The sequence below is a fragment of the Trachypithecus francoisi genome, unplaced genomic scaffold (assembly GCF_009764315.1).
Source record: "Trachypithecus francoisi isolate TF-2019V2 unplaced genomic scaffold, Tfra_2.0 Lachesis_group17, whole genome shotgun sequence".
Classification (NCBI taxonomy): domain Eukaryota; kingdom Metazoa; phylum Chordata; class Mammalia; order Primates; family Cercopithecidae; genus Trachypithecus; species Trachypithecus francoisi.
In genome coordinates this window covers 25,364,627-25,436,715 of record NW_022681462.1, presented here as the reverse complement: position 1 = coordinate 25,436,715, position 72,089 = coordinate 25,364,627, and the positions used below count along the sequence as shown (strand labels likewise).

At 44.1% G+C, this 72,089-nt stretch overlaps 1 pseudogene across 1 annotated transcript; it reads left to right on the top strand.

The window, feature by feature from the left end:
• Nucleotides 1-37,498: 37,498 nt before the first annotated feature.
• Nucleotides 37,499-37,996, top strand: LOC117062073 (annotated as a pseudogene). The gene has a single exon (XR_004428203.1). The product of XR_004428203.1 is annotated as a 60S ribosomal protein L23-like (transcript).
• The last annotated feature ends 34,093 nt before the right edge of the window (nt 37,997-72,089 follow it).

The window sequence follows — 72,089 nt, the reverse complement described above, 5'->3', positions numbered from 1 at the left end:
GTAAAACCAACATTGTCATTTATGGCTTTGGTCTTGTGACATTTAGTGCATTCATATTCAACAATTTTATTCGACAGCTTCTATAATTCCATTACACAGTAATTCCCAACCTGGGGCAATTTTCTCCCCCAGAAAACATTTGGCCACATCTAGAGACATAGAGACATTTTTGGTCCAACTCCTGACCTCAGGTGATCCACTAGCCTCGGCCTCCCAAAGTGATGGGATTATAGGCGTGAGTCACCACGCCCAGCCACGTTGCTTAATATTATCTGTTCCTTGGATTCTTTGTTGATGATTTTCTATAGCCCTATTGGTCAATTGGACAAACTCTTTGAAACTTTTCCAGACAAAATATGTTACAGTCATGCTTTTGAGTAGAGAATGCTGAGGCTTCTACCCTCTACTTGCTGGCACTTGTACTGGGGCATACCCAAAACAAGAGCATTTTCAAATGGAAATCTTGGCCTTCTACGTATCCCAGGTGTGTAGCCTGGTTCGTAGCTTTAGTTTTTGTAAAAGAATGTCCTCTCTCCACTTGGCTTGGCTCACAGAACCGCACTCAATCAGCATCCTTATCTACACTCAGGTTATTTCTAAAGAACACTCCCATGACAAGGACAGATAACAACACCACGGACATGAGCTCCCTTCTGCAGGGGAGCATCAGTACCAGAAAGTGGCTTGCCAGACAGGTAATGTCTTTCTCACTCCTTGCATCTAAATATAGCCCAGTTGTACGTGTCACCTCTGGGCTAATGAGGTTGAGAAGCAGGCCCACCACGACCTTGTCTTCCCCCATCTGCTGACTAGGTGTGGAGCCACAGGTGATTGGAGCCCAGGTCCCAAGTCACCTTTCAGAGGAATGCTGCCCACTCATCAGAAATACCTGATCAGACTTTACATGAGCAGAAATAGACTCAGGAAGTCACTGAAATTTTGAGTTTTGTCTGATATAGTGGCTAGTGTTACTCAAACGAATCTCAAACTCCCTGCTGTGGTCGGAATGTTTATGTTCTGCCCCATCCTCAAATTCATATGTAGAAATTCTAACCCCCAAGGTTATGCTATTAAGAGGTAGGGCCTTTGACAGGTGATTAGGTTATGAGGGCAGAGCTCCTTATAAAAGAGGCTCAAGGGAGCTTGTTTGCCCCTTCTGCTACATGAAGATGCAGCGAGAAGAAGCTATCTATGAAGCAGAGTGTGGGCCCTTGCCAGACCCTGAATGCTCCTTGATCTTGACTTCCCAGCCTGTAAAACTGTCAGTTGTAAATTTCTGTTGTTTATAAGGTACCCAGCTTATGGTGTTTTGTTATAGCAGCCCAGATGGACTAAGACACTCTTACCTCCCACTTTCTTAACTCATTTCCATTTGCCCCGAGAATACTCGTCTCTAATCCTAGTGTAACATCATATACATTTCCGTTACATTAGGATTAGAGACAAGTTCTGCTTAGAAATAACTCCAAGTTTTCATATTTTATTTTCACAATGAAAATCAGCCAGCTTTGCTTCGGCATCAAAGACCGTGTTTATGTCAAATTAAATGAGCGCTGGTTGTGAGCTGTACTTTTTCTTCTAAACAGGAAATGGGTTAATCAGTTATGGAGAACCACCTGAAACAGGGGTGAGCAAACCATGGCATATGGGCCAAATCCAGCCTGCTGCCTGTTTTTGTATGGCTACCGTCTACAGCTAAGAATGGTTTTTACAATTTTAAATGGCTGGAAATAACTGTAAAGAAGAATTAATATTTTGCGACACATGGAAATTAGAATTAAGTTTTAGTGTTCCTTAATAAAGTTTTATTGGAACCCAGCCACACTCATTTGTTTACAGACTCTCTATGGCTGCATTTATGCTATAATGACAGTGCTAAGTAGCTGTAACAGAGACCTAGTGACCTGCAAAGCCTAAAATATTTACTGTCTGGCCCTTTACAGAAGAAGGTCATCGGCTGCACACGGTGGCTCACGCCTGTAATCCCAGCATTTTGGGAGGCCAAGGCGGACAGATTTCCTGAGGTCAGGAGTTCATGACCAGCCTGGCCAACATGATGAAACCGTGTCCCTACTAAAAATACAAAAATTAGCCAGGCATGGTGGGGGACACCTGTAATCTCAGCTACTCGGGCAGCAGAATTGCTTGAATCTGGGAGGCAGAGGTTGCAGTGAGCCAAGATCATGCCATTGCACTCCAGCCTGAGCAACAGAGCGAGACTCCATCTCCAAAAAAAAAAGAAAAGAAGAAAAAAAAAAACTCATCAACTCCTAGCTTGAAGAATATACAAACCATCCATTCATGTAGCTGTAATGTTTAGAAATTGTCTCCTGGCCACTTTATGGCAGGATAGGGTCTGGATGAGGCCAGGAAAGCCTGGAGCACATGCCACGTCTTCTTTGTTTTAATTCCTCAGAGCACAGATTTCATTGAATGGTTCCAAGACACCTTATAAAGGGATATTTTTTAAGGACCCGTAGGAGATATTTCCCTTAGTTCACAGGACCAGGAAAATCTTTGCCACTCCCCTTGTGATGATCCTTGTCACAAAATATTTGCTTTGGCTCTGAGGATACTCTGAGCCCAATCCATCACCCCATCTGCAATGAAACAGGCTCTTAAATGGATTTCTTGAATACTGACACCATGTTTGAATTATTTTATTGCCCTATACATTTTTCGCTGCCTCCATCACTTCCTTTTACAATTTCACTCAATTTCTAATGTTTCTCTAAGCTGCTTCAAAAATCCTACTTTGAAATGAGGCAAAATACGAATTAGTAAATATAAAAACAAACCAAAGCAGCTGTCAAGTATATTACATCACTATAATAATGTGCTCAATGGTTCTATCATCAACTTGGCTATGTTGAGAACTCTCTCACAAAACCCCTGAACCTGTATGGTCCTGGGTCAGAGGAAAAGCTGAGTGAGAGGTGGGGGACAGAAGCTACGGTCATCAAGCTCTGCATTTGTCATATGTCAAAGGAAGTGAGAGACACCACAGAGGTGTAGGCAGGCACCCCACTCTGTGGCTAGCTCTCCTTCTAGCTCTTTCCTGATTGCCAACCTTGCTGACCAGTAGTAAGCCCAGGCCCCATCATCAGACAGTTTACTTCAAATCTACAGAGGCCACTCTGAGTCCACCTTCCATGGACTTCTACGTCAATGGTAGAACGTGCCTGGCTTCCAGATTTCCCTGCAAGTTTCAGTTCATTTGCCAGCACAGGGGCCAGTGAGTGACTCTTCCTCTGATTCTTCAACTTCCCTTCACAAACCTGCGTTTTCCCAGATTCTCTCACAATTACATAAGGTCTAGTTCCTCTAACAAACTCCTTAATCCACAATACTCACAATGGTTCGGCTTCCCTGATTGAACCCAGATTGAGACAAGTAGTGCAACACACTTTATTATAGACAGGATTAATGGTGAAGAACACGTCTCTATCCTAACTCCTAACTTCTGTTCTTAGCCATGTATGATCCTCTCATTTAATGAAAATCTGCAGAGGAAGAGTATCTATCTAATTATGCAAGGCTCCATTGCTGTGAAAATTTCTCTCAAGTCTTGGGCCAACAGGAAGGTACAGACTGTGTTCAAGGCAGTTGGATAATCATCACTTTGAGCTACCTTCTCTCTCCTACCCTCCACACGAGACTTGGTGTGGTCATCCCTCAAGCTTCTTCGCTCTAGACGGGCGGATCACGAGGTCAGGAGATCGAGACCATCCTGGCTAACACAGTGAAACTCCGTCTCTACTAAAAATACAAAAACTAGCCGGGTGAGGTGGCGGGCGCCTGTAGTCCCAGCTACTCGGGAGGCTGAGGCAGGAGAATGGTGTAAACCCGGGAGGCGGAGCTTGCAGTGAGCTGAGATCCGGCCACTGCACTCCAGTCCGGGCGACAGAGCGAGACTCCGCCTCAAAAAAAAAAAAAAAAAAAAAGAAAACAGAAGACAATCATTTTGCTAGCTGCTTGGGACCAAGAGCTACTCTGCTCATCCAATTTTTCTAAATCTTCTCTCAGTCCCAGAAACATAGAACCTGAAGTGGGATTTGGGTTGACATTGCATTTTTGGTATATTTTTGAAAGATTGGAATTCAGTCATTAACGATTTCTTGTTTGGGCTAAACCCAGTTATCTCATTTTGAGTCTTTTTTTTTTTTTTTTAGACAGAGTCTCGCTCTGTCTCCAGGCTGGAGTACAGTGGTATAATCTTGGCTCAATGCAACCTCCATATCCTGGATTCAAGTGATTCTCCTGCCTCAGCCTCCTGAGTAGCTGGGACTACAGGCACATGCCACCATGTCCAGCTAATTTTTGTATTTTTAGTAGAGACAGGGTTTCACCATGTTGGCTAGGATGGTCTCGATCTCTTGACCTTGTGAGCCATTTGCCTCGGCCTCCCAAAGTGCTAGGATTACAGGCATGAGCCACAGCGCCTGGCCTTGCATCTCATTTAAAATGCACATATTTCTCTCAAAGAGATAGTAATAATAGCAAACCATTATATGGCTCTTATATGCCAGGGACTATTCTAGGCATATCACAGATATTAACTCATCTAAGCCACACCACAACTTTTTGAGAGAGTTACTTGTATTATCACTTCTGTTTTTCAGACGAAGAAACTGGGGCCCAGAGTGGTTAAGTAGTTTTCCCAAGGTTTCCCAGCTGGTCAATACCAGGCTATAAACACAAGCAGTTCAGCTCCACAGTCTGTGTTTTTAACCAGTTCATTGGGCTGTATCTCTGAAGAGATGAACAGCTTTGGCCTGACTTTATGTATTCATTTATTTAGTCAGTAAATATTTATTAAGCAACTATTATGTGCTAGGTATCTTGCCAGCCCCCAGAGATATGGTGGTGACTGTACCCCCACTGACCCTGCCTTCATGGATATGGTCTCTAACGTTTATTAAGTGCAAAATATGTGTCACACAATGTGCTTTTTTCTATAATGTCCTGCCTGGTTCCTACACAGTAACACCAACTTATTCCACTACCTTATATCTCACCCAGCCTTTTATAGCCCACTAATGGAGCCCTTTAACCATCTTTCTGCCCAGGATCAGCTCAGACCCACCCTAATTTCTGTACTCAGTCTTGTTGGATTAGAGGCGGGAGAGGAATTGGGGCAGGACCTCTAATGGTCCTAGAAGTTAGAAGTTGTCATTATACTAGAATTGGGTTGGGTGATCCTTTCCTTATCTGAAAAAGGACTAGAGTTTTTTTTAAGAGGGATGTTTTCTAAGTATTTCCTGAGTATCTCTACGAAGAGACCTTCCTTTTAGAAAGTGTATTATCTTTGTCATTATTATTTATTTGTTTACTTATTTAGACAGAGTTTCACCCTTGTTGCCCGGGTTGGAGTACAATGGTGTGATCTCAGCTCACTGCAACCTCTGCCTCCATGCTCAAGTGATTCTCCTCCTGCCTCAGCCTCCTGTGTAGCTGGGATTACAGGCACCCGCCACCACGCCCAGCTATTTTTTTTTTTTTTTTTTTTTGTATTTTTAGTAGAAATGGGGTTTCACCATGTTGGCCAGACTGGTCTCCGACTCTTGACCACAAGTGATCCACCCACCTTGGCCTCCCAAAGTGCTGGGATTACAGGCATGAGCCACTGCGCCTGGCCTGTAGTATCAATTCTATTCATCAGTCACAGAATATGCATTCTTATCAGCAGATGGAACATACTCCAAGACTGACCACATGTTTGGCCAGCAAGTCTCAATAAATTCAAAAAAATTGAAATCATGCTAACCATACTCTTGGACCACAGTGGAATGAAAGTAGAAATCAATACCAGGAAGATCTCTCAAAACCACACAATTACATGGAAATTAAACACCTTGCTCTTGAATGGCTTTTGGGTAAACGATGAAATTAAGGCAGAGATTTAAAAATATTTGAAATAAATGAAAACAGAGACACAATATACCAAAATCTCTGGGATGCAATAAAAGCAGTGTTAAGAGGAAAGTTTATAACACCAAATGCCTACCTCAACGGCTTAGAAAGCTCTCTAATTAATGCTCTAACATCACACCTAGAGGAACTAGAAAAACAAGAACAAACTAACCCCAAAGCTAGCAGAAGAAAAGAAATATCTATAATCATAACAAAACTGAGTGAAAGTGAGACCCCAAAATTTATACAAAGAACCAATACAACCAAAAGTTGATTCTCTGAAAGGTTAAGCAATATTGACAGACCATTAGTTAGATTAACAAAGAAAAAAAGAGGGAAGATCCAAATAAGCACAATCAGAAAGAACAAAGGTGACATTACAAACAATCCTACAGGAATACATAATATCCTCAGAAACTATTATGACCACCTCTATGCACACAAACTAGAAAATCTAGAGGAAATGGATAAATTTCTGGAAATATACAACTTCCCAAGATTGAATCAGGAAGAAATTGAAATTCTTAATAAACCAATATATCAAATTCCAAAATTGAATCAATAATGAAAACACCTACCCACACACAAAAATCCCCAGACCAGATGGATTCACAGCCAAATTCTACCAGAGATACAAAGAAGAGCTGGTACCAATTATACTAAAACTATTTCAAAAACTTGATGAGGAGGAATTACTCATTGATTCCAGGAAGCCAGCATTACCCTGATACCAAAACCTGGCAGACACACAACAAAAAAAGAAAACTACAGGCCAATATTCCTAAGGAACATAGACACAAATCCTGAACAAAATACTAGCCAATTGAATCCAGCAGCTATCATATAGTTAATTCACCACAATCAAATAGGCTTCATTCCTGGAATGCAAAGTTAGTTCAACATATGCAAATCAATCAATATGATTCACCACATAAATAGGATTAAAAACAAAAACTATATGACCATTTCAATAGACACAGAAAATTTTTTTAATAAAATCCAACAACACTTCATGACAAAAACCCTCAGCAAATTAGGCATTGAAGGGAACATGTCTCAAAACAGTAAGAGCCATCTATGACAAACCCATATCTAACATCATACTGAATGGGCAAAAGCTGGAAGCATTTCTCTTGAGAATTAGAACAAGACAAAGATGCACACTCTCACCACTTGTATTCAACATAGTACTGGAAGTTTTAGCCAGAACAATTAGGCAAGAGAAAAAAGTAAAAGGAAAAGAAGTCAAACTATTTCTCTTCATAGATAATATGATTCTATACCTAGAAAACTCTGAAGACTCTGCCAAAAGGCTCCTAGAACTGATAAATGACTTCAGTAAAGTTTCAGGATACAAAATCAATGTACAAAACTTAGTAGCATTTCTATACAACAATTAACGTTCAAGCTGAGAGCCAAATCAACAAAAAGAAATACCTAGGAATACATTTAAACAAGGAATTGAAATAATCTATAGTTCTACAAAGAGTACTACAAAACACTGCTGAAAGAAATCAGAGATGATACAAATGGAAAAACATTCCATTCTCATGGATTAGAAGAATCAATATTGTTAAAATGCCCATAGTGCCCAAAGCAATCTACAGATTCAATGCTATTCCTATCAAACTACCAATGTCATTTTTTACAGAATTAGAAAAAAACTATTCTAAAATTCATGTGGAACTAAAAAGGAGCCCAAATAGCCAAAGCAATCCTAAGCAAAAAGAACAAAGCCAGAGGCATCTAATTATTCCACTTCAAACTATACTATAAGGCTATAGTAACCAAAACAACATGGTGCTGGTACGAAAGGAGGACACATAAACCAATGGAACAAAATACAGAACCCAAAAATAAAGCCACACACCTATAGCCATCTGTTCTTCAACAAAGTTAACGAAAATAAGCAATGGAGAAAGCACTCCCCCATTCAATAAATGGTGCTGGGATAACTGGCTAGTCATGCAGAAGAATGAAACTAGACCCCTTTTACCATACACAAAAATTAACGCAAGATGGATTAAAGATTTAAATGTAAAAAATTAAAGATTTAAATGTAAATATTTAAATATAAGAATCCTAGAAAAAAACGTAGGTGACATCATTATGGACATCAGCCTTAAGAAAGAATTTATGACTAAGTCCTCAAAAGCAATTGCAACAAAAACAAAAATTGAAAGGTGGGACCTAATTAAGTGAAAGAGCTTCTGCACAGCAAAAGAAACTATCAACAAAGTAAACAGACAACCTACAGAATGGGAGAAAATATTCGCAAAACTATGCATCCAACAATGGTCTAACATCCAGAATCTGTAAGGAACTTAGACAATTCAACCAGCAAAAAAGAACCCCATTTAAAAAGTGGGCAAAAGACATGAACAGATACTTTTCTTTTTTTTTTTGAGACGGAGTCTCGCTCTAGCCCGGGCTGGAGTGCAGTGGACAGATCTCAGCTCACTGCAAGCTCCGCCTCCCGGGTTTACGCCATTCTCCTGCCTCAGCCTCTGGAGTAGCTGGGACTACAGGCGCCCGCCACCTCGCCCGGCTAGTTTTTTGTATTTTTTAGTAGAGACGGGGTTTCACCGTGTTAGCCAGGATGGTCTCGATCTCCTGACCTCGTGATCCGCCCGTCTCAGCCTCCCAAAGTGCTGGGATTACAGGCTTGAGCCACCGCGCCCGGCCGAACAGATACTTTTCAAAAGAAGACATGTAAGTGGCCAACAAACATATGAAAAAAATGCTCAATATCACTAATCATTAGAGAAATGCAAATCAAAACCAAATTGAGATGCCATCTCACAACAAGCAGAAGACTGTTATTAAACAGTCAAAAAACAGATGCTGACAAGGCTATGGAGAAAGGGATCATGTACACACTGTTGGTGGGAATGTAAATTAGCTCAGCCACGGTGGAAAGCAGTTTGGAGATTTCTCAAAAATCTTATAACTACCATTCAACTCAGAAATCTCATGACTGGGTATATATCCAAAGGAAAATAAACCACTCTACCAAAAGACACATGCAGCCCTATTCACAATAGTAAAGACATAGAATCAGCCTGAGTGTCCATCAGTGGTGGACTGGATAAAGATAATGTGGTACATATACACCATAGAATACTACACAGCCATCAAAAAAAGAACAAAATTATGTTCTTCCAGCAACATAGATGCACCTGGAGGCCATTATCCTAAGTAAATTAATGCAGGAACAGAAAACAAAATAGCGTATGTTCTCACTTATAACAAGGAACTAAATATTGGGTACACATGGACATAATGACAACAATAGACACTGGGGACTACTAGAGGAGGAAAGAGTTGGCGAGAAAAGGGTTGAAAAACTAACTTTTGACTGCTATGCTCACCACCTGGGTAACGGGATCAGTCATACCCACAAACCTCAGCATCATGCAATATACCCATGGAACAAACCTACTCATGTAGCCCCTGAATCTAAAATAAAATTGAAACTATAATTCTTTAAATTATATTACTGGTTACCTGTACAACATCAAAAAATGTTTACAGGATTGGCCAGGTGCGGTGGCTCATGCCTATAATCCCAGCACTTTGGGAGGCCAAGGCAGGCGGATCACGAGGTCAGGAGATCGAGACCATCTGGCTAACACAGTGAAACCCCGTCTCTGCTAAAAATACAAAAAGAAATTAGCTGGGCATCGTCGTGGGCACCTGTAGTCCCAGCTACTCTGGAGGCTGAGGCGAGAATGGCGTGAACCCGGGCGGCGGAGCTTGCAGTAAGCCAAGATCATGCCACTGCCTTCCAGCCCTGGGCAACAGAGCGAGACTCCATCCCAAAAATAAAATATAATAAATAATAAAATTAAATTGAATTAAATTAAATTTAAAAATAAAACAAAATAAACAGGATCAAAGGAAAAGACAGGTTTTATGACAAATGATCCTCTGGCTCCCACCCCTCTTCTCAGCTTTTTCTTTCTTTCATACCTGGTGTTGACCAGCACTGGTGTGGAATTAGGAAGCCCTGGATTTGAATCCTAACTCCTTTACTCTCTAAGCCACAGAAGCTCAGCATTGTGAGGATGAAACATGATGGAAGCAGAGGGCCCTCCTCTGTGACTGGTGCGTTGTAAGTACTCAGCAAGTTGGTAAAAGTACTATTTCCTTCCATTGATCTCAAGGATACCACTCCAAGTTTCTTTCTAAGGCTCTAAGGCCTGATTGCATTCTGTCAAGGTGTCCCATTCCTTCTAACCTACCTCATTTGCAGACCCCTTTAAGATACTGCTATGGACACCTAGGTGCTAGCAGAGGAAGATGACGAAAGCTGACCCCCTCATTTTACAAATGAGAAAATCAAGTCCCAGAGACAAGAAGCTATTTGCTTTGGGTCACACTGTAAGTCAAAACGGAGCTGAAATTAGAACCCATCTATCCTGACTCTCTGCTGGGGGCTTTTTCAATTCTGAAAATTCTGCTTAGAGTGGTTCTCCATCCAGGCTGTTTAGGACAGCATTCTTTAATCCATGGGAAGGACTGGAGCAATTCAACCAAGCATCAGAGACACCACGCCCAACAGTCTATGTCCCAGTTACTCTTTATCCCCACCCTTGAGCTCTCTTCTGAACCCTAACTCATAGATAACATTGACTACTGGGTAGCATCTGGATCTCACAGGCTTCTCCAACCAAACAGTTCAGAACTGAGGTCATGATCTTCTCCAAACACATCATTCCTCCTATATTCTCCATCTTGCTTAATGACCTCTCCATTCATCAAACTGGATGCCAGAAAGCATCTCCAGCTCCTCTTTTCTCCTCCTTATTCTCAGTTAACTCATGCCTTAGTCTTTTAGCTTGGGAGGGGCACCCTAATAAGGGCCCAGAACCTGCTGTGTCCACAGCCAGCTCTACGTTAATGTCACCTGAGACCAGCTCCAAAAAGCTGATGATGAGATTGTAAAAGGGAAAATGGTGCTTAAGGAACGAAAGTCTCCCTTCTGCCTTATCTCCAGCCAATTTGGATCCTGGGAGAAGGTTGTTTAAAATGCTTTGAGGAAGACAGGTATACAATTAAACGTTATCCATCATCTTAGCCAAATGTTTGGAAAGCAGGAAAGGTTGGAAAGCTCAAATTAAAATTCCGGGATGGGAAGTATTTATCTTCTAAACATGGGGAGGTTAGGCTGCTCAACTGGTGTGCTCGTCTCTGTCCTCAGAGCCGAATCCTCTTCTGGGTGGTTAATCCTCAGGAAGCTGAGCCTGTAAATGCCACTTGGCAACCACTGCAACTGCCAGTCTCCCAGAGGCAACAAGGAGCCTGACCTGAGATTGGCAGAGCTGGGGGATGAGGGATAGGGCTGCATTAAAGGCAGACAATTTTTTTAAAGTAATTAATCTCACTTCCTATTTAACCTACGATGACTTCTGTTCTCACCACTGTCACTGCTAACCACCTGCTTGCCTCTAATGGTCTTTTCTTGTCCCTACTCCTCCACTTTAGGCCTCTGAGCTTTCCCCACTCTCCGGGTCTCCTTATTCTTAACAGATTCTCCTATAGATCCCCTTCTACCTTTCCGAGCCTCTTCTAGATTAGTTCCAGAGAAGGTTCTCTCAAAGTTCTACTTTCTTCTTCCATCCTCTAAATAGCAGTATTTGCCCAGGATCAGTCCCCAGGTCTCCACATGGCTCTGTCTACACTCTCCCAAAAAAAAGATCACTACCTCCACCCTAACTGACCTTCAACACTGCCTCCTCCCCATGAACTATTCATCACCTTCACCTGTAAAAACCCTTCCCAATTTCCATGCCTTTCTCAAGAGTTGTGCCCTTCTGTCTTTCAAGATCAAAACCGAGGAGTCATTTCTGTCTCTTCCTTCTCCTTTTTCCTCCTTGTTCAGTGAGACCCAGGTCTTTCGTGTCCAGCTGAACCTTCCTGTACCATCCCTGTTACCATCACCATCCCTCTAAAATGAGCCTTCGGCCGGGGCGGTGGCTCAAGCCTATAATCCCAGCACTTTGGGAGGCCGAGACGGGCGGATCACGAGGTCAGGAGATCGAGACCATCCTGGCTAATACGGTGAAACCCTGTCTCTACTTAAAAATACAAAAAACTAGCCGGGCGACGAGGCGGGCGCCTGTAGTCCCAGCTACTCGGGAGGCTGAGGCAGGAGAATGGCATAAACCCGGGAGACGGAGCTTGCAGTGAGCTGAGATCCGGCCACTGCACTCCAGCCTGGGTGGCAGAGCAAGACTCCGTCTCAAAAAAATAAATAAAATAAAATAAAATAAAATGAGCCTTCAACACACGCCTACACAAAGACCGCAGCCTCCTAACTGCTCTCCATGCTCACTGTCCTGAATGCCAATTTTAGACTCTATGAAAAGGGCGGGTTTGGCTCTTAAACTCCCCTACTATGCAAGTAAGTTGCTTGAGCCGGGCACGGTGGCTCAAGCCTGTAATCCCAGCACTTGGGGAGGCCAACACGGGCGGATCACGAGGTCAGGAAATCGAGACCATCCTGGCTAACACGATGAAACCCCGTCTCTACTAAAAAAAAAAAACACGAAAAACTAGCCGGGCGAGGTGGCGGGCGCCTGTATTCCCAGCTACTGGGGAGGCTGAGGCAGGAAAATGGCATAAACCCGAGAGGCGGAGCTTGCAGTGAGCTGAGATCCCGCCACTGCACTCCAGCCTCGGAGACAGAGCCAGATTCCGTCTCAAAAAAAAAAAAAAAAAAAAGTTGTTTGAGCATTCTTACCACTTTTGCTTTGGAATCAGAGCCTTTTAAGTCAGATACACAGAATTAAATCAACTTCCATGCTATCCCTGTCCCAGTAATTCTATATTGAAGTAATTCTCCTGTTGATCATTTAAACTCCAGACAAAATTAAAAACAAAACAAAACAATTATTTGAAAGCATTGGAGAGAAGTGAAGAACATACAGAAATTTAAGAGAATTTGACCTTTAAAAGAAGAAAAACAAGCTGGGTGTGGTGGCTCATACCTATAATCCCAGCACTTTGGGAGGCCAAGGTGGGCAGATCACCAGGTCAGGAGATCAAGACCATCCTGGCCACATGGTGAAACCCTGTCTCTACTAAAAATACAAAAAATTAGCTGGGCATGGTGGCAGGTGCCTGTAGTCCCAGCTACTCGGGAGGCTGAGGCAGGAGAGGGGTGTGAACACGGGAGGTGGAGCTTGCTGTGAGCCGAGATTGCACCACTATGCTACAGCCTGGGCGACAGAGCAAGACTCTGTCTCCAAAAAAATAAAAATAAAAGAAGACAAACACAGCGGATAAGATCTATATTTATCCCATTTTTCCCCTAAGGATTGTGTGGTGTAGTGTAAGGAAATAGAGCTCAGGCAGAAACCACCAGTCTTACTGGGCTAAGGAATCAGAGGTCAGAGTTTGGGACTGGCAAAACAGCTGGATATTGAGAGAGAAATCCTAGAAAGGAAGGAGTCTCAAAGGAAGAAGCCCAAAATCTGTGTGCAAATTCTCCTCAAATCCTTGGATGACTCTGAACTGTACATGTTCAGGGAAAGGTCCAAGAAATCCAGTAGAAAGCAACAAATGGGAGGCTGAAAGGCTGTGCAGGTATTTCCATTGCTGTCTAGTGCCGGGGAGACTGAGTTTGAAGAAATCTCACTAATTCAGAGGGCCTTAGTTTTACAGTGAAACTCCGGAAGGGCCATAACTTAGGATAAGAGCCACATCTCAAGACTAAGGCCTAAACCTAGGATTCAGAGTAAAATAGACTTGCCATACAGAGTCTAAATGAAATATTCATAGAAACAAGGTGATCCTTCAGTAACTGCCAACTGGAACAAAACTCTATTCTCCTCAGAGTAAGATAGGTCAACCCAGAATCTCTACAATGTAACATGCACAATAATGAATATACAATAAAAAGTATTTACTAAACTTGTGAAGAAGCAGGAAACTGGCACACATAATCAAGTGAAAACAGTCAATAGAAACAGACATCTTGGCAACCCATATACAGGAATCAGCAGACAGGATTTTAAAATAACTATAATAAATGTATTAAAGCACCTATGGATGGGTATGATAGATGAAAGAATGAGATGCCTCTGGAGAGAAATGAAATGCTAATAAAGAACCAAATGGGGCTTACAAAACTGAAAATTCTAATATGTGAAATTTTTAAAAACTCATTGGATGAAATACAGATTAAACAATGTATTATAGAAGTAAGAATTGGTGAAGTTAACAACAGGTCAATAAAAATTATCCAAATTGAATCACAAAGGAAAAAATTTAAAGGAATGAATAGACTCTCAACAATTTGCAAGATGAAGTCTAACATACAAGCAACTGGAATCCCAGAAAGAGATGAGAGAGAAAATTATATAGAAAGAATGCTTAGAGAAACACGGACAAAAATTTTTCCAAATTTTATTTAAAACATAAACTTGCCGGGCGCGGTGGCTCAAGCCTGTAATCCCAGCACTTTGGGAGGCCGAGACGGGTGGATCACGAGGTCAGGAGATCGAGACCATCCTGGCTAACACGGTGAAACCCCGTCTCTACTAAAAATACAAAAACTAGCCGGGCGAGGTGGCGGGCGCCTGTAGTCCCAGCTACTCAGGAGGCTGAGGCAGGAGAATGGCGTAAACCCGGGAGGCGGAGCTTGCAGTGAGCTGAGATCTGGCCACTGCACTCCAGTCCGGGCGACAGAGTGAGACTCCGCCTCAAAAAAAAAAAAAAAAAAAAACATAAACTTACAGACCTAAGAAGTCCATCAAACCTTAAGTGGGATAAATACAAAGAAAATCATATTATCAGTTAAATTTCTGAAAACAAAAGAGAAAGACAAAATCTTAAAAAGTACAAAAGGAAGAAAAACACTACATACAGTGAACTAGTGATAAGAATGACAACTCATTTCTCACCAGAAACAAGAGAGACCAGAGACAACAGAACCACACCTGTAAACTGTTGAAAGAATAACTGTCAAACTAGAATTCTATATCTAGTAAAAATTCCTTTAAAATTGAACGTAAAAAATATTTTAGGCAAATAAAAACTGGATTTATCGTCATCAATAAATCCACCTAAGAGAAATGTTAAAGGAAGTTCTTCAGGTCGAGAGGAAATGATACCATATGAAAATTCATATCTACGGGAAGGAATGAAGAGCATCAAAAATAGTAAAGAGCTGGGAAATGCTTTTAATATCTGTCTTTTCTTAAATTTTTAAAATACTGTTTATTTTTTATTTTATTTTATTTTATTTTTTTGAGATGGAGTCTTGCTTTGTCGCCCAGGCTGGAGTGCCGGGGCGCGACCTCGGCTCACAGCAAGCTCCGCCTCCCAGGTTCATACCATTCTCCTACCTCAGCTTCCGGGCAGTCCTAGCCTGTAGCTGGGACTACAGGCGCCCGCTGCCACACCCGGCTAATTTTTTTGTATTTTTTAGTAGAGACGGGGTTTCACCGTGTTAGCCAGGATGGTCTCAATCTCTTGACCTCGTGATCCACGGTGTTAGCCAGGATAGTCTCAATCTCTTGACCTCGTGATCCATGGTGTTAGCCAGGATGGTCTCGATCTCCTGACCTCGTGGTCCGCCGCCTTGGCCTCCCAGAGTGCTGGGATTACAGGCGCCAGCCACCGCGTCCGGCCTATTTTTTTTTTTTTTTTGAGGCGGAGTCTTGCTCTGCCCAGGCTGGAGTGCAGTTGGGCAATCTCGGCTCACAGCAAGCTCCGCCTCCTGAGTTCACGCCATTCTCCTGCCTCAGCCTCCCGAGTAGCTGGGACTACAGGCGCCTGCCGCCACGCCCGGCTAATTTTTTGCATCTTTAGTAGAGACGGGGTTTCACCGTGTTAGCCAGGATGGTCATCTCCTGACCTCGTGATCCACCCGCCTCTGCCTCCCAAAGTGCTGGGATTACAGGCCTGAGCCACCGCGCCCGACCCCTAAAAGACTGTTTAAAGGAAAAACATTCCATTATGGGGGGATTCCACTTTTACTTTGTGGAAGTAAAATATATAAGAGCCTCTTGTTTTCTTTCCTATCACCTTAGCTATCCCTAAGAGAGAGAAGAGCCTGAAAATTGGCCACCTCACAACCTTCCAGTCAACCATGCAAAGGTCATTAATATTCTCTTTGGGTAGAAAGGAGCCTCACTCCCGGATTCTGTCCCCTTTGCAGACTTCTTGATGTCTGTCAGGGCCTGGCCAAACTCTCCAGGTGTGTAAGGTTTCTGAGCTCTCATTCAATCTCCGTAGAAAGGGAACTCCTTGATTCTGTTCAGATAGCAGGCATTGGTAGCTTCTTCTCTAGAGGTTCACATTCTGCTCCCTCTTCCTGGAATCATTTCCTCCTCTATTTGTCTAGTTACTTCTGAGTCAGCCTTCAGGTTTCAGCTCAGACGTCCTTTCTTCAGGGAATCCTTCACTGACCACCACCCCTCCCCATCATGCCCATGTCTGTGTCTGTGCCTGTATCCCCTGCTTAGTCTCCCAGTCTCTCTGGACAAAGCCCCATCCTAGTTCTGGCCCAGAATGCTGAGGCTGAATCCACGTGACCACTGCTGGATTCGTGGAACACCTGCCTATCAAGCTGTCACCTGCCCACCAGGGTTTTCATCTCTTCCCAGCTGCTAGAACCTTCTTGATACTGACTGACCTACAGTGTGAACTTTTCATCACCAACTCTAAGAGTCTTCCTGCTGGGGCCAACTGCAATCCAGCCAGTCTGCTGGTCATGGCCATCCCTGTCCTGCACCAATATTCTGCCAATAAATGCCATTTTAGGTTTGCACAAAAATAAGTATATTAGTCCATTTTCATGCTGCTGATAAAGACATGAGACTGGGCAATCTACAAAAGAAAGAGGTTTAATGGACTTACGGTTCCACATGGCTAGAGAGGTCTCAAAATCATGGCAGAAGGCGAAAGTCACTTCTTTCATGGAGGCAGCAAGAGAGAGAATGAGAACCAGGTGAAAAGGTTTCCCCTTATAAAACCGTCATATCTTGTGAGACTTATTCACTACCACAAGAACAGTAAGGGGGAAACCGCCCCCATGATTCAAGTATCTCCCACTGAGTGCCTCCCACAACACATGGGAATTATGGGGGTACAATTCAAGATGAGATCTGGGTGGGGACAGAGAGCCAAACCATATCAATGAGTTTTAGAAAGTGACAATACTTAGAGTCAGGAGAAGGGCAAGAAGATATTTGGGGTCCACCTGGGTTGAGATCCCCTCCTAGGCACTCCATGGCACCTTCACAGCACTCATGACATCAACTTGTAGTTGGCCCACAAACCCTGCCCTCCACTGTATCCCCAGTGCCCAGCACAGAGTCTGACTGTACTCATACAATCAGTATTTACTGAATAAATAAATGAAAAGTTGAAGAGTCAAGAAAGACCTAGAGGAAATGGATTTACTAAAGTGAAGGAAGGAAAGTTTCAAGAAAGCTGGGTGTCCTGTTCTTTGCCCCACCTCTTGCAGCATAGGTGTGGCATTTGGTAGGTGACGGTCACCTGGGAGAGGGTGGGTGAGTGCCCATTTATTCCTGATGCTAAAGGACGCTGTGAGGTCATGCGTGCTTGAGTAGTTTTCAATGATGGTCATTTTTTTTGTACTAAAAGACATTTCATAATGAGATAAGTGGCATCGTTGCCATAAAGCCTTGGAATTAATCAGATAACATATTCTTAGTATATTCTGTTCAATTTTTCAAGTGTACTTGACATTTACTTCTAATTCAGTGATTCACACTTCTGGTGTGACTGCTTTCAAGTGTCTCTAATTATCTCAAGCGTGTCAACAGAGTCCCATAATGAAATGAATTTACATTCCCCTTAAGACATATTGCCAGGCCCCACCCAGACATAATTAATAGGAATCTCCGGGGTTGGGCCTAGAAATCTGCATTATGTAATGTAGCTTTCATCTGCTTCTCAGATGATTCGGATGCAGCACTTTGGAATTATTGTCCTATTCCAGCCTTCTCACTTTCCAGGTGAGGAAACTGAGCCAGGAGGATGGAAAAGACTTGCCTAAGGTTATGCTGTGCCATGATTAGAGCCAAAATTCAGGCCTCCTGACTCCAGTTCCAGTGTTTTCTTAACTGTACCTCACTGCCTTGGAGTACCCAAGCCTGATACAGCAAATCCAGCTCTGCCTGGCCGTGCCCCTAAGCACTTCGCAGCCTGTGGGTGCAGGGAGGGGAGAGGGCAGTCACTCTGGTGGAATGTAATTACCGATGAGGGGCTTCTCCCACCACAGCAGCAGAACTGAGAGCTGTGAGCCACTGCCCCACAGGTCGCTGGAAACCCTGGCATCCACCAGCTGTTTTCCCACCCGGGCTGCACTTGACTTCTCCCACCCCATTCACCAGCAACTTCTCCTCTCAACTCTTTCCAGGGATGAGAAAAAGGAGGAGAGACAGCCTTACACGTGTCTCCTAGAAACGGATGACACAAACAAAGGAACCTAAAGGTTGTGAGTGGAAAGGCTGCCTGGGCAGTTTCCACGGCAACGCCTCCATGCCTGCAGTAGCAGCTACGTGCTGCCTGGCATGTGCACTTTGCCAGGTCCCTGGAGGGCACTGCTGTCTCTCACTTGCTCAGGGTTCAGGAGCTGTTAATCCCGGATTCAGATAATAATATCCAAAGGCAATCAGGGGACACTGAACCAGCTGGAGCTGAAGGCTCCTGTCTGTGGGCCGTCGAAGGAGGGGCCCCTGCATTCCTCTGCCTTCCATAGGTCGGGCCTGCAGCAAGTGCTCAACTACAGTGGGAAGAATGACTGAGTGAAGGAGAGACCCTCCCACACTACAGTAAGCTCCTCTGCTGATAGAGGTGAGAGAAAAGCAGAGCCGGGAGTGGAGGAAGGGTAGGCCTTCCCCCAAATTATAGAGGGCACACATTGATCATCAGATTGCTTTTAAGAGCCTCCCCTCTTAACTCCTCCCACATCAAGTGTCCGCTGCTCCCTTTCAACTGCAAACCACCAATACTAGGACATCGGTAACTAAGTATCACCTCTCCCACGGTGCTGTGCTACCCTCCCTCTGCAGAACCCTCCTTCCACATCCCCCTGTCCCACCCCCCACACCCACTTTGAGAGGCATGCAGCCATGGACCACTGAGAGTGGGATTTCAAACACGAGTGATGAAAGTGATGTTAGGAAAGAGGAGGAGCTACAGTGGAGTCCTGCAAAGTATTTGCCCTAGCAGCCTGGGGTATTTTTAAACACATAACCCCAGTGTCTCCTTCCCTTGAGGGTAGCTATCATCTTTGGAAAGAGCAAACAAATCTTGCGAACAAGGTAGGTAAATAAGCTGGATAAGGCCAGATGGGATAAAGACCTTCTCACAGCATTGATGAAGTGGTAAAACTTAGGGTTCGTTTATTCATCTGCTTTTGTATCTGCAGGGTCAATTAAGTAATTTGAGAAACATTCCTTGAACTGTGTCCCATGACCAAGCACCCACTCAGGCCCTGGGGACTATGAAAAGCGCCCTAGGAGGAGGAGGGGGTTCGAGTTCACTGGGGAGACAAACAGGCAACCATAGGATAGAACTGCTTACCCTCTTCCCACATAGTTTCAGACCTTGTTCACTGTCTAACATCCTCAACCCACTGGCTCCTTCCCTTCTTCACTTCCTTCCGGCCCTCTGCTGAGGCTCCCAGTTGGTGAAAACTGCTAGACAAAGTGTCTCAGTCACACAGACTGCCAGCACCCAGGTTTATGGGGCCTTCAACAATAGCTGCTTTACCATTTTAACCACCGTCCTCATGCCCCCTTGGCCACCATCTCCTGCCTCACTAGTAGCAGATAACCTATCTAATATTTTCCATAGATAATAGAGGCCTTGAGGCAGGAGCTCCATCAACCCCACCCAGGGCCCTGGTTTATCTCTTTAGGAAGGAATCCTCCCCTTATCTCGTCCATCTCAGGGAAGGAGGTGTGTCTGCTCCCCCCAAGAGCTAATGCCTGCCTCCTCCTGATCTTGCCTTCCCTCTTCTCCTCCTCCTCAGATAACTGGCTCCATCAGCCTTTTCCTTTCTACTGCTGTTATCCCTCCATCGCTTGAATATATTCAAGTTTTTCCCCCAGGCATTTAGCAAACAGCAGCAGAAACAGCAAATTGTACTTATTTTTTTTAATTTTTTTATTTTTTTGAGGCGGAGTCTCGCTCTGTCGCCCAGGCTGGAGTGCAGTGGCGTGGTCTCCGCTCACTGCAAGCTCCGCCTCCCAGGTTCACGCCATTCTCCTGCCTCAGCCTCCCGAGTAGCTGGGACCATAGGTGCCCGCTACCACGCCCTGCTAATTTGTTGTAATTTTAGTAGAGACGGGTTTTGACTGTCTTAGCCGGGATCGTCTCGGTCTCCTGACCTCGTGATCCGCCTACCTCAGCCTCCCAAAGTGCTGGGATTACAGGCATGAGCCACCGCGCCCTGCCAACAAACGGTACTTCTAGATACCACTTTATATGGTTCTGGCCCTCCCCGGTGAAGCTTTATTTAAAGAAAAAAGAATCATCTTGGAGAGATATATTCATGGGGTTAAAAAAATAATAAGAAGAAGAAAAAAAAGCACACAGCAAAAAACGTCTTTATATCCCAGAGGCAACTTTTCTTGCTAGTTTCTTACATGCATAGAGTTATGTGATTATATATCCCTTCTCTTCTTTTATTTACACTTCCTGTTTTCACATCGTGCCAATCATTCCACATTCGCATATATAGATTTTATTTCTTTAACATCCACAGAGTACCCCAAAGTATGTACTATGGACATACCAACATTTATTTGACAACTCTTCTGTTGGTAGATGTTTGCATCCCCCTTTTGCTATTTCTTTTTATTATTTTTTAAATGGAATCTCACTCTGTTGCCCAGGCTGGACTACAGTGGCACCATCTTGGCTCACTGCAATCTCCGCCTCCCAGGTTCAAGTGATTCTCCTGCCTCAGCCTCCTGAATAGCTGGGATTACAGGCACCCACCACCATGCCCAGCTAACTTTTTATATTTTTAGTAGAGGCGGGGTTTCACCATGTTGGTCAGGTTGGTCTCGATACTCTGACCTCAGGTGATCCGCCTACCTCAGCCTCCCAAAATGCAGGGATTACAGGTGTGAGCCACCTCGCCCGGCCTGCTATTTCAAATAACTGCAATTAATCACCCTGTACATGTGTCATTTTGTATGTGAATATTTTCATATACAAAATTCCTAGATGTGGAATTATGAGACCAAGTTGTGTGTGCATTTGAAGTTTCCACTGATATTCCCAAATATGCCCACCATAGAAAATGCACCAATTTATACTCCTATCAGCAAATAATAAGAATGGCTGTTTCCTCAGGCCCTTACCAACAATTGAGTTATCCAACCTTTTTTTTTTTTTTGAGATGAGTCATCTCTGCTCACTGCAACCTCCACTTCCCTCCCGGATTCAAGCAATTCTCCTGCCTCAGCCTCCCGGGTAGTTGGGGTTATAGGCGAGCACCACCATGCCCAGCTAATTTTTACATTTTTAGTAGAGAACAGGTTTTATCACGTTGGCCAGGTTGGTCTCCAGCTCCTGACCTCTAGTGATCCACTTGCCTTGGCCTCCCAAAGTGTTGGGATTATAGGCATGAGCCCCTGCGCCCGGTCCCAACTCTGTTTTTATACTTCTCAATCTAAGTGACAATGATATTTTAGTGTACTTTTATTTTCTCCTACATTTAGTGAGAATGGGCTTTTTTCATATGTTTAAGAAACATTTATGCTTTCTTTTCTGTAAATTGTTTATATCTGTTACCCATCTTTACATTGGGTTGCTCTTTTATTGATTCATGCAAGCTCTTTATATATAAGCCTTTTTTATAGTGAGTTACCTGTTTTTTCTAATCTGTTATTTATATTGGACTGTGCCAATGATTTTTTTTTTTTTTTTTTTGAGATGGAGTCTCGCTCTGTCACCCAGGCTGGAGTGCAGTCTCACTGCAAGCTCCACCTCCCGGGTTCACACCATTCTCCTGCCTCAGCTTCCTGAGTAGCTGGGACTACAGGCGCCCGCCACCATGCCTGGCTAATTTTTTTGTATTTTTAACAGAGACAGGGTTTCACTGTGTTAGCCGGGATGGTCTCAATCTCCTGACCTTGTGATCCGTCCACCTCGGCCTCCCAAAGTGCTGGGATTACAGGCGTGAGCCACCACGCCCGGTTCTATAATGTTTTTTGTAATGCCATTTTTTATTGTGGTAAACTATACATAACATGAAACACACCATTTAACCACTTTTGAGTGTACAGTTTGATGGCACTGAGTACATTCACGTTGCTGTGCAGCCATCACCACCATGCATCTCCAGGACTTTTCATCTTCCCAAACAGAAACTTTGTACCCATTAAACAATAATTCACTACTGAATATATCAGTTTGTTTCTTTAGAACTTTTGGGGTTTATATCATACATAGAAAAGCTTTCTCCTTTCTCAGGTTTTAAAAAATCTATCCCCTTTGTCATTGTGTCTTAGCCCTGGCTGCATTCCAATCAACAGGAACTTTAAAAAATACCAATTTCTACTATGCAGCCATAAAAAACGATGAGATCATGTCTTTTGCAGGGACATGGATGAAATTGGAAGCCATCACCCTCAGCAAACTAACACAGGAAAAGAAAACCAAACACTTCACATTCTCACTTACAAGATGGGAGTTGGGCCGGGCGCGGTGGCTCAAGCCTGTAATCCCAGCACTTTGGGAGGCCGAGACGGGCGGATCACGAGGTCAGGAGATCGAGACCATCCTGGCTAACATGGTGAAACCCCGTTTCTACTAAAAAATACAAAAAACTAGCCAGGCGAGGTGGCAGGCGCCTGTAGTCCCAGCTACTCGGGAGGCTGAGGCAGGAGAATGGCGTGAACCCGGGAGGCGGAGCTTGCAGTGAGCTGAGACCTGGCCACTGCACTCCAGCCTGGGTGGCAGAGCGAGACTCCGCCTCAAAAAAAAAAAAAAAAAAGATGGGAGTTGAACAATGAGAACACATGGACACAGGGAGGGGAACACCATACACCAGGACCTGTTGGCAGGTCGGGGACCAGGGGAAGGAGAGCATTAGGACAAATACCTAATGTTTACAGGGCTTAAAACCTAGATGACAGGTTGACGGGTGCAGCAAACCATGATGGCACATGTATATCTATGTAACAAACCTGCACATTTTGCACATATATCCCAGAACTTAAAGTTAAAAAAAAAATCATAATGCATGCTTAAAAAATACAAATTCCTAGCTTTACCTCCAGAGATTATGATTTAAATAGCTGTGGGGGGAAATAGGGGCCAGTGGTAAACACTGCTAATTCTTTTTTTTTTTTTTTTGAGATGGAGTCTCACTCTGTCACCAGGTTAGAGTGCAGTGGTGCGATCTCGGCTCACTGCAACCTCTGCTTCCCAGGTTCAAGCTAATCTCCTGCCTCAGCTTCCCAAGTAGCTGGGACTACAGGTGTGCACCACCATGCCCAGTTAATTTTTGTATTTTTAGTAGAGACGAGGTTTCACCATGTTGGCCTCCCAAAGTGCTGGGATTACAGGCGTGAGCCACCGCGCCCGGCCTTAAACAGTGGTAATTCTTTTTATTTTGAGGCGGAGTCTGGCTCTGTTGCCCAGGCTGGAGTGTAGTGGCGCAATTTCAGCTCACTGTAAGCTCTGCCTCCCAGGTTCACTCACGCCATTCTCCTGCCTCAGCCTCCCGAGTAGCCAGGACTACAGGCGCCCGCCACCACACCTGGCTAATTTCTTTTGTATTTTTAGTAGAGACGAGGTTTCACCGTGTTAGCCAGGATGGTCTCGATCTCCTGACCTGGTGATCCGCCCGCCTCGGCCTCCCAAAGTGCTGGGATTACAGGCGTGAGCCACCGTGCCCGGCCTAAACACTGGTAATTCTTAAATAGATTCCCCACTGATTCTAAAGCTCAGCCAGCATTGAGAATCAGTTTTTGTATATTTAAGATTTCATCTTTCATAATTAAGTCTTTGATTTATCTGAAATTTATACTAAGGTAAAATGCGATACGAAAATCAACTCCATGTATTTCCAAATGACTTTTCAATCATTCCAATACCATTTAATAAATGTCAATCATTCCAATACCAACACTGACTTCAAAAGAGAGAGAACTCTCTGCTCCCACCACTTAGTATCTGGGCGATTTGGGGCAAATTACTTAAACTCTTTACGCCTCCGTTTCTTCATCTGTAAAATAAGGATAGCGGTAATACCTCTTAGAGTTATTGTGAGGACTAAAAAGCTAATGCATTTAAAGCACTTTAAATAGTATCTGGGACTCAGTAAAATGCTATATTGATATTTGCTACAATTTGTTTTGGTCACTACAAATGAAGATGTATAAGTCAACACATAGATATAGTGAACTATCATATAATCATTACAAATTATGCTTTAAAAGAGTTTAGTTTCAGTGAAAGGATGATATGAAATGAACACATCTAGATGAAACGTATAAATTAAACAAAGACTAAGTAAAGAAATATGCTAAGATATTAGCAGTGGTTACATTCACGTGATGGGAGATCATGAATTCTTTTTTAATTTCTTCTTTAATCTCTCCTATATTTCTCAGATTGCATACAATGAATATGTATTATTTATATTTAGGGAGAATAAGGAAGGGCTTAAAAATTGCTCAGTAGTCTGTTGATCTGGATTTCATCCCTCAGCATGTATGCTGCCCTGCCTAGCACGATTTTATGTTCAGTTTGATGAGCCTGTTCTCTATATTGCATCCATGCCATGGAGAGCTTTCTCGGGTGTGATGGCCCAACATTAGGACTCTGCCTCCCAGACAGTATTAGTGATATTTTCTGGGAAATTCTAACCCAGCTTTTGCCCTTGCTTCCAGCCTGTATTATGCTGTGGCTTTATCAATCAGTTTATGAAAGATCTTATCAAAAGCCTGTCAAAATGCCCTATTCATTCAGTCAACAAATATTGATTGAGTCTCTATTATGCCCCAGGCCTTGTACCTATCATATTTTCTTTTTTTTTTTTTTTTTTTTTTTTTTTTTTTTTTGAGGCGGAGTCTCGCTCTGTCGCGGGAATGGAGTGCAGTGGCCAGATCTCAGCTCACTGCAAGCTCCGCCTTCCAGGTTCACGCCATTCTCCTGCCTCAGCCTCCGAGTAGCTGAGACTACAGGCGCCGCCACCTCGCCGGCTAGTTTTTGTATTTTTAGTAGAGACGGGGTTCACCGTGTTAGCCAGGATGGTCTCGATCTCCTGACTCGTGATCCGCCCATCTCGGCTCCCAAAGTGCTGGGATTACAGGCTTGAGCCACCGCGCCGGCCTTAAACAGTGGTAATTCTTTTTATTTTGAGGCGGAGTCTGGCTCTGTTGCCCAGGCTGGAGTGTAGTGGCGCAATTTCAGCTCACTGTAAGCTCTGCCTCCCAGGTTCACTCACGCCATTCTCCTGCCTCAGCCTCCCGAGTAGCCAGGACTACAGGCGCCCGCCACCACACCTGGCTAATTTCTTTTTGTATTTTTAGTAGAGACGAGGTTTCACCGTGTTAGCCAGGATGGTCTCGATCTCCTGACCTGGTGATCCGCCCGCCTCGGCCTCCCAAAGTGCTGGGATTACAGGCGTGAGCCACCGTGCCCGGCCTAAACACTGGTAATTCTTAAATAGATTCCCCACTGATTCTAAAGCTCAGCCAGCATTGAGAATCAGTTTTTGTATATTTAAGATTTCATCTTTCATAATTAAGTCTTTGATTTATCTGAAATTTATACTAAGGTAAAATGCGATACGAAAATCAACTCCATGTATTTCCAAATGACTTTTCAATCATTCCAATACCATTTAATAAATGTCAATCATTCCAATACCAACACTGACTTCAAAAGAGAGAGAACTCTCTGCTCCACCACTTAGTATCTGGGCGATTTGGGGCAAATTACTTAAACTCTTTACGCCTCCGTTTCTTCATCTGTAAAATAAGGATAGCGGTAATACCTCTTAGAGTTATTGTGAGGACTAAAAAGCTAATGCATTTAAAGCACTTTAAATAGTATCTGGGACTCAGTAAAATGCTATATTGATATTTGCTACAATTTGTTTTGGTCACTACAAATGAAGATGTATAAGTCAACACATAGATATAGTGAACTATCATATAATCATTACAAATTATGCTTTAAAAGAGTTTAGTTTCAGTGAAAGGATGATATGAAATGAACACATCTAGATGAAACGTATAAATTAAACAAAGACTAAGTAAAGAAATATGCTAAGATATTAGCAGTGGTTACATTCACGTGATGGGAGATCATGAATTCTTTTTTAATTTCTTCTTTAATCTCTCCTATATTTCTCAGATTGCATACAATGAATATGTATTATTTATATTTAGGGAGAATAAGGAAGGGCTTAAAAATTGCTCAGTAGTCTGTTGATCTGGATTTCATCCCTCAGCATGTATGCTGCCCTGCCTAGCACGATTTTATGTTCAGTTTGATGAGCCTGTTCTCTATATTGCATCCATGCCATGGAGAGCTTTCTCGGGTGTGATGGCCAACATTAGGACTCTGCCTCCCAGACAGTATTAGTGATATTTTCTGGGAAATTCTAACCCAGCTTTTGCCCTGCTTCCAGCCTGTATTATGCTGTGGCTTTATCAATCAGTTTATGAAAGATCTTATCAAAAGCCTGTCAAAATGCCCTATTCATTCAGTCAACAAATATTGATTGAGTCTCTATTATGCCCAGGCCTTGTACCTATCATATTTTCTTTTTTTTTTTTTTTTTTTTTTTTTTTTTTTTTTTGAGGCGGAGTCTCGCTCTGTCGCCGGGACTGGAGTGCAGTGGCCAGATCTCAGCTCACTGCAAGCTCCGCCTTCCAGGTTCACGCCATTCTCCTGCCTCAGCCTCCGAGTAGCTGAGACTACAGGCGCCCGCCACCTCGCCGGCTAGTTTTTGTATTTTTAGTAGAGACGGGGTTTCACCGTTAGCCAGGATGGTCTCGATCTCCTGACCTCGTGATCCGCCCATCTCGGCTCCCAAAGTGCTGGGATTACAGGCTTGAGCCACCGCGCCCGGCCCATATTTTCTTAATAAACGAGTCTAGAAACAATGTCAAGGAAAGAAAAAGGTCAAGCAGACATACTTTGTTTTTAAAACAAACTGGCTGAATGCCAGTAATTGCTGCTTTTCCAAAAGTCTCCCAAACTTCACTGTTATTATTTTTAATAATCTAGTCTAGAATCTTGTCTGGAACTGAAGCCAAACTCAGTAGTGGTATTTTGAGCAAGCCATCTTCTGCTCTCTTTGGGCATCCTGATGACTTTCATTTAGCTCGCTTCTTCCAGGACTTCTGGCTTTGCCCTAAAATGTTTCAAAGACATTGGGCCATTCCTCTATTCTGCAAACTTTCCAGTAACTGAGATCTAATTCCTTTGTACCTAGAGACTAGAACTCAAAGAGAGCAGAAAAATCCCATTTTCTTGTCTTGGCACTAGTGTGGGAGAGGGTCAAGGGGTCTTCAGACACTTTCAATGTTCTAGAGAAAATATCTCCTACTTCACTCAAATCCTTTGCAAGTATAAACTTCCAAGTACTATTGAAAGTACATATTTTTAAAATAAAATCTGAAAATAAAAGCAGATCAGTTCATTCCTAATGCATAAAGGACTGCCAGAAACTGGTAGAGAATAAATACTTCAAAGAACTGAATGGTGATTATTTGAATGAATGACAAATGAATAAATGAGTGAGTACTCTATGGTGTCACAGAGTAGGTCTGTCTATAACTATATATGATAGATGCCAACTATAGGAAACTACTTTCCATTTTAGAAGTTAGAAGGGAATTAGATGCATGACCCAAAGTTCTTTTTAAAAGCAGTCCAGAGACATTTAAAATAATGCTGTCTTTAATATGGTGTCTCAGTGTAGCAAGTAGAATGTTTTCCCCAGGGTTCATTCTTTTTTGGCAGTATCTATTTTAAATGCATGGCTTAAAACTTGTGAGACCTTAGACAGCAAGACTTTCTTAAACTATTGTTTAACTTGTGAGAATAATTCCTGAACTTTGACTTTCTTTTTCTCTCCTTCTTTTTCTTTCTTTCTTTCTTTCTTTCTTTCTTCTTTCTTTCTTTCTTCCTTCCTTCCTTCCTTCCTTCCTTTTATTTTATTTTATTTTATTTTTTTTGAGATGGAGTCTCACCCTGTCATCCAGGCTGGAGTGCAGTGGTGTGATCTCAGCTCACTGCAACCTCCGCCACCTGGGTTCAAGCGATTCTCCTGCCCCAGCCTCCCGAGTAGCTGGGATTACAGGTGTGTGCCTCCACACCCGGCTAATTTTTGTATTTTTAGTAGAGATGGGGTTTCACCATGTAGGTCAGGCTGGTCTCAAACTCCTGACCTCGTGATCCACCCCCCTCAGCCTCCCAAGGTGCTGGGATTACAGGCATGAGCCACCATGCCCAATCCCTTTTATTCTTTTTTTTTTTTTTTTTTTGAGGCGGAGTCTCGCTCTGACACCCAGACTGGAGTGCAGTGGCCGGATCTCAGCTCACTGCAAGCTCCGCCTCCGGGTTTACGCCATTCTCCTGCCTCAGCCTCCCGAGTAGCTGGGACTACAGGCGCCCGCCACCTCGCCCGGCTAGTTTTTGTATTTTTAGTAGAGACGGGGTTTCACCGTGTTAGCCAGGATGGTCTCGATCTCCTGACCTCGTGATCCGCCCGTCTCGGCCTCCCAAAGTGCTGGGATTACAGGCTTGAGCCACCGCGCCCGGCCAATTATTATTTTTGTTGAGACAGACTCTCGCTCTGTTGCCCAGGTTGGAGAGCAGTGGCACGATCTCAGCTCACTGCAACCTCTGCCTCCCGGGTTCAAGCGATTCTCCTGCCTCAGCCTCCCGAGTAGCTGGGATTACAGGTGCCTGCCACCGTGCCCGCCTAATTTTTGTATTTTTCGTAGAGACGGGGTTTTGCCATGTTGGCCAGGCTGGTCTTGACCTCCTGACCTCAGGTGATCTGCTTGCCTCGGTCTCCCAGCGTGCTGGGATTACAGGCCCTTTTATTCTTTTTCTTTCTTTCGAGACAGGATCTTAATCTGTCATTCATGCTGGAGTGCAGTGGTGTGATCTCAGCTCACTACAGCCTTGACTTCCCAGGCTCAGGTGATTCTCCCACCTCAGCCTTCCAGGTAGCTAGGACTACGGGTATGTGCCACCATGTCCAGCTAATTTTTTTATACACATTTTTTGTAGGGATGGAGTCTCACTATGTTGCCCAGGCTGGTCTCAAACTCCTGGGCTTATGTGATCCACCTGCCTGGGCCTCCCAAAGTGCTGGGATTACAGGCATGAGCCACCGCGCCTGGGCTAGAACTTTGATTTCTAAGAATGGTTCTCAAATTTGAACAGACTTCAAAATCCTCTGGAGGGCTTGTTAAAATGCAGATTGCTGGGCCCACCCCAGGCTCTCTGATTCAGCAGGTGCAGCCAGGGAGTTTGAACTTCTCTCAAGCTCCCAAGTGATGCTGTCAGCCCGGCACTAGTTTTAAGAACCTGTGCTCCATAACACACTGGTGAGCTGCAGTGAGCACTTGGACAGGCAACAAACAGATTTCAAACACAGATTTCTTTTTCCTTTGGTTTCTACAGGTGACTGCTGCACATTTTAGTAGGCTCTCATTTTTACATACTATACTAATGACTATAAATATCTATTTCCTGGAAGGAAATACATAAAAATATTCACAGTATCTCTGGGAGCGGTAATATGATGTGTGTTTTCATTGTTTTCTTTTTGTCTTTCTACTTTTTTTTTTTTTTTTTGAGATGGAGTCTTGCTCTGTCACCCAGGCTGGAGTGTGGTGGTGCGATCTCCACCTCCCGGGTTCACACCATTCTCCTGCCTCAGCCTCCCAAGTAGCTGGGACTACAGGCGCCTGCCACCAGCCCGGCTACTTTTTGTTTTGTATTTTTAGTACAGACGGGGTTTCACCGTGTTAGCCAGGATGGTCTTGATTTCCTGACCTGGTGATCCGCCCGCCTCAGCCTCCCAAAGTGCTGGGATTACAGGTGTAAGCCACCGTGCCCCGCCTTGTCTTTCTACATTTTATAAGTGGTTTGCCTTGAACATGTATAACCCTTATAATCAGAAAAAAATCTAAAGGCTAACAAAAGAAAGAAAATATGGTAAGGAACAGTCTTGTTGGAAGGCTTGATATTTCTATCACTAGCTACACAGAGAACAGAGAGGGAAAGCATGACCATAGCAGCTAACATACTTCATGAGTGAGTCCAGTGTACTCTGTTCTCACTGTGTCAATTCAATTCACCTTTTGTCAACCTGAGGAGATGGGTACCATCATCTTCATTTTCATCATCATCTTCATTATCATCATCATCCTCTGCTTTTAACAGATGAGTGAACTGATGCACCTGACTGGTAACTAGAAAAGCCAGGATTTGGACCCAAGAGTTGCAACTTCCATGTTAGTGTGCTTAAACCCACATTTCTTTTTTCTTTTTTTTTTTTTTTTGAGACGGAGTCTTGCTCTGCCACCCAGGCTGGAGTGCAGTGGCCGGCTCTCAGCTCACTGCAAGCTCCGCCTCCCGGGTTCACGCCATTCTCCTGTCTCAGCCTCCCGAGTAGCTGGGACTACAGGCTCCCGCCTCGTCGCCCGGCTAGTTTTTTTGTATTTTTTTTAGTAGAGACGGGGTTTCACCGTATTAGCCAGGATGGTCTCGATCTCCTGACCTCGTGATCCGCCTGTCTCGGCCTCCCAAAGTGCTGGGATTACAGGCTTGAGCCACCGCGCCCGGCCAACCCCACATTTCAAACCTTCCTGAGCATGTGAGACCATTGTGCCATCCTCCAGCAGAGCAGATCTTGAACAGCAGCTTTCCCTCACATTCTCTCATCTAAACGCTTTATGGATAGTCATTCACACAGAAGCCTGGGTCTCCAGCAAGGGCTGGCATCTGCCCATCCTAATTTTTGTTTTAACCTGATGAAAATGGGAGGAGAGTTATATACACTGATGCTTCATTTAGGTAAAGGGTGCAATGTTGCAATCCATGAAGATCCTAAAGCAAGAAAGGAGAAGAAGGCTCTAAATATGAAGGCGATGCTCTACAAGACATATGAGTACCCACAGGATTGTGGAAATCTGTGCTCCTCCAGCCTAGAGTCCCGATCCCATGAGCACAAGAAGATCCAGAGGGAAACGCTCCCCAGCTTTCCTGGAAAGCTGAGGATAAGGCCTCAAGAAACATTTATTGGGAGCAGTTGTAGGCCACATTGTACCAGACACTTTACATACATTTTCTCTAATTCCCAATGCCCTCCAAAGTAGATCATTATCCTCTTCTCCATTTCACAGGTAAGAAACTGTAGCTCAGACAGGGTAAGTCATTTGCCCCTGGTCAGATAGCAAACAGGTCCCAGAGCCGGGGTTTCAACTACAATTTGAACCATGGTCTGCTACTCCAAAGGCCAAGCTCATCCTATGGCCCTGCCTTCTAGGTATATTGAGTGACTTTCAGTTATCTGCTTTCTGCAGCATGGTCAGAAGGGAGGAAGGCAAAGATGGTCTGCAGCCTAATGATCTGCCTGGGGCTGGGATCTGGGGTCAGGGTATGAGGGTGGCAGCCCCAGAGCAGCTTGGGGTGAGAAGAATAGGACCAAACTGTAAGTGTGTGGGAGAGGGAAGCAGAGGAGATGGGGAAACAGCACCTGCACTATCTTAGCCTTCTCAGGCCAGGCCAGCTGACTGGGCAGCCTTTGGCCTCACCCAGAAAGAGGGAGGGGAGGGTCCCTTTCACAGAATGTGGATTGGAATCCCCAACCCCCTGACACCCAAGGCCTGTTAAGGCCAGAGCTGAGGCCCCAGGGTACACCCACCCTCAGGGCTGCCAGTTACTAGGTCCTCACTGGACAATTTTTTTTTTAGCTTCTAGACCTAAAAATAGGTCAAGGGAGTGGAGAGGGGAGGAAATAGCTAGACTCAAAATAATGTGTGGAATGATAAGCAAAGCTTACTGTGCATGAAATCTGGGTAGAGAAAACTATGTGGCCTTTTGTTTGCCAACATTTCCCATAGACGGTAAAAGTGAAGTAAAAACATTGTTACTAAAATGTAAAAATATTATTAAAGCGGTACTATCATTATTGTATATTACCCATTTAAACATAAAGTAGTGAAGTTTTTAAAACTTAAATATATTCCTGGATCCCCCATCCCCCATATTACAGCTAATATATTTGGGACAATAGCATCTGAGTGCCCTTTAACTGACGGGCAGCTCTGGGGTCCCCAACACTTTCGTCTTCCCCTAGCCCTCCAAAGCTTAGAGACCAGTCCAATGTTAATTTCAAACCACTTCAAAGCTGACTTTCCAAGTTGAGTTTCTTGTATAACTTTTTTTTCATGACTTTTTGGGTTTGTTTCATTTTTAATTTGAAAACCACTAACCTGTTTCTATGAGGGAAAATGTGCTTCAAGTTCCAGACCACACACTTTTAGGACACGATCTGTTCCTACTGCAGGTAACAGAATGACATAATCAATGAACTGGTATCAACTACTGCAAGAGGCAGTGAAACAGAACCTAGCCTCCCAACTCAGACATCAAAAGCATTCCACACTCCAGAGTAGCTGATGTTATGATTCCTTTTATCCTCTTTTAACTAAACACATCTATTCATGTTTTATCAATGATTTATCCAGCTCCTGCTATGAGCCAGCCACAAAGCCCAGCGTTAGGAATACTGAGATGAATAAGCCAAGGATGGTCAGCTTTGTGGGAAAGATGGATGGGGAAGCCAGTGAGCTCTCTTTTGTAGGGTGGGTGTGCAAAGAGACAGGGGGTCTCCAAAGGGAATGGCCCAGCTGCATGAAGAAGGTAATGCATAATTGAGACTCAAAAGATGAGTAGGTGTTGGGAGTAGGGATGATTCTAAAGCATAGAGCACAAGCCTGGAAAGACACAACAAAGCACAGGTGCCAGACGGGCCCACCAGACACCTGCCACCCCAACTTCCCCTTCACACAGAAAGGGCCATGGCCACGGGCCCCTAACCAGGTGAACTGGGACAGGTTGGTCTTCTACAAGAGTGGCTACTGATTGGATGAGTGGGCACCTAACCCATTCTAACTCGGGCTGGCTGAGGTACCCAATGAGGTTTTCAATACCAGTGACAGTAACTAAATCAGCCAACCAAACTGGCTTCCTCTGGCATTTCTGCAGGAAGAATATCAGGAATCTGGCTGGTACATGAAGAGTCAAGTGCACAGAATTGAGGACAGCAGACTAGACTAGGCACTAGACACTAAATCTGCCTCTGCCCCTACCTAAACTTTGAGTTCTCCTTTGAAGCTGTTCTGCATAACAAATCACCACAAAACCTAGTGGCCTATTACAATAATGATAATTTTATCTCTCACAATTTTCACAAGTCAGGAATTTGGGAAGGGCTCAGCGGGGTGGTTCTGGCTCAGGGTTTCTCAGGCAGTTGCAGTCAGGTGGTTGGCTGGAGCTAGAAGAGAAGGGAGCTGGAGCATCTGAGGACTGGTGGGGCATCTCTACCTCTCTTTACATCCCCTCAGAACTTCTCCATTGTGTCTCTCCTGATGGGCTAGTTTGGGCTTCCTCACAGCATGGAGCCTTCAGGGTAGCCTGCTTGAATGGCAGCTGAGGGCTTCCAGCTGAGAGCTGCAGCAAGCAAGGCAGAAGTTGCATTGCCTTTTTTGACCTAGCCTCAAAAGTCATTTGGCATCATTTCCACATACTGTCTTAGTTGACCTGGTCACAAAGCCCAATCTATTTCCTTTTTTTATTATTTTTAATTTTTGTGGGTACATACTAGGTGTGTATATTTATGAAGTACATGAGATGTTTTGATACAGGCATGCAATATGAAATAAGCACATCATGGAGAATGGGGTATCCATCCCCTCAAGCATTTATCCTTTGAGTTACAAACAGTCCAATTATACTCTTTATTTTAAAATGTATAGTTTTTTTTTTTTTTTAGACTGAGTTTTGCTCTTGTCGCTCAGGCTAGAGTGCAGTGCGGGATCTTGGCTCACTGCAACCTCCGCCTCCTGGGTTCAAGCAATTCACCTGCCTCAGGCCTCCCAAGTAGCTGGGATTACAGGTGTCTGCCACCATGCCCAGCTAAATTTTTTTTTATTTTTAGTAGAGATGGGGTTTCATCATATTGGCCAGGCTGGTCTCGAGCTCCTGACCTCAGGTAATCCACCTGCCTCGGCTTCCCAAAGTGTAGGGATTACAAGCGTGAGTCACCACTCCCAGCCAGTTATTATTGACGATAGTCACTCTCTTGTGCTATCAAATAGTAGGTCTTATTCACTCTTTTTAGTTATTTTTTGTGCCCGTTAACCATCCCCATCTCCCCTCCCAGCCCCAATCCACTTTCAAACCCACCTCCTAATGGAAAAAATGTAAAAAAGATGTGGACATATTTTTAAACTTCCACACAATCTCAGCTCAGCCTTACACTGAAACTCCTTTTTCATTTTCTTTAGGTGAAGTGTTTAGGTGAAGATTGGGATTGACTCTGTTCCATGCACATTAGGCAAGCTACAGTTAGCTCAGCAGGGCTGGGGCACAAGGTATGAGCAGAGCACAGAAGAAAGTCTAGAGAAGTAGGCAAAAGTCTTCCATGTCAGGCTAGGGAGTCTGGGTTTTTTCCTACAAGCGTCCACTCTTCCTTCCAGAACAAATAGCGACAGTTACAGGTGACTTCCATAATGAGGTAGCCTCTAGAACAGAGACTGCAAACAGGTGGCCCACAGCAGAAGGCACTCATACAATACTCCTTAGCTTAGAAAGTTTCTTTTTTTTTTTTTTTTTGAGATGGAGTCTCACTCTGTCGCCCCGGCTGGAGTGCAGCTGCCGGATCTCAGCTCACTGCAAGCTCCGCCTCCCGGGTTCACGCCATTCTCCTGCCTCAGCCTCCCAAGCAGCTGGGATTACAGGCGCCCACCACCACGCCCAGCTAGTTTTTTGTATTTTTTAGTAGAGACGGGGTTTCACTGTGTTAGCCAGGATCTCGATCTCCTGACCTCGTGATCCGCCCGTCTCGGCCTCCCAAAGTGCTGGGATTACAGGCTTGAGCCACCGTGCCTGGCCAGAAAGTTTCTTACCAAAAAAAATTTGGCATTTCTGGCTTCTCTTGAAAAATTAGAAAACCTGGTCATAGTGGACTCTCATTCTTGCATGGATGCAAAGTAGGGGAGAGAATAACAGCCGTCTTCAAATAGGATGTATCCTCTCGACTTAGCCAGAGCTTCCACAATTTCCTGTTGCATCACAGTTGTCTTGTTTCATTATTTATCTTATTTTCACAGTAAACACTGGAGTTTGTGACCCTTGATCTCAGGCTTCCTATGGTCAAGAGCTCTGCTGGAGTCGTGCTAACAACCCCTCTTCTCATTTCACACTCAGCAAAGAATGGAGACATATTCTGTCTTCATTCAATGCACAGTTTGCTTCAACTTTGTAAACACTATATGCATACATGTTTTCAATCATTTTTAAAGAGAAACCTTGTGCTTGAAGTCATCTCACTTGCTGAATTGGATTTGGTCAATTTGTTTAGAACAAGTGAAAACAGTTGTGTACCTTGCAAAGTGTAAATCAGGCACAGGGTCACTTCCTGCAGGGGAAGGTCCCTCAGCTGACTTTGTGAGCCAGCATCTCAGCCTGATGGCTGGGCCGATTAGCCCACAGGGGATTTCAGCCAATCGTAACACAGAAATGCCCAGTTTAGATGTAAATCACTGAGTGATATGTAGTTTCACCTCACAGGAAGTAGCTCATTATACTCCTCTTCAACTCTACAAATCCTACCTTTTCTTCAAGCTGCAAATCCAGTCCCAGCTTCTTCTAAAAGACTTCTCCAATGACTCTGGTTTTGTAGACAGGGCTTGCTACCCAGGACAGCCTCTGTGGCTGGCTTTGTGCCTGTGTTTCCAAGTCCCTTCATCCCAGCTCCCTCCTCACTCTGCCTCATCTCCCACTGGGCTCCCTTATCAGCCCACAGCTTGCCTTAACTTTGTCACCAGATGACTGCAACCCTCATTTTCCTGGCAGCCTGATGTCCTGTTATAGCCTCTCTGGCTAAGTCAGGTCAGCCCCCACAAGGCCTGTTCCTCCCTGCTCTGAGGCCAGAACTGAACTCTCCCCACCTGATCTTCCATAAATGCCTATTCCTGTGTCTATATCAGAGACACTGATACCAGGGAGAGGGTGAGGGAGTGAAAAAGCAAAAAGAATAGATTCTTGGGAGGCAGATGCAGAACTAGACAAAGGAAACTCCAGCTAGGGCCTGGCTGACATAAACCTTTGTGTCTTCATTCAGGATTGAAAATGAATGATTACAGAAATGTAGGCACATGAGTGGCCACCAGTGGTCCACACCTATTTTACTATTCAGATTGTATCTTCAGATTTGAGAAGAACACTCCTGAAGGAAGGAGTAAACATAACAAGGTGGACAGTTGGAGGAAGCAAGTGGGAGAAATACTACCATTAGAAATACAAATAACAAGAGGACATTGGAGGTCTCAGAACCGTTCATGAGAGAGAATCAAAAGCGATAAAGGGTGAGAGAGCTGGATGCTTTGTGTTGATTGGTAACTGTCCATACGCAGTATTGGACAATGCATCTTAGCCCAAGCATTTAAAAATGAAGCACTATTATAATCTAGAGTATACAGATAGGAAAGCAACAGACATGGGGATCATGCAGGCCACTGAAGGCTTTGTAAATACTTGTTAACTCTCCTTGCTTATTGATTTTGTGCTAGTTGTAGGAAGTCTCGACTTTATAAGTCAAGTTTTCATCAAGGAGCTCAGGAGATAGGAAGCTTCATGCTTGAATTAAAGTAATCTGATAATTGAATTGCTGCAAGAAATGACCAAAATTTGATTCATGTATGTAATACATAATGAACATTGAATAATATTGCAGACATGTTGAGACTGTATAGGCAAGATGGTCATTGAGATCATATTCGATAACATCCTAGGTAATGGTTAAATACTGTCTATTATCAATAATTACACATTACACATGCATTAGGTGACTTTCTAATATCTACTAAAGGCCTACTATGAGCCATATGTTGGGGTTGCAATGCTGAGTAAGAAAGACACAGTCCCTGACATTATGGTCATTACAGTCTAGGATTAGTTACCTTCAACTGAAGGTAGTAACATTCATATCTCAGGGGACATTTACACATGTGAGGCACTTTTAGGTGCACATTGAGGACCCCACTGGCCTTTGGCTGAGAGGATCACAGATACTAAACACTCTACAGTGTGCAGGCTTGGACTAAAAGGCCAGCAGCAGCCCCGTCAGGAAATACTCATAGTGCAAGATATGATTCGCCATTTTTAGAGGCAGTTTTTTTTTTAGAATAACAAGACCAAGTACATAATGTTTATCTGTAAAGTATAATTTTTTCAAATTCTTCTATAGTATTCATTTTTAAATCTCATAGAACTCTTGTCTTCTAAGTTTCACACTTTAGAAAACCTCTAGAATAGCTCTTTCCGGCGTTCAAGATGTCGAAGCGAGGACATGGTGGGTCCTCTGGTGTGAAATTCGGGATTTCCTTGGGTCTTCCTGTAGGAGCTGTGATCAATTGTGCTGACAACACAGGAGCTAAAAAACCTGTATATCATCTCCGTGAAGGGGATCAAGGGACAGCTGAACTGACTTCCCGCTGCTGGTGTGGGTGACATGGTGATGGCCACAGTCAAGAAAGGCAAACCAGAGCTCAGAAAAAAGGTACATCCAGCAGTGGTCATTCGACAATGAAAGTCATACCGTAGAAAAGATGGCGTGTTTCTTTATTTTGAAGATAACGCAGGGGTCATAGTGAACAATAAAGGCGAGATGAAAGGTTCTGCCATTACAGGACCAGTAGCAAAGGATTGTGCAGACTTGTGGCCCCGGATTGCATCCAATGCTGGCAGCATTGCATGATTCTCCAGTATATTTGTAAAAATAAAAATTTTAAACCCAAAAAAGAAAAAAAAAAAAGAAAAGAAAACCTCTAGAATAGAGATTAAGAGCAGACACTGCTAGGTTTGAATCTCAACTCTAGCACTTAAAATTTTTGACCTCCAGAAAGGGACTCAACATCTCTGAGCTTCCTAACACAAGGTAGATAGTGGCTAACTCACTGAGATATTGTGTGTATTGTCAGGAGGACTAAAGGCAGCAATATCTATAAGTTCCCTTGCACAGTGTCTGGAAATCTGGATGTTACGAGGAGGTGGCCATTGTAGCCAATGTGGCCCAAGCAGTTTGGGTGTGGGAAATGATGATGTAATGGGTGGAGGGGAAATTAGGGACAGGGCATGGCTTCTTGAAGAATACAGACACCTGAGACACTGAAAGGCAGAGAAGATTGAGAAGGGGAGAAGGACAACAGGTGAGATGGAGGATGATGGGGAAGTGATCTGGATGAGAAGATCTGGAATGCATTATTCCTATCCCATTGCAATCTGAGGACTGACTCAGCTCCCACACAGATTCTCTTGAGGAAACATCTCTCTTCATACCTCCCCCTACTTCTATCCTTCATCTCCTTTGTGAATCCAGTGCCAGTCCCAGAGGAGACACAGAAACCCATTCTTTTGGTCTCATGTGGGCCTGCCTCAGATGATTCTTCCTCTCCTGGAGGGAGAGGGCAGAGTCTCACCAACGTCTAGCCAAGCCCTTTCCCTAGCCTCTCTTGGAGGTCATCTCAGGGCCCCCTGCTCATATTGTGAGGTCAGGAGCAGGGATGGGACAAGAACAGGGAGTCTAAGCACATGGAGAATTGGCTTCTACTCAGTGGTTTTATTTGTGTGTTTGCTTGACAATGTTAACTATCTTGACAAGAATTCTGCAAAGTTACTTCAGACCACTTCCTTGGGCAGAAGACTGTGTTTTGGCCTGAGTTCCCCACACTGGCCATGAGTAGTGTTCTTATGTTCTGGAGGCAATTAGTGTGCTAGTTGCATAATAAAGAGTGGTACTCTGGGTCAAGGAGGAGGCAGAGCCATGGGAAAGACTGTTTCTTGGCACTGATCCCCATGCAGGCCATTGAAGGCTTGGTAAATACTTGTTGACTCTCCTTTTCTATTGATTTTGTGCTAGTTGTAGTAAGTCCCAACTTTACAAGTCAAGTATTCATTCCACCCGCACTTTAATAAAAGGCAACATCCCCCTGTTACCCTCATCCTCTTTGCCTCCTTCTCCATAAAAAATATTCAGAAATAGGGTAAGAGTTGCCCCTGTTTTGGTCTCACCCATGCTTTTCTATCATTCTCAGTGTCCTGTCCAGGCACTTCCCCGGAGACAGCAGCTCTCTGAGAAGGTGAGTTACAGCTGCCAGTCATGGCCAGTAGAGCACGACTCTGTCCTGTGCTTTTGGATGTTACTTTTTTTTTTTGGCAGATTTTCTTTTTTTCTTTTTTTTTTTTTTTTGAGGCAGAGTCTCACTCTGTCGCCGGGGCTGGAGTGCAGTGGCCGGGTCTCAGCTCACTGCAAGCTCCGCCTCCCGGGTTCACGCCATTCACCTGCCTCAGCCTCCCGAGTAGCTGGGACTACAGGCGCCCGCCACTTCGCCCGGCTAGTTTTTGTATTTTTAGTAGAGACGGGGTTTCACCGTATTAGCCAGGATGGTCTCGATCTCCTGACCTCGTGATCCGCCCGTCTCAGCCTCCCAAAGTGCTGGGATTACAGGCTTGAGCCACCGCACCCGGCTTTTTGGCAGATTTTCTTGGCTGAATTTTGACATCTGTCCCTGGCTAAATGCTGAACTCTCCAACTGGTCCCCTTGATCGGTACATGTGGAGTGATTGAACTGTGGTGTCATTTGGTTTGTTTAGAAAAGACAAAACTAAAGCCATGCAACTATTCCTCCTTTTCTGTAGTCACACTCTGGAATTAATGGTCACACAACATTATTTATAGAAGAACCTAGGCCTTTCTTTTTTTTTTTTTTTTTTTTTTGAGACGGAGTTTCGCTCTGTTGCCCAGGCTGGAGTGCAGTGGCCGGATCTCAGCTCACTGCAAGCTACGCCTCCCGGGTTTACGCCATTCTCCTGCCTCAGCCTCCCAAGTAGCTGGGACTACAGGCGCCCGCCACCTCGCCCGGCTAGTTTTTTGTACTTTTTAGTAGAGACGGGGTTTCACCGTGTTAGCCAGGATGGTCTCGATCTCCTGACCTCGTGATCCGCCCGTCTCGGCCTCCCAAAGTGCTGGGATTACAGGCTTGAGCCACCGTGCCCGGCTGAACCTAGGCCTTTCATATTGATAAGGTCTCCAAAACCTATCTTTCCACGCAAAATTTTATCTTTGCATTTGTGCTATGGATTCAGTAATAAGGGAGGCAGTAACCACTCTCCTCAGGAGCAAGTGCTGTGATAGATTAATGATGTCTGTCCTGAAAGCAGAATGTGGAAGCAGCAACATGCATGTCATGTGTTTGTCATTCCTGGTCTATAACCAACTGGATTATGGAATTGCTATTTCTATTACTCCTAGGGTCAGAGGTCAGCCCAGTGTATCTGCCCTTGGAATCTACAATTACCTTTGAAAGAAATCTGTTTCTACCTGGATGAGTATATCCCATATCTTCATGCTACTCAACTTCTTGCAGCCAATCAAGAAATATTCATTGAGCCCCAACTATATGCCAAATACTATTCTAGGACAAAATAGCAGTGAAGAAGAAAAAAAAGATCCTGCCTTCATGGATCAGAGTTCCTACAGCAGGCAAACAAAAAACAAACAAATACATACATAAGAGGTAATAGTGTTTTGAAGAAATGGACATACTAATGGGATAAAAAGAGTGACTAAAAAGGATTTTGTTGTTTGTTTTTAAGATGAGACACTATGACATGTTTGTAAGACAACAGAATTGCTGCATAGAATGAGAAATTGGTGATTCAGAAAAGAGAGAGGATAATTACAGCAACACCAAGAGGCCCGTTTCTCCTCTAAACACTCTTTCTGTACCAGAGAGCAGTTTTCTTCTCCCTAATTGATCCCTTTGCAGTCTGTGGCCATCAGTTTTTCTGTGCCTCCAGGGTTATTTTTCCATCATAAATGCCATGCCTGTCAGCTTCTCAGGAAAAGCCAGGCCTCAGAACATGAGATACCCTTGTATCAAGCACCTTCATATAAGTTTAGCTATTTTTCCATTCTCTGGACTACTTGTGTGTTCTTAATGTCAGTCTGAGTGTCTCTTATGCTGTCACCAAGGATTAGCTCCCTTCTCTCATATTTCTTCAAGGGGATTCATTTTCTTACTCTTTTCTCTCAAATAATCTTCTCCATCTGTTTGTGGCAGGAATAGCAGAGACAATTTTCAGCAAACTCTTATGGTCATATAGTATTCATCTTTCCCCATAGCAAGTGAGGGAGCAATTCCTATAACACCAAACCCCCAAAGTTATGGTCAGCTACTCATCTCTTCCACATGCTCTTTTAAAAATAAGCAAATATAAAGTGTTTGTCACTACAGGATTTGGGCCCAAATCCTCACATGGATTTGCTAAACACTGTGAGCTCAGCTGGCTAAATATGAACCATAATGAAGCTTTTGGATCTCCTAGCCCAAAGCCTGGAATAAATCCAGGCCTAAAACTTAATCCTGGGATAAACTTAATCTTGGCTCAATTGATAGTGTGTATTTTTCTACATTCTAGAGCATTGCCAGTCAGGGCCTACCCCAGGCCAGAGAGCCCTTTTTTTTTTTTTTTTTTGAGACGGAGTCTCGCTCTGTTGCCCAGGTTAGAGCGCAGTGGTGCGATCTCGGCTCACTGCAAGCTCCGCCTCCCGGGTTCACGCCATTCTCCCGCCTCAGCCTCTCGGAGTAGCTGGGACTACAGGCGTCTGCCACCACGCCTGGCTAAGTTTTTGTATTTTTAGTAGAGACGGGGTTTTACCGTGGTCTTGATCTCCTGACCTCGTGATCTGCCCGCCTTGGCCTCCCAAAGTGCTGGGATTACAAGCATGAGCCACCGCACCCATCCCAGGGAGCCTTTAAGCGAGCGAGCTGCCCTAGAGGAAGAGGACCAAGTGCCAGGAAGGCTCAAAAGAAAGAATGTCAAGAAATACCTACAGGAAAAAGGAACTAACGCAGGAAAGATTTTAATCTTTTACTGATTCTACCGCTGTAGCCCACTTGTCTCCCTGACTTTGAACTCTCTCAAAGCTCCTCTTTTTCTCCTCCTCTTCTCTTTCTTTTTGCTCTTCCCTCTCCTCTTCCAAAGTGTGTGTGGCAAGGTCTGACAGGCAGATTCACTGGCTCTTCTAGAGATGTGAGTATGCCTTCAACATAAAGCTGACAGACTGCAATTGATAGAACAATCAAATGTCCAACTATTGAATGTTACTTCTAGAGCAATCCCTCCCAAAACGGTCATTCATATTTTCTTTTTTTTTTTTTTTGAGACGGAGTCTCGCTCTGTCGCCCAGGCTGGAGTGCAGTGGCCAGATCTCAGCTCACTGCAAGCTCCGCCTCCCGGGTTTACGCCATTCTCCTGCCTCAGCCTCCTGAGTAGCTGGGACTACAGGCGCCCGCCACCTCGCCTGGCTAGTTTTTTGTGTTTTTTTAGTAGAGACGGGGTTTCACCGTGTTAGCCAGGATGGTCTCGATCTCCTGACCTCGTGATCCGCCCGTCTCGGCCTCCCAAAGTGCTGGGATTACAGGCTTGAGCCACCGCGCCCGGCCCATATTTTCTTACCCTTACATTCTAGCTCTGAGATTATGGTCTGGATCCCTGAGACCTGTGCCTCCTCACAAGGCACTTGTTTGTGATTCTTCAGTGGAGGAATAGGTAGGAAGAGTTCTTTAGGCAGCCAGGTACAAAATAAGCTCATTTAGAAACCTCCTATTTTCTATGGGTCAGAATATTAATTGAAAATGTTTCCTTATTCAGTGAGGAAGAAAGAAAAATCCTTTATAAATCATGCTGCTATAAAGACACATGCACATGTATGTTTATTGTGGCACTATTCACAATAGCAAAGACTTGGAACCAACCCAAATGTCCATCAATGATAGACTGGATTAAGAAAATGTGCCACATATACAACATGGAATACTATGCAGCCATAAAAAGGGATGAGTTCATGTACTTTTGTAGGGACATGGATGAAACTGGAAACCATCATTCTGAGCAAATTATCGCAAGGACAGAAAACCAAACACCGCATGTTCTCACTCATAGGTGTAAATTGAACAATGAGAACACTTGGACACAGGGTGGGGAACATCACACACCAGGGCCTGTTGTGGGATGGGGGAAGTGGGGAGGGATAGCATTAGGAGATATACCTAATGTAAATGACCAGTTAACAGGTGCAGAACACCAACATGGCACATGTATATATATATATGTAACAAACCTGCACGTTGTGCACATGTACCTTAGAACTTAAAGTATAAAAAAAAGAAAGAAGAAAGAAAGAAAGAAAAAAAGAAAGAAAGAAAGAGCCTTCCCCCATGGATCACAGTTCCTAGAGTAGAAAGGCAAATAATAAATAAACAAATATATATTAATACATAAGAACATTTCAAGCAATGATGCTTTGTAGAAATGGACATACCAATGGGATAAAGAGTGACTAAAGAGGATTTTGTTGTTTGCTTTTAAGATGAGAGAGACACTAGGACACGCTTGTAAGACAGGAGAATTGCTGTATAGAATGAGAGATCAGTGATTTAATTCTCATTCTTTGCCTTGCGTCCTGACCCTAACCCATGTTAATTAGTCAGGTGAAATATATTTTTGGTGACCTCTTTGGGTCAATTTGAATTCTATCAGGTGCCAGTTACATAAAAGCAAGCCACCATATTTGTCAGTGTATTAATTTCTTTTTTTCTTTTTTTTTTTTTTGAGACAGAGTCTCGCTCTGCCGCCCAGGCTGGAGTGCTGTGGCCGGATCTCAGCTCACTGCAAGCTCCACCTCCCGGGTTTACACCATTCTCCTGCCTCAGCCTCCCGAGTAGCTGGGACTACAGGCGCCCGCCACCTCGCCCAGCTAATTTTTTGTATTTTTTAGTAGAGACGGGGTTTCACCGTGTTAGCCAGGATGGTCTCGATCTCCTGACCTCGTGATCCGCCCGTCTCGGCCTCCCAAAGTGCTGGGATTACAGGCTTGAGCCACCACGCCCGGCCAGTGTATTCATTTCAAGTGTTTAAAAACAGAGGTTTGAAAGTTTAAAAATCACTTAGAATGTAATATAGTTATTTGTACATGCTTTCATGCTACAGTGGCAGAGTTAAGTGGTTGTAACAGAGATGGTATGGCCCACAAAGCCTGAAATATTTACTAGCTGGTCCTTTGCAGAAGTTTTGTTGGCTCCTGACATGTAGCACTAATAATTATACTAGCTCTCTATATTAAATAGTTAATGCTTTTTCCCACTGATTTAAGCATCACACTTATTAGCTACAAACACACAAACACACATATACAGCCTATCTATTTTGTTCTACTGATCAGCTTGCCTATTTCTATAATAGTATAACATTTTATTTTTTAAAACTTTAATTGTAAAATATTATTTAAATGTTGGTAGTGAAAGCTCTTTCATTATCACTTTTTAAATCTTATTGATTATTTTAAAATCTATTCTTTTGAATGAGATATGGAACCATTTTTGTCAAATTCCTAAAACATTTATGAGTGTTCATATATGTCTTTTTTTTTTTTTTTTTTTTTTTGGTGAGATGGAGTCTTGCTCTGTCGCCCAGGCTGGGGTGCAGTGGCACAATCTCAGTGCACTGCAACCTCTGCCTTCTGGGTTCAAGCAATTCTCCTGTCTCAGCCTCCTAAGTAGCTGGGATTACAGGCATGTGCCACCACTCCCAGATAATTTTTGTATTTTTAGTAGAGACGGGGTTTCACCATGTTAATCAGGCTGGTCTCGAACTCCTGACCTCGTGATCTGCCCACTTGGCCTCCCAAAGTGCTGGAATTACAGCCATGAGCCACTGCACCCAGCCCATATATAAGTCTTTGTGTGGACATATGTTTTATCTTGGTGAATACCTAGGAGTGGGTAGAATTACTAGGTCATTTGGTAAGTGTACATCTAACTTTATAAGAAATCACCTGTCTTCTATTATATTTTAAATATTTTTTATTTTGCATTGTTTTGATTTTCTCTTTTTTTCCAGGGAAGCCAATTATGCCTATGCTGGATCTCCTTTGACTGTTTTCTACATCTACCATTTTCTGTTTAATCTTTTTTAACCTTTATTTTCATTTTATTGTATAAGTTTCCTCATTTCTGTCTTATGCTTTGCCACTACCATTTCTTCCTCAGTGTTTTCCAGGTTTTCTCTAGCTGCTCTTCCCTTGTCTCAAGATTGCTAACTTAGTTCAGCGTTTGTGATGTATCTGCATTCACTGAAACTTTGGCTCCAGCCATTGCATTTTAGGTTACAAGTTGGCACAACCATTTCAGAAAACTGTCATTATCTACCAAAGTAAGATATAAACATACCTTAAGATCCTGTGAGCTCTGGACCTTTACATATTGTAGACACAAGCCATTTGTTTGCCAAATGTTTTGCATGCCTTCTTCCTCTATGGCTCTCCTTTTTACTTCTTCTTTTATTTATTTATTTATTTTTTTGAGATGGAGTTTCTCTCTTGTCACCCAGGCTGGAGTGCAATGGTGTGATCTCGGCTCACTGCAACCTCTGCCTCCTGGGTTCAAGCAATTCTGCTTCAGCCTCTCAAGTAGCTGGGATTACAGGCACACACCATCACTCCTGGCTAATTTTTGTATTTTTAGTAGAGATGGGATTTCACCATGTTGGCCAGGCTGGTCTCAAACTCTTGACCTCAAGTGATCCGCCCGCCTTGGCCTCCCAAAGTGGTGGGATTACGGGCGTGAGCCACTGAGCCCAGACTTCTTTTTTACTTCTTAATGTTATTTTTGATGAACAGAAGTTTTTATTTTCGCGTCGTCATTACTATGTTTTGAATGTTTTTGTTCCTCCTCACCAAAGTTCGTATGTTGGAAACTTAATCCAATATAACAGTGTTGGGATGTAGGATGTTTGGGGAAGTGTTTAGGTCATGAAGACTCTGTCCTCATGAATAGATTAATGCCACTTTAAAAAATGCTTGTGGGGCCCGGGGCAACGGCTGATGCCTGTAATCCCAGCACTTTGGGAGGCCAAGGCAGACAGATCACTTGAGCTCAGGAGTTCAAGACCAGCCTGGGCAACATGGTGAAATCCCGTCTCAACAAAAAAATAAAAAATACAAAAATAATAAGCTGAGCATGGTGGCATGCACTGGCAATCCCTGCTATTCAGGAAGCTGAGGTAGGAGGATCGCTTGAACCTGAGAGTCAGAGGTTGCAGTGAACCATGATCACACCACTGCACTCCGGCCTGGGTGATAGAGTGAGACCCTGTGTCAAAAAGAAAAAAAAAAGTGCTGGTGGGAGCAGACTCACTCTCTCTTGCCTCTTGCCCTTTCTGCCTTCTGCCATGTAAGGATGCAGTAGGAAGGCAATAACACACAAGCTTGCTGGTGACTTGATCTTGGACTTCCCAACCTCCAAAACCGTGAGATAATAAATTTCTGTTTTTCATAAATGACCTGGTCTGTGGTATTCTGTTATAGCAGCACAAAATGGACTAAGACAGTTGTATATGTCAGTCTTTTTCTTTATGGTTAGTGCTTTTCATGTTCTATTTGAGGAGTCTTGCCTTATGCTGAGATCATGATGATATTCTTTTACATTATCATCCTAGACTTTCATTGTTTTGCCTTTTCTTTAAAAGAATCGGTTATTTACATTTTGTTTTTGTGTATGTGTGAAGCAAAAGCCAAGTTTTATTTTTTTCCAAATGGGTATCTAAATATCCCCACACATTCACTGATAAGACATTCCTTTTACCTGTGCTCTATAGTGTCACCTTTGACATAATTAAGGGTTCACATATCTGTTTTACTTTTTTTTTTTTTTTTTTTTTTTGAGACAGAGTCTTGCTCTGTCGCCCAGGCTGGAGTGCAGTGGCGCGATCTCAGCTCACTGCAAGCTCCGCCTCCTGGGTTCACCCCATTCTCCTGCCTCAGCCTCCCGAGTAGCTGGGACTACAGGCGCCCGCCACCTCGCCCGGCTAGTTTTTCATATTTTTTACTAGAGACGGGGTTTCACCATGTTAGCCAGGATGGTTTTGATCTCCTGACCTCGTGATCCGCCCGTCTCGGCCTCCCAAAGTGCTGGGATTACAGGCTTGAGCCACCGTGCCTGGCCTTTTTTACTATTTTAATTCATTGATAAATTTGCCCATCCTTGAACCAATATGACAAAATCTTAATTGCTATAGTTTTGTAATAAATCTTTTTTTTTTTTTTTTTGAGACGGAGTCTCGCTGTGTCACCCAGGCTGGAGTGCAGTGGCGCGATCTCAGCTCACTGCAAGCTCCGCCTCCCGGGTTCATGCCATTCTCCCGCCTCAGCCTCCGAGTAGCTGGGACTCAGGCGCCCGCCACCGCACCTGGCTAATTTTTTGTATTTTTAGTAGAGACGGAGTTTCACCGTGTTAGCCAGGATGGTCTCGATCTCCTGACCTCGTGATCCGCCCGCCTAGGCCTCCCAAAGTGCTGGGATTACAGGCTTGAGCCACCGCGCCCGGCCTGTAATAAATCTTGATACTACTAGCTAATTTCTCCCATCTTAAGCTTGTTTATATATATATACACATTTTGTATATTTATGTATTTTTATATATTAAGTTAATTTATATAATATATGTTTACATATTACTCAATATATGTGTTATGTTATACATATATTAATATTTCTATACATATTTTCCTCTAGGAACAGTTTTATCTGCATCCCACAAGTTTTGATATACAGTATTTTCGCTATTACTTAGCTCAAACAATAATATTATTAGATATATATATATATATTTAGTGTTGTTATATCTTCCTAGTGAATTAAACTTCTATTATATTTTTTCCCATGGCAAATTTATATTACTTCTGCCATGTGCCTGGAAACACTCATACCCTGGGATCGCTTTAATCCAGCTTCAGAGACTGGATAAGTAAAGCTGAGTTGCACCCCCTCTGAAGGTCTGTTTACTTCCGGTTCAACGTTACTCCTAGGGTGAAGACATCCCTTTGGGGTCTCAGTCTAAAGAGAGGAGGGCTTATCAGGCTTCCTTCGCCTTGTGTCCATGCTCCATGAGTCTATCAAAGGTGTCATTCAGTCTCCCAGCACCCCAGTATACTTTTGCTGCTAGGAAATAAGAAAATTATTGCTTTCAAATATTAGTTTTAAACTGATCATGATAATGAACTTGCTTATTAATTCCGGAAATTTTTTCTGCTGCTTCTGTTACATATTGCAGGTGAATAATAACATCATTGGCAAACAATTGTGCTTTTATCTCTTGCTAGTATTTAATTTTATAAAGGAGATGTATACAGCCAGTCTAATTTTTTTTTTTTTTGAAATGTCGCCTAGGCTGGAGTGCAGTGGCACAATCTTGGCTCAACCTCCACCTTTTGGGTTCAAGTAATTCTCCTGCCTCAGCCTCCTGAGTAGCTGGGATTACAGGTGCACACCACCAGGCCCGGCTAATTTTTGTATTTTTAGTAAAGACGGAGTTTTACCATGTTGGTCAGGTTGGTCTTGAACTCCTGACCTCGTGATCCACCTGCCTCAGCCTCCGAAAGTGCTGGGATTACAGGCATGAGCCACCAAACCTGACCAGCCTGCCTAATTTTTTTTTTTTTTTTTTTTGAGACGGAGTCTCACTCTGTGGCCCAGGCTGGAGTGCAGTGGCCAGATCTCAGCTCACTGCAAGCTCTGCCTCCCAGGTTCACGCCATTCTCCTGCCTCAGCCTCCCCAGTAGCTGGGACTACAGGCGCCGGCCACCTCGCCTGGCTAGTTTTTTGTATTTTTTAGTAGAGACGGGGTTTCACCGTGTTAGCCAGGATGGTCTCGATCTCCTGACCTCGTGATCCGCCCGTCTCGGCCTCCCAAAGTGCTGGGATTACAGGCTTGAGCCACCACGCCCAGCCAGCCTGTCTAATTTTTAAACTTGCCTCCTCAGCCTGAATGCTTCACTCATTTTGCCTGAATGTGCCTAAATGTGAGTCTCTTTCCATTGATTTGCTATGAAAGGAGGAAATCACTTTTAATCAATATATAAGGCTCTTTTTGGCAGTCTGAAAATATTCTTTTATACTATACCATAGTTAAGTCATTATTTCTATCCCATTTTTTTCTGTTCTCAGTCATGTCTCCATTTTCTGTTTTTTGTGTTTATTCTCTCACATGATTTTTTTCCCTTTCTTCATTCTTGGAGCGCTTTTCAAGCTTGTTCTTCACATATTTCTGCTTTCCTCTCCTATGTTATCAATTCTGTTCTTTATTGGTTCAATGTACATTTTAATATTTTGCCATCTTCTTCTTCTATCTCTTTGTGGGTTTATGTCCTGTTTCATAAAGACCCCATATTCTTTTACCTTACGGAGTATATCAAGCAGCCTCCTGAAATTTTCTTTTGGCGTCTGCATTTACATTATTATTTACATTATTTTACATCATTTTTGAAAATACATTTGGTCTCTGAATCTTCAATCTGCTATTTCCTTTCCTTTGTTTCTGTAATTTATTTGTATGCTTCATATTATATTGATTCTATTATGATCTTATGATTTTAAAAATCATAATCTTCATCCTCATAATATAGCTTGTATTTGTTGAGTGCTTACTGTATGCTGTTCCAAGTATTTCTATATATTGACTCATGCAATCTCACAACAACTCTATGAAGTAAGAAGCATTATTAACCTCATTTTACAAATATGAATGCTGAGACATCAACATTAGGTAACTTGCCCATGGTCACAGAGCTGTAAGTGGTGGAGTCAGGATTTGAACCTAGACAGTCTGGTTCCAGAGTATCAATGCTAGACTGCCTCTAAAATGTCATATTTAAGACATTTTTAAATGGCGAATGCTATTTAATTCAGTATTGAACAACAAATTATGTGTGTGGATTTTTCCCTAGCTCCATTTCTATTTGTGTGAAGGTCAAACTCCATTCTCAGCCCCACAGCTGAAGAGCAGGTTGGAGTACATAACATCCAGTCCAGTACTGACTTCTGCTGGGTATTCATCCATTTAAACGCTGCACCTCATACTTTCAGCCAACGTGATGCTTGAAAAGCTATAGTTCTGACGGGTTCCAACAGAGCTTTGTCTCTCTATACCCATGCTAGCAGCTCTTTACTTGTAAGGATTATATGACCCAGGATAGGGGTACTACTGTGGTTCCTTATCCTAATGTCTGTACACATACATGCACCTCCCCAACTCCACTATTTACTCTCTATTTAACTTCTGGGGAATTGCTGCTGTCTTTAAATAGATGCAAACAGATAACAAAGAAGGAGGAAGAGAATCAATATGAATTGTTCACAGGACCCACAGCAGAAGGACAGCTGGGTCTTTGAGTGAAGAAGTAAACAGTGGTGATATCTGAATGGTCTTGAGTTTTCAGGTAAACTCTGTTTCATGAGCCATATGAATTGAAGTTAACCATCATTCATCTCCATTAAAGATTCCTCTGAAATTCTGGGTCAGCACTGTCCATTAGATTTAGTTTTGAGGCTGGTTATGAGCTTTCCCCTCACCACTCCCTGCCATGGCTTCCTAGATACTTTATGGAAAAGTTGAGAGGTGCTGTATTAAAGGTTGTTAATCAGGTGCCATTTTAAACCAGAAGTATCCTCAGCCGTTGTTTTCAAAGCTGACCAAACAGATTGGATCAGTGATCAAGGGACTCTTCCAGGGATTGAAGGGCCATATTAATTTTTAAACCTGATTACAGTTTCATCCGTGGATGGGCTTTGTGTATCCACAGATACTTTTCACCTCACTTAGCATCTCCCAAATCCTTAGCATAGAAAAATAACCATTCAACGGTGGCTCAAGCCTGTAATCCCAGCACTTTGGGAGGCCGAGACGGGCGGATCACGAGGTCAGGAGATCGAGACCATCCTGGCTAACACGGTGAAACCCCGTCTCTACTAAAAAATACAAAAAACTAGCCGGGCGAGGTGGCGGGCGCCTGTAGTCCCAGCAACTCGGGAGGCTGAGGCAGGAGAATGGCGTAAACCCAGGAGGCGGAGCTTGCAGTGAGCTGAGATCCGGCCACTGCACTCCAGCCTGGGCGATAGAGCGAGACTCCGTCTCAAAAAAAAAAAAAAAAAAAAAAAAAAAAAAAAAAAAAGAAAAATAACCATTCAAGACTACCCAAAAGCTCAACCTTCTTGAGTCAGATAGAATTAGACAACAATTACTGACTGTTTGCCTACCCAGCACTATGCTCCTGTTCTTCCTGAGTAGCACAACCCCAACTTTATCAGGAGTGACCACATTTTTCAGCCTCTTTTAAAACTGTGTGGCCATGTGACATTATTTTAGCTAGGGAAACATGAACACAAGCTGTTCGGGGGAGCACAGTGCACAGAAAAAGACTTTTATTTTTTTTGAGACCAAGTCTCGCTCTGTCACTGAGGCTGGAATGCAGTGGCTTGGCTCACTGCAACCTCTGCCTCCCTGGTTCAAGTGATTCTCCTGTCTCAGTCTCCTGAGTAGCTGGGACTACAGGCACCCGCCACCATGCCTGGCTAATTTTTGTATTTTTAGTAGAGAAGTGGTTTCACTATGTTGGCCAGGCTGGTCTCGAACCCCTGACCTCATGATCCACCTGCCTCGGCCTCCCAAAGTGCTGGGATTACAGGTGTGAGCCACTACATCTGGTCTAGAAAAAGACTCTTTATTTTTTTATTTTTTTTATTTTTTTTTTTTTTGAGATGGAGTCTCGCTCTGTCGCCCAGGCTGGAGTGCAGTGGCCGGCCAGATCTCAACTCACTGCAAGCTCCGCCTCCCGGGTTCACGCCATTCTCCTGCCTCAGCCTCCCGAGTAGCTGGGACTACAGGCGTCCGCCACCACGCCCGGCTAGTTTTTTTTGTATTTTTAGTAGAGACGGGGTTTCACCATGTTAGCCAGGATGGTCTCGATCTCCTGACCTCGTGATCCGCCCGTCTCGGCCTCCCAAAGTGCTGGGATTACAGGCTTGAGCCACCGCGCCCGGCCGAAAAAGACTCTTTAAAGAGACACAGGCAGCTGGAGATTGCACCTTCCTTTTTGCTCTTCCTCATATCCTTCTACTTCCTGCCTGGAACACAAATGTTATTCCTAGATTTCAATAGCTGTGTAGACCAAGAGCAACCTAGAGATGGAAGCCATGGACTAAATCTCTTGGAATTGGAATTTCTTTTTTTCTTTTTTTTTTTTAATTTCTTGGAATTTCATGGATGATAGGAGCATCTTTTGTTCTAATGAAGCAACCCTTGATGGGCTCCTGGCTAGCTTCAGGGTGGAAGCTGGTCACCAAAAAGCCCAAGCCATGATTAGAAGCTTGGAACTTTCAGCCCCACCCCATCCCTGTCCTCCAGGAAAGAAGAGGGGCTAGAGGTTGAATTAATAACCATTCATGCCTTCTTGATTAAGCCTAATAAAAATCGCTGAAGTACAGGGTTCAGAGACCTGGGGTGGTGAACACATCTATGTGCCAGGAAGGTGGTGTGCCCCAACTCACTGAAGACAGAAGCTCCTGCAACCAGACGCTTCCAGACCTCACCCTGTGTACCTCTTCATCTGGCTGCTCATCTGTAGGCCTTATCATATTCTTTAGAAATAAGCCAATAAACATAAGTCTTTCTCCAAGTTCTGTGAGCTGTCAGAGCAAATTATCAAACCTGGGGAGGAGGTTGTGGGAACTCCCGATTTGTAGCCAAGTCAGACAGAACAGTGGGTAACCTGGGGATGTACTACTTTCTTTTTTTTTTTTTTTTTGAGACGGAGTCTCGCTCTGTCACCCAAGCTGGAGTGCACTGGCCAGATCTCAGCTCACTGCAAGCTCCGCCTCCTGGGTTCACGCCATTCTCCTGCCTCAGCCTCCCGAGTAGCTGGGACTACAGGCGCCTGCCACCTCGCCCAGCTAGATTTTTGTATTTTTTAGTAGAGACGGGGTTTCACCGTGTTAGCCAGGATGGTCTCGATCTCCTGACCTTGTGATCCTCCCGCCTCGGCCTCCCAAAGTGCTGGGATTACAGGCTTGAGCCACCGCGCCCGGCCAAGGATGTACTACTTTCGATTGGCATCTGAAGTGGGGAGCAATCTGGTAGGACTGAGCCCTTAACCTGTGGGGTCTGCATTAATTACAAATAGTGTTAGAATTGAGTTAAATTGTAGGACACCCAGTTGGTATCCTGGAGTGTTGGAGAATTGGTTGGTGTCGGAAGAGCTCACATATCTGGTGTCATAAACGAAGTATTGAGAATATATGGGGGAAAGGAGTGTTTTTCCTACACAGCCACCATGCTAACTACCTCTAACATCTCAACCCAAACATCAAAACTGGCCCAGAAAACACACCAGGCACTGCAATGAGACAACTGTAGTCCCAGCAGTTAAACAGGGCAATTTCCAGGCCCCATGTGTCTTTCATGGTCTTCTCTGACTTTTTTTTGTTGTTGTTGTTGAGACGGAGTCTCGCTCTGTCGCCCAGGCTGGAGTGCAGTGGCCGGATCTCAGCTCACTGCAAGCTCCGCCTCCCGGGTTTACACCATTCTCCTGCCTCAGCCTCCCAAGTAGCTGGGACTACAGGCGCCCGCCACCTCGCCCGGCTAGTTTTTTTTTGTATTTTTAGTAGAGACGGGGTTTCACCGTGTTAGCCAGGATGGTCTCGATCTCCTGACCTCGTGATCCGCCAGTCTCGGCCTCCCAAAGTGCTGGGATTACAGGCTTGAGCCACTGCACCCGGCCGGTCTTCTCTGACTTTCTGAGCATCAGATCACAGATGTGGACAAAAACCTAAACTGACAGCCTGCTGCACAGACTGAGCTGAAATCCTGGCTGGGATTCCAGGGCACTGTTGCATGCAGGCAATAGGCCCCCTACTGCCTTCAGGCAGGATATTCCAGCTGTAATTACACATTCACATCACATTCAGGAATATCACAGTGTAAGTCAGCCTTTGGCAAAATCCCATTTTCCCCACAAATAATACAGAAGCAGAACAGTTGTAAAAATTACATATCAGTAATCCTTTAGCTTTTCTGTGGCGAAGTGGCTAGGTACAGGGGTCCAGATCATTAGCATATATCACCCTGTCCGGAGCAACATTCCGAGTTTTTCTGTCTGCAGCTGTGTTTCTTTCACAGCTCACCACAGAGTAATCATGAAATTCATTTATAAGAATTCATCCAGATTCTTTGGGACATTTGTACAAGCATTCATAGAAAGTGTTTTCTAGCCCTTTCTTGATCAATTTCAAGTTAAAATATCATTATTATGCTTACAGAAAGTTGTTACTTTTCCCTTTCTTTTCTTTTTCACCCACAATCTGTTTAAAAATCAGACAGAGAATATCTGAATTAAAAAGGCACAGTCCAAGATACACCAGAGTCTATATAAACACTCTGAAAATTTTACCAGACCTCAAACACATTGGCCTATATTTCAACAGGACCTCATTTTAAAACATACATTGCCACAGCTCAGGGTTTTAGAAGTCTGGAGAGATGGAGACCAAAGGAAGAGAAGAAAGAGCCACTCTTGAGCAATTTGGGTAATTCCTTCAGTACATAGCATGATTCGATAGTGAACAGGAAGACTCTTCTAACTGCAAATTTCTCCCATTCACCTAATGTCTGCAATCCTACCATGATAGACCTCTTTCAGTTCTTCCTACAGTTAGGGATGCAGATACTACCAGGAAAGATAATACGCAACAAAGATTTCCTTCTCCAAGTAGAGCGGCCTAGATTATCAGTGTCTTTTCAACCTAACTGCTACCTAAGAGGAAGTAAATCAGGATGCCAACAAAAGATGTGTGTGTCTAGAGGGATGGGGGTGAAGAAAAGAGGATGTACACAGAAAGGTGGTGAAAGGGTGGGGGCCCAAGGAGGGGTAGGGGCATTAGGAGATGTGGCCAGGGGTGCACAGGGGGGAGTAGGGACACGCGGAGGAATGGGGTCTAGTGGGGAAGCCGAGGAGAGGAGGGCTGGACAGATGGTCTTCAGCAGCGAGCATTGCCCTGGATGGGGACCCCCAAGTGGAAGATCTGACCACTAGGGAGTGAAAGGCAGCGGCGTGTGGGCCAGAGGATTCCAGAGGATGGGAGGAGGGGCAGAGTAGGAGACCGAGAGGAAGAAAGGCAGTATAGTCCAATGCCTCCTACTTTACCAAACACTGCCTCGCTGAGGCCCGCACAAATCCTGTGGATGCTGTTCCCAGTTAGCTTCCAGCCAGCCTCACTGCTGCTATTTCCAAGGTTAGTCTCCAAAAACTGGTTGCCCAATCAGGAGGGAATGAGTCAGGGCCCCACCAGGCTGGGGGAGCATGGGTGTGGGTGGGAGCCTGGGGGACTTGCATAAGCCTGGACCGCTGAGATCACCAGAGAAGCCCAGCTGCCCACGAAGCCCTAGAGTGGCTCCTCCAAAGACTTGGAGAGGGGGGTGCCAGGCAGTAGGATTTCTGGCTTCCCCTCTGGCTTGGTCCTCATATATGCCCTGTCACTTCCCAGATCATGTATTAACAGGAATAATTAACAGGAGTCCCGTCCCTGTCAGCCACTGTGGGTAAGGGGAGGGCCAAGGAGGTGTTCAAGCCAATGCCCCTGACATCTCCAAGCTTGACTTTATGTTCCAGGACTGGCACTTGCCTCTCCTGGGCTGGAGAGTGGCATCAGTGCCTCTCAGGGGGCTGCTGGTCCAATCTGATCTGGTGGCTTTGCTGGGCCTCTGTCAGGGAGGAATGGGGCCGTTTCCAGAGTAGCATTGGCCTCCGAATCACGAGCCAGCTTGGGTTTAGGGGAGGGAGATAAGGGATGCTGGGTGTCCAGCCCAGGTCAGCTCAATCTTAGGGGCTGCAGAGCCCATTTAGGCTTATAGCAAGCTTGGGGTGCAACCACCTCCATCCCCAAAACCATCTGCTGAGCAAAGGCAAGCAGCCAAGCTGATGGGAGTGAAAAAGCACATCATGAGAGATGGTGCAGAAAGCAAGTTAGAAATGGAGGAGCCTGTCCCTTCCTCTAGGTGTGTGCTTGTCACTTCTGAGTGAATGTCAGCAAAGAAACTCTCTGCAGTGATTCCAAGAGGGTATGCCTCTAAGGGGGCATGTGTGCATCTCAGTAGGAAGAGCGAGAATTTTTTAACTCCCTGCAACCACCACCACACTCACCTGCAGAAATTCTAAATCACCTTTCAGGTAAAAATGGCTGCAGTAGTGACAGCCAACAAGGTTCAGAATCTATGTATTGAGCACCTTCTGTGTTCTGGGAGTACTGGGAAGACCCAGGTAACGAACCACATTCCACTGTGTCATCCCTCTGGACTTGTCTGAGCACGACAGTTTATTCAATCACAAGACAGTCCAGTCACAAGACAGGAAGGTCTGAAGCAAGCCCAATTTCACCCTTAGGGTATGATGGTCCTGAGGAAAGTGACCTGCTGGCCCAACCTGATCCCAGACACTCAGTCAGGCGGGACAGGCTGATGTCACAGTCACAGGCAATCCCCAGCTCTGGTGGAAGCAAACAGTGAACAGTGGGGGACCAGGCTGGTTAGACTCACAGGTGGGTGGAGTGCAGCACCAGGAGGCACCATTATCATAGTGGCACTTGGAAGTCTGGTCAGGCAGGTTATCTATAGCCAGGAATCTGCAGCTTTGCTCCAGGATTTAGAATTCTCCGGTCTGCGGCTGGGGAACTAGTAGATACAGGCAGTGAGGTGGGAGTAGTAGGAGATTACCAGGAAAGGAACCCAGGACAGAGGCCAAAGGGACAGCAAATGGGGTTCAAGCCTTGGATCTTGGAGTTGACCCTGGGCCACGATGTCATGGATCAGAGGAGGTTGAAGGGGAGTGGGGGAAATGAATGACACAAAGTGATGGCAGAATATGGACTGGACAGAACTGTGAGCCTGCAGAGGAGGAGAGCATAGGCCTCGATGAGGAATCAGGAGCTGGGCGTAAGGGTGGATTCCTGAGCAGCAAGAAATCTGTTGTCTGCCTTGTTCAGGTGCACAACCATGGCCTCCACTAGCCCAAGTGGAGCCTTTGCATGAACTAAAAATGGTGCCTCCTTTGGGCAGACCAGTTGAGTACACGCACCAGAGGCACATAGGCACACCTTTGTTCAAAGAGAAAGGCACCACTTCCTCCTGCAGGTGCAGCCCACACCAGGGCACACAACTGGAGAACAGAGCCTGCACTAGATTCCAGCACCCACTTGCTTAATTGGTCAGCATCTGTGTGCCATCCATAAAATACACACCTGTCCATGGATGCCCTGGGAACGGCTCAGGGAAAGGGCGTGTGAACCCACCTGTTCTTCCCAGCAGTGGGCAAGCCTAGACCTCCCAGCACGGAGCAGGGACCGTGGGTGGGCTCAACTCTGTGGTGGAGGAAGTGGTATTGGAATAAACTTGTCTTTGTGCTGTTGAAAACCAGCCCCTACACCTCAGCGGCCACCCTGCAGTATAGCCTGTAATTGATTCCTTGTTCATACAACGTTGGAATTTCAAGAATCAGTGCTAATAACACCCTTCCCCTTCTTGCAGCCCCAGAGCCATAGCTGGAGAGAGAATGACAAGCTGGGTAGCCTTCGCCACAGGCCCCCAGCTAGAATCCTAATCTACAGGTTATAATAATTATCAGTAACAGCGAACATTTAGGGCGCACATTGCAACTTACCAAGTGTTTTCACGTGCATTCTCTCGCTTGCTCCCTGTGAGGCAGGGATTTCTGGCAGTCCCTTCACAAATGAGAACACAGAGTAGGTCTTATGTGGCCAGATGGTTGGTATAGCAGGATGTATGGGAATTCCCTGGAGCCTGACTGCCTGGGTTCCCATCCCAGTATGACCATTTCTTGGCTGTGGGACATGGTGCAACTTGCTTTACCATTCTGTACTTCAGTTTCTCTATGCATGAAATGGGGATATTAGTAGCTACCTCATGCACGAGGTGATTGTGGCAGTTAAAACACTTAGAACAGTCAGTGCCTAGCTGAAACAAGTGATCCCAGCACAGACACTCTGCTTGCATCGCCTTATCTGGAAAACAAGATCCACCTAGGTGTGCAAAAACCTCACATCTTTTGGCAGTCCATTTGTAGCACAAATAAGACTGGATCAGATTGCAGCATCACATTTGGGAAATTTAATTCCTGATAAGTTTCTTGAGCACGACTTAGCCCCCATGAGACTGGGTACTCAGAGGAGGTGCCACAAATGCAGTTGACTGGGTTGAGGAGAGCAGGTGGAATGGGCTCTGGCTGGACTGGGCAGTATGTACCCTCTGCACAGAGGCAACTGGCCAAAGGTGGCCATTTTTCAGCAGAAGCCTAAAACTCTGACTTTTAATGTGAAATATCCTGATTTCCAACTTTAGCAATTCAAATTTCTTCTAAACACTGTGTGGGCCAGACCAGACCCAGCTGCATGCAGCCAGTTTGTGCCATGTCTCCCAGCTGCCCTCTCTGACGGCCACCCCTGGGAGCTTTTAGTGCCTGCGGCCTCACACACTTCTCTCCAGGTTTGTCCTTATCTGTCCCACGATGGACGCCACCCCACTTGGTCCTCTCCTCGAGGTCCATAGGTGGTAAAATGTCAGCCATGAACGTGATGGGTGTTCTACCTGGAGTACTTCAGAGGGAAGATGCCACAGACAATCCATTGCTCAATTACCATGGGGGATGAAAAAGAGTGTGCTACATAAAATAAGATACAATGAAACATGCTTTGGCATGTGAACATACAATGGGAAGTGTTTTGTCAGCTCCATACACAGGCAGGATGCCATGTGCTCACTATAATTTTTTTAAATACTTATCTCAGAGGAATGATTTGATACCACATGAAAACCCCTTATTAAGGGGAAGAACTTCAATGTGATCTCTGCCAACCTCTCGTGTTACAGCTGGAGAAGCTGAGAGAATCCTGCATGAGATCCCAGAGCTGGAAGCCAACACAGGGTTGCCATGTGCTCACTCAGCCCATTCTTCATTTTCATGTGCAATGCCTGCTTTCCAAGGTCTGAGATTTCCCTCCTTGAGGCAGATCCACATATGTGTCATCCCAAGCATGTTCTTATGAGGCACTTCCTGCAAATGCGAGATAACAACACAGTAGCTTACATTTGTAGGATGCCATATACGATCATCCAAGGACCCTCGTGTGTTTTTCTTTCCTGACAGGAGCATGAGACATGAAAGCAAGAACCCGTGCCCAGGGTCAGGAGAGCTGGGCTGTCGTCTGCGCCACTGACAAGCTGTGTGACTTTGTGGGAGCTATTTGGCGTCTTCAGCCTCCTCTCTTCTTTTCTCACTTTGGATAATACCAGCCATGCCTTAGTATTGGTATAATTATTATGAGCTTTCCCCAGCCACTGATTGAAGATATGTTGCTGAGTAACTGTGATGTGAGGCTCTGACTCCAGTCCAAGGATACTTCTTTTTTTTTTTTTTTTTTTTTTTTTTTTTTGAGACGGAGTCTCACTCTGTGGCCCAGGCTGGAGTGCAGTGGCCGGATCTCAGCTCACTGCAAGCTCCGCCTCCCAGGTTTAGGCCATTCTCCTGCCTCAGCCTCCCGAGTAGCTGGGACTACAGGCGCCCGCCACCTCGCCCAGCTAATTTTTTGTATTTTTAGTAGAGACGGGGTTTCACCGTGTTAGCCAGGATGGTCTTGATCTCCTGACCTCGTGATCCGCCCGTCTCGGCCTCCCAAAGTGCTGGGATTACAGGCTTGAGCCACCGCGCCCGGCCTCAAGGATACTTCTTGACTGACACCTTGAAAAATGACACAAGGACCCTGAATCCACCAAAGAGGAGAGTTGCACACAGAGAGACACACACAGCCTGCACACACATCCATGCCCTGCCAGGTGGGGCAGGCAGAAGGCTGCTGAGAAGGTGGCCCTCAGGAACCCACCCCTGGCAGCTACCACAGTTCATTGCCCCTGTGTGCCAGACTTAAGGTCACCCAGGCCTTCCTGGCCCTAAGGGCCAGCAAATGCCTTGCCTGGGGCTGGCAGGCCCTCTACCCAGCTGGCTACTGGCATGGAACACCTTCTCCTTGACTTCTGAATCTATTTGGCAATCCTGGTGCAGGCTGAGACCAGACTTTTAGTAGTGAGTTATAGAGACAATGATCTCAGCAAGACCGAGGCAACAGGATTAGAGCTGAAGCCAGTCAGGAACCACGCCTGTGCTCACATGTGTGCTGATAAAGTTACACAAGCTAGTAGTGTCTAAACTTGAGGGCATCAGCGTTGGAATTGAAAGGACTTTCCAGAAAGGAACAGCCAGAAACTGAGGAAGAAGAACTTTTGAGAGAATATATGGCAGGAACAGAATCGCCAGTGGCCTAGGCTAGCTGTATCATTGGATCCTAATGAACTTGGGAACATATCTTTGTCTTATGGACTATTGTTGCCTCCATTTATAAGGAAGTAAAATACTAGTTGACATCTAGTAAATGCTTGCCATATCCCAGGTGCTATGTTATACACTTTGCATGTGTGTCTAATTTAATCCTCCCAATGAATTAGGGTTCTATTATTATTCCCATTGCCCAGATGCAGAAACTGAGGTTTACAGAAGTTGTTATTTGCTACCACAAAGGAGTGATACATTTTGCAAGGGAAATCTTCACAGAAGTGGTGATGTTGAAGCCATCTTAAAAACCAAGTAGCTGTTTGTCAAGTAGTCAGCACCAGGAAGAGGAAAGAGGACAGGAGGCACTTTAAGAAGAGGGATCAGCTTGTAGCGAGGCTCAAAAACAGGAAATGACCTGGAAAAGCCCACTGGGATTAGACTGTGAAAGACTATATAGGGAGTTGGACAATCATGCATCATTGGAATCTTTTTGGTAGGAGAGTCACAGGATCAGATTTGTTGGGTGGACTAATGATTTTATAGTGTCTTTTGGAATAATGTTTTGTCTTCTTCATTTATTATAGCTACAATTTACTTTTTTTTTTTTTTCGAGATGGGATCTCACTGTGTCGTCCAGGCTGGAGTACAATAGTGCGACCTTGGCTCACTGTAACCTCCGCCTCCTGGGTTCAAGTGATTCTCCTGCCTCAGCCTCCTGAGAAGCTAGAACTACAGGCATGCTCCACCACACCTGGATGATTTTTGTATTTTTAGTAGAAACGGGGTTTCACCATGTTGGCCAAACCTGACCTCAAGTGATCCTCCCACCTCAGCCTCCCAAAGTGCTGGGATTAAAGGTGTGAGCCACCGCGCCCAGCCAATTTACTCTTAATTATCCACCACTTGCATCTGATTCCCTATTTTATCATCCTAGTGTAGTGTATATTTGTGCCACCTATTTAAATTCTCTTGGGAAGGAGACAAGAAATAAATACCTACTTACTTATAAATACATGAGGATGTACACCGTGTAGGTCAAGCAGATCAGGGAAGAGAAGACGTCAAGAGAGACCAAGAAGAGGGCATTGGAGAAAAAGACAGAGTAGTAAAGAGATGGGTCTCAGAAGCCAAGAGGAGAGAGCATTAGACAGAGGGAGCAGCTGGCTGGCAGCATGTCACATGTTGCCAAGAGGTTAAATTGGATGAAGACTAAAAAAAGGCCTTGGGATTGAGCGATGAGAAGGTCACCAGGGACCACAAGGAAACTTCATTGCCCTATTGCATCAGACACAAATGGGAGATGAAGAAGTAGAGGCAGGAAGGACAAGCACACAAGTTCAAGAAATTTGTAAGCAGGAAGAAAAAAGAACCGTGGATTAACTGAGAGGAGGAGGCTTTTATTTTCTTGTTTTGTCTTGTAGTTTTTAGGGAGTGGATGCAAACACAGATGGGAAGGTAAGCTTCAACAGAATGCCACCTGGAAGAGCATGAAGAAAGAGATAAACCCCGAGGTGGAATGAACCCTTTGGCAGTGGAGATATCCGACCATGGAGATGGTGAGAAAGCTCAAATCTAAGTTCTGGGTTTCCCCTGCATTGATAGCTGAGGGACTGACATGTGCATGGTGATTGGAAGAACTTGAGAAGCGAGTTTCTATCCTTTCCCCTACAGAAATACTGTGGGAGGCATTGCTCCAGAGGCAGACTCCTGACACTCCTACTCCTGCCCCCCACCCTCACACACACTCAGTGCACGTCCCTAGGGACAGTCCCTTCTCTGGGCCTTATTTTTCCTGCCTGAGGCTCCTGGTGGGAGTGATGCTACCTTGGGGGAGTCTCAGGAGAGAAAGTGGAGCACACAGGTGGGAAGGAAAAAAGGAGGGAGGCAGGGAGAGCATAAACCAGGGCTTGGCTATGCCAGCTTAAGGTTCAGGGATTCCATATTCTAATTCCAGCTTCTCTTAAAGGGCTGGGTTCTCTCTGATTGATGGATAATTCCTGTTCTGCCTATTCTGCAATCATGCTTCCATTTCCATTCCAAAGATGAACTCAAAGAAACTTGTATCCAAAAAAAGGCTTAAAAAGTAGTGGTGACTCGGAAGGGCGAGGCCTGTGGCTGCTGGTAGCATATATGTCATGCCGCCTATTCCTGAGTGCTTACATAATCGCAGTGCAACCGTGACTCACAGCCCAGCAGCCAAGCTGAAACGTGACTAAGTCCTACAACCCTTCTGCCTGGAGCAGGGCAAGGCATGCTGTTTAATCCCTCTGCCGCCACAGCCTGGTAGAGAAGGTAGTGCCCTTGGGTAGAGAGCTCCTCCAGATGGATGAGTCCAACGCATTGGGAAAGGACCCCTGACCTGCATAAATACTTCTCTGAGACAGCAGCGAAAGGTCTTTCATTCCACAGACACAGATACTCCTGGGAGAGGTGACACGTGGAATCCCTGCATTTTAAAGCTGAGAAAACTTTAGACTTACCCAAGTTGAGTCATCCCCTTTAACAGATGAGGTTACCAAGGCCCAGTATCCAGTGAGAGATTAGCAACCACTCAAGGTCACACTGTGAGATAGCAGCAGAGTGGGGACTTGAACCTGGGTCTCCTGGCAGCAAGTCCAAAATGTGGTAGCCCTGATGACCAGTTGAGAAGATTGCCCCTCTATATTCCGGGTTGCAAGCCAAGTGGTTCCGCACTTCACTGCAGCCTGCGTGCACCTGCTGTCTTCACACAGCCCTAGCAAGAATGACCCCAAAAGAGTTGTTCCTTAATCTCCAAGCTCTACTTAAAAGTCGCACGGCTGGAGTTCTGGGAAGAACAGTATTTGGATTCAGGTGGAATCCCCAGCTGTGGAGTCTGTCCACATGGATGTGGTCGTGTCTGACACTTCCTAGCTCAGTGACTTTGGGCATCTATTTGAGTCTCAGTCACCTCATCTGTGAAACGGGGATAAAAACAGTAGTGTTGTTGTGAAATCATTGAAATAATTTGTGAGAGGTGCCTGTCACAGTGCCTGGCATGCAGTAAGTGCTCACAAGTGGTAACTGCTACTCCAGTGTTAGAAGCACGGCTGCCTTCACGAAGGACAGGGAGTTCCTACTGGAAGCACTCAGAGAATGCTGCCTTCAGGTTGACCCCCAGCACTCACAGGCCTCATGATAATCTCAGTGTAAGAGCTTCTCTAGAAAGACCTCAAAGCTCCATCAGCCAGCTAGACACTGTGCGATTTGAATCCTGTCCAGGCCCCTGCCCTGCGGTTGCTGACATCCAGATGAAAAGATCTGGATTGCCACATCCTACCTGGTGTTATCTCTGGTAGTGGCAGCAAAGGATTGTCTGATGGGGAACGGCTCTACAAAAGGTTAAAATGCCATCCCCTTCCCCAAAAACGTCTGTCCTGGTTTCACTTAATAACCAAATGATTCTGTCATCCAAGAGTTCATCTAGATAAATGATTGCAAACAAATATTTTATTTTTATAATTGTCCTATTCAAATATGTTTAAAGCCTGTATTCTAGGGGGAAGGCAACCTATAAATATTAGCAGTAGTGAGATAAGCACTGGACTGGGGACAGCAGGAAGGGGGAAGGGAGGGTGAGGAGATGGCTTGAAAATAGAGAAGAAAGCAAAAGCCTACACACTGAATGGCGCGACCCCCTCACCCTTCCCCTGTTTATTTCCAAGAATGCTGGCAATCAGGTTCATATCCTCCAGGAAAGAGACTAGAGGATCTTAATCTGGAAAAATGAATCACACTGGAAGAAAGCCCTACAGATCCTACAGATACTGACATTTGAAAGTGTCTCAGTGCAAAAATCCTACCGTTGCACAATTGTACTGTAGCAGTTGGCCCCAACCCTATCAGACTCAAGACCTTTTTTGTTGTTGTTTTTTAACAGCTTTATTGAGGTATAGTTGATATTCAGTAAAGTACTCATGATCAAGATGTGCAATTTGGAAATTTTTGACATATGCATGCACTCATGAAATGATCACCAAAATCAAGATTAAAAAACACAACCATTCCCAGAAGTTTCCTTGTGCCATTCATTGCCATTTTCTGTCCCAGTCTCCATTCCCAGGCAATCACTGATCTTCTTTTGGTCACTATAGGATTAGCTTACATTTTCAATAATTTTATAAAAATTGAATTATACGACATGTCTTTTTTTTTTTTTTTTTTTTTTTGAGATGGAGCCTCCCCCTGTCACCCAGGTTGCAATACAGTGGCATAATCTCTGCTCCACTGCAGCCCTTGCCTCCCACATTCAAGCAATTCTGCTGGCTCACCCTTCCAAGTAATGGGGATTACAGGCACCCACCACCACACCTGGCTAATTTTTGTATTTTTAGAAGAGATGGAGTTTTGCCCTGTTGGCTAGACTGGTCTTGAACTCCTGACCTCAAGCAATCCACCTGCCTCAGCCTCCCAAAGTACCGGTATTACAGGCATGAGCCACCACACCTAGCCAATATGTCCTCTTTTTGTCTGGTTTCTTTCACTCAGCATAATTATATTTTGAGATCTGACCATGTTGCAGGTGCCTTCAACTTTCTTTTTAAAGCAAAAATATTGAAATATCTCTTTTACTATGTGAAATTAAATTCATAGTTAAAATAATCAACCTACACATTATTTTCTTTAAATTATGATATCCTTATGAAGGAGAAAAAAAAAGGAAAGTAGTTCATGGCCCAAGATGGTTTACTAAGTAGGCACATGGGTAGCATACCTGGGAGACATAATGAAACAGTTAGATGCTTTCATCTTTTACAATGAATACATCCAACCTTAAAAGAAGTTAGACCATATTCAACTGAATATTGTTGATACCATTTTTCATTTTATTTTGTCATGTTTCTTATATTTGCCATCTTGAAATAAGGTCTAAGTTAGTGCATGGGAACCCCTCTGGGTAAGAGGGACAATTGAACACCTAATTTTTGCAATTGCAAAAATTATCTGCGTATTTGATCATGAGCAGTGCTGTTGCCATTGACATGTTTTTCTAAATGGTGACAACCCTTGGTTAAGTTCTAAACAAAACAAAGTCCAGTCTCCTCTCAATTTACATAGCAGCTGCATTTTAAAAAATCACAGGGTATGTTAAATCCATCTGAAAAATGTATTCGTATTTATATATAAAGCAGAGCCGATATCAAGAATTAAATCATTATAAAGAGTTTTTTGGCCGGGCGCGGTGGCTCAAGCCTGTAATCCCAGCACTTTGGGAGGCCGAGACGGGCGGATCACGAGGTCAGGAGATCGAGACCATCCTGGCTAACACGGTGAAACCCCGTCTCTAATAAAAATACAAAAAAAAACTAGCCGGGCGAGGTGGCGGGCGCCTGTAGTCCCAGCTACTCGCGAGGCTGAGGCAGGAGAATGGCGTAAACCCGAGAGGCGGAGCTTGCAGTGAGCTGAGATCTGGCCACTGCACTCCAGTCCGGGCGACAGAGTGAGATTCCGCCTCAAAAAAAAAAAAAAAAAAAAAAAAAGAGTTTTTCACCTACATAACTGTGCAATAGGACACAGAATAGGCCAGAGACAGGGTTGCCAGATTTGGCCCATAAACATACAATATTTGAGACATACTAATACAAAAAAATTTATTTGTTGTTTATCCAAAATTCAATTTTAACAGAGTGTCCTTTATTTTAGGTGGTAGCCCTAGATACAGGACAATCTGTGTTGTGTGGAATTGTCCTGCAATCCAAGTAGCATTCTCGGCCCCCACATATTAAATGTTAGTAGGCCCCCCAATAACTGTGATAACTAAAAATGCTCAACCAACTTTCCAAACTGCCCAGGAGCTGCCCCTACTGAGAACCACGGTCCTACAAAGGAGATCACCAGAAGCAAGTCCTACCCCTGCCCATAGAGCCCCTATCAGCTTCTTAGTAATTGACTCAAATATTAATGAATGATTAAGGATCCACAGACATTTGAAAAAGACCCCCAAGGTGAAAAACAAAGGCCAGAAAAGAGAAAAGGGACTTGAAGAAAAGAACAAGAAGAAAAACAACTTTAGGAGAAAAACTGTACTTATTCTTTGGAGAGATAATAGCAGGAAGAGGATGCTATAGAAGGAGGAGGAGAAGAAACAGGAAACCTATAAGAGAAGTTGGAAATTAAATATGATAGCCACCATGAAAAAAAAGTCAATAGAAAGGGTAGAAGGTAAATTCAAGGGAGTCTCCCCAAAAACAAAACAAAATAACTAGGTGGTAAACAATAGGGAAAGAAAATGAGCCAGAAAATTAGAGGATCAATTCAGGGAGTCCAATATTCAATTAACAAGAATTCTAGAAAGAGCAAACAAAAACTTGAGAGAGAAGAAACTTATCGAACAAATAATAGTAAAAAAAAAATGCTTCAAACAAAAAGATTAAAAGGGCCTATCAGGTACCAGAAAAAGAATATAACTTATGTCATATTTCAGAACACCAGGGAGGAATAGAAGTTTCTAAAGGGAAAAAAACATTACATCCAAATAACTAAGAATAAGAATGGCCACTTCTTTTTTTTTTTTTTTTTTTTTTTTTTGAGACGGAGTCTCGCTCTGTCGCCCAGACTGGAGTGCAGTGACCAGATCTCAGCTCACTGCAAGCTCCGCCTCCCGGGTTTACGCCATTCTCCTGCCTCAGCCTCCCAAGTAGCTGGGACTACAGGCGCCCGCCACCTCGCCCGGCTAGTTTTTTTATATTTTTAGTAGAGACGGGGTTTCACCGTGTTAGCCAGGATGGTCTCGAACTCCTGACCTCGTGATCCGCCCGTCTCGGCCTCCCAAAGTGCTGGGATTACAGGCTTGAGCCACCGCGCCCGGCAAGAATGGCCACTTCTTAACTGTAATAGAAAAAGCTAGAAAACATAAAGCACTCCTTTCCAGGTTCTAAGAGGAAAAATTTATTTTCAGTCTAAAATTCTATACCCAGCCAAATTATCGATGAGGCATGAGGACAAAGAAAAATATAGGCTTGAAAGATCTCAGAAAACTTTTCTTCCATGCACTCTCTCTCAGGAATAGTTATTTAAGAACATATTCCATGAAAATGAGAGGGTCAATGAATCAAAAAAGAGAAAGACTTAGGATTCAGGAAATCAGATCAAACACAAGTAAGAGTCAAAAGGGATTTCCATGTTGATGAAGGGAAGGCCCAGAGCCATGCTGCATAGCTGTTCCCAAGAGCAACAAGTCAGCCTGAAGCGAGAGGATGGAGTCAGGAACATTATCTGGTAAGTTATTTAACAATGGGAATAATCATGTTCAGATACTATCCAAAGGAACCAAGTAAATTAAGCAAATGGGTGGAAAGGCAATGATTAAACCTAGGAATATCCAAAAATTTATACATTATAATAAATAAAACATTATAATATACTCCTTTGCTCTGCAATAAACAATATTTACATAGTCATAATAATACAACATTTAATATATAATATAAAATAATATAATCAAATAAAATAATATATACAAAATACAAATCTGAAATCAGATTTAATCAAAGCAACAATATAGTATAGCTATATTGGCAGAAAGCGGGGCAGGAAATGGGGGTGAGGAACAGAAAGAAAGTTATATCTCTTGTAGTTCATGAGAAAGCCAAAAGATAAAGTTTAAAATTGATGCCTCAAACCAATGGTATGCACATATCATATAGATAAACAGCAGAGAAAAAAACTTAAATTGAATTAAGGAGTGGATGAGGCAGGAGACTGCTGTTTTTTCATAGGAGACTTCTGTCATTAACTTTTAAAGCTATGTGTGTACTGCTTAGATAAAAGGAAAAATTAATTTCAAGAAATTAATGGCTGTGGTGGAAGTAGTCTGGAAACGTTCCAGCAGGAAGAGCTGCTACATTCTGTCACTGAATTTAATAATTGAGCTACTCTTGACCCTGGGATGAGGCCAAGTAGACCCTGGGATGAGGCCAACTAGACCAGCTCCTTTGAAAAGGGAAACCAGGCCGGGCGCGGTGGCTCAAGCCTGTAATCCCAGCACTTTGGGAGGCCGAGACGGGCGAATCACGAGGTCAGGAGATCGAGACCATCCTGGCTAACACGGTGAAACCCCGTCTCTACTAAAAATACAAAAAAAAAAAAAAAAACTAGCCGGGCGAGGTGGCGGGCGCCTGTAGTCCCAGCTACTAGGGAGGCTGAGGCAGGAGAATGGCGTAAACCCGGGAGGCGGAGCTTGCAGTGAGCTGAGACCCGGCCACTGCACTCCAGTCCGGGTGACAGAGCGAGACTCCGCCTCAAAAAAAAAAAAAAAAAAGAAAAGGGAAACCAATGACTCCTGATTAGAGAAGGCTCAGAGGAGAGGAGGTTTGGGAAGGACCCTGCTGTGCACACCTGCTACGGCCATAATCTCTCTCTCTTATTCAGTGTTTTGCCAAGTCACCAGAAGCAGGAAGCTGCTTTTTCTATTATATAGAGCAACAAAGGGGATGAGTGGTTTGATAATGAGGACTGATAACTGTCTACTACAGAGAAAGCCTACGCCTCCCAAGAGCTTTAAATTACTACTTTGACGGCACTGATCAGGGTTCTTGAAGTTGCAACCGGGACCTAGAGAAGCCACGGAAGATGCAGTCTGAATGTTTTCTCAAACATAAAGAAAGACCTGGAGTCAGATTAGACAAAGATTTCCAGCTCCTGAAGCAGATCGGTTGGGGGGCGGGAGGAGGGAAAATAAAATAAAATAAATAAATAAATAAAAACTAAGAGATGTTTCTATCTCTTTAAATCTTATTCTAAATTGCAGGCTGCCTTGTGTGTAAGGTGGAAATTAGAAATCTTTTCATTGCTGTTCAGTTTTAACGGAGAGTTTTATTTTGGTCAGAAAAAAACACAGTGGGTTATACAGGATGTGATAGTTTATTACTCAGTTAACCATACTTGGGAAAAACCTGTCTGCTTGGATCGTAAGTCCAAAGGCCAGCCTTTGCTATTCACACAAGTGGCAGCTTTACCTGGGCTACAGGCCTGGTGCCTGGGAGCAATCACCTTACAGTGGCATCGCCTAACCTAGGACTTGGTGAGAAACAGCGTGTCCCTTCTGAGCCTGTGTATATTTTCAAACTAGGCTGTCTCAAGCCAGATCTATTTGTTCATCACAAATTCTGACTGAGGCAATGTTGACTTGGTTCTGCACACCAAAATTTACTGCATCTCAGATCTGTTTCAACAACTATTCCATTAAGATCCTTTGAACATCACACCTGATGTCCATCCAGTTAGGTAGTGTGGGGGTTGAGGTGTGAAGGGGTTGAGGCCTGACTTTCTTACCCCAGCTCTGCACAACTCTGAAAGTCACGTCTAGCTTCATCACTCTCTATAGGATTCATTGAGGGCTTTGTAACAACATCAGAGCCAAGTTCTCCCTCTGCTCAATCCTGCTTTCCTCCTGTTTCCTGATTTGAGGAATACTCCCTAATTCATGTGTGCATACTAATCTCTAAACAAACAAACAAACAAACAAAAACAGAAAACCCTTTGAACATTTAGTAAGAGCAATGAAGATCTACAAACCAAAGATTAAGGTTGTCATTTCCAAAGAGGTTTTTTTTACCGGACTTTGGCTGGTTTTTCATAACCTTTTTTTAACCAGATGCTAAATATCCCCCTCAAAATGAATTTGATTTGGAAAAAAAAAAAAAAGACAAAAAGATGGGCTCAGGACATAAATACAATGTGCAATTGTACCCTCAGTGGAATGAACAGACCTAAACTCTCAGACTTATCTTACATGACTTTTTGTGTCTCCACAGATCTGAAACCACTATCTCAAACTGCAGAGCGCTTGGCTCCCCCAGATAACCTGTGGCAAAAAAATCTCCCCTCATTACTGATGAAGTTTGAGGTTCTCCTGGACTCTGGCTACAGTGGCCTGACACTGTAGAAGAAATAGTCAGTCAAGAAATAGTCAGTCAGGGCCTCTTGTGCTCCCTGGGGGGAATCATGGTGGAGGAGGTTTTTAGTAGCATGGCTGTCTACACCAGCAATTCTTACAGCAGGTCATGGTGGAGTTCACAGGTGTGCACATGTGAGAAAGAAAAGGCCTGCCTTACTCCCTCTGTTATCTACCTTCCAACTTCCTCTAGGAATAACATGCTAACAACACAACTTCTTCCACTCGGGTGACCAGATACTACTCAATTACTGCTGAGACTAGCACCTTGTATTAAGTGATTAACATGTGCTAGGCCCGTTTCTTATCTTATTCAATTCCCATAACAATCTCCAGAGAACATAGGTACCATTTTCCAGATGAGAAAGCAGAGGGTTTTAGAGGTTAATATGCCAAAGACCACGTGGAGGTGGTATTCAAACTTATGCAATCTGAGCAGGCACCCTGTTTTGATTATTTATTTATTTATTTATTTATTTATTTATTGAGACAGAGTCTCACTCTATCACCCAGGCTGGAGTGCAATGGCACAATCTTGGCTCACTGCAAGCTCTGCCTCCTGGGTGCATGCCACTCCTGTACTCCCAAGTAGCTGGGAGTACAGGTACCCGCCACCACGCCCAGATCATTTTTAGTAGAGACAGGGTTTCACCGTGTTAGCCAGGATGATCTCGATCTCCTGACCTCATGATCCGCCGGCCTCGGCCTCCCAAAGTGCTGGGATTACAGGCGTGAGCCACCGCGCCCGGCCTTCTATTTGTTTTTTAATAAATAAATTCGAGTTGGGTTTCTGTCACAACCCAAAGAGTGTCATTCAATACAGAAAATTAACGTGATGGGAAAACGTGAAACCACACAGCCAAAAGAAGAATAGCCAGCTGGATCTCAGAAGCTTCTGTAGCTTCAGGGTCACGCGCTCAGGGCTTCATCCCTTGTTTCTATTTCTCTGCACGTGTTGGTTTCTGGCACTGAGTGGTTGGTGGTATGTTGGACGAGGATGAATGTTTCTGTATTTCTAAGACTACAGGTGATTTTTAATTTATTTTAATAATTTTGCTATCACTTTTTTTGTTTTCTACAATAAATATATTTCTTTTTATTTATTTATTCATTTATTTTTTTGAGATGGAGTCTCACTCTGTCGCCCAGGCTGGAGCGCAGTGGCATGATCTCGGCTCACTGCAACCTCTGCCTCCCGGGATCACGCCATTCTCCTGCCTCAGCCTCCAGGGACTACAGGTACCCGCCACCATGCCTGGCTAATTTTTTTTTTTGGTAGAGGCGGGGTTTCACCATGTTAGCCAGGATGTACGATAAATATATTTCTTATGTGATTTTTTAAAAGAAGAACATGAAGAACACAAATAAAATCAAAACAAACTCAGAGTGCTAATTGTTGCACTTAACTGCTAACAATCCCAGAAAATACATTGGGCAGGCTCCTAGATGCAAGAAAAGTGGACTAAATGTGGCTGGATAATATGCTGAAATGTCCATCCTTTTTTTTCTCTCTCTCATTTTCTTTTTCCCTTTTTCTTTCACCCCACTTTAAGAAGTAGTCTGCTCCATCTCAGAGGAGGTATGTCATGGGGTAGAATATAAAAATAGTATGCAAAATACTTTCCTTCCTGGATTTTAATCCCAAGAGCCTAAACAATAGAGAAGGGAGAATAATTGAGGATGAAGGTAGAATATGTGGAAAAAGCATGAA